This window comes from Rhinopithecus roxellana, chromosome 13 (genome assembly GCF_007565055.1).
Source record: "Rhinopithecus roxellana isolate Shanxi Qingling chromosome 13, ASM756505v1, whole genome shotgun sequence".
Taxonomy (NCBI): Eukaryota; Metazoa; Chordata; class Mammalia; order Primates; family Cercopithecidae; genus Rhinopithecus; species Rhinopithecus roxellana.
In genome coordinates, this window is record NC_044561.1 from 85,171,038 (window position 1) to 85,242,714 (window position 71,677).

At 45.6% G+C, this 71,677-nt stretch overlaps 1 protein-coding gene, 1 non-coding gene and 2 pseudogenes across 2 annotated transcripts in view; 3 read left to right on the forward strand and 1 right to left on the reverse strand.

Moving 5' to 3' along the window:
- Positions 1 to 11,398: 11,398 nt before the first annotated feature.
- LOC115893039 lies at positions 11,399 to 11,459 on the forward strand. Its single transcript, XR_004052996.1, has one exon. It is a non-coding gene; the product is annotated as a U7 small nuclear RNA (small nuclear RNA).
- A 4,016-nt stretch (positions 11,460 to 15,475) lies between these two features.
- On the forward strand, positions 15,476 to 17,107 carry LOC104676615 (annotated as a pseudogene).
- A 24,079-nt stretch (positions 17,108 to 41,186) lies between these two features.
- LOC104676611 lies at positions 41,187 to 42,051 on the reverse strand (annotated as a pseudogene).
- A 9,210-nt stretch (positions 42,052 to 51,261) lies between these two features.
- Positions 51,262 to 71,677, forward strand: part of OVOL2 (ovo like zinc finger 2) — a 34,340-nt gene continuing 13,924 nt past the window's right edge. Inside the window, exons 1-3 of the mRNA XM_010381486.1 lie at positions 51,262 to 51,665; positions 52,318 to 52,538; positions 68,449 to 68,638. Coding sequence (XP_010379788.1) covers positions 51,566 to 51,665; positions 52,318 to 52,538; positions 68,449 to 68,638 — 511 coding nt within the window. The 5' untranslated portion in view covers positions 51,262 to 51,565. The remainder of the gene's footprint in view (positions 51,666 to 52,317; positions 52,539 to 68,448; positions 68,639 to 71,677) is intronic.

Genomic DNA, 71,677 nt, shown 5'->3' on the forward strand with positions numbered 1-71,677 from the left:
TGGTTATGTTGGGCATCTTGATCTGGGCTGAAGGAAGGCTGGGGTCCACCACAGGAAACTCAATTATCTCCTGTGGTCTGGGAGCGAAGGTCAATGAGTGAAGTGGATCAGGAAATGGTGACAGTGGATGGACTGGCAGACACCAACACTCAATTCTGGCCATTTATGGTCATGAGGGAACTTGGGCCCTCTATTGCTGGATCCTTCATTTTTTTTTTTTTTTTCAGAAGCAAAATAGCCAGATTTTTATATAAAATCTCCAAATTTTATATTTGGACTGTTGGGTTGCTCATTTGAGCTCCCTGGTCCAATGACTGAGAGCACCAGGTGAGGTGTCATACTCGTCACTTTGCATGTGTGTCTCTCCAGGCAGCCTGTGGCTTTGCAAAATGAGAGTTGTCTATGTGCTTTCCAGCAGAGTCCAACTGGATCAGACTCGGTGTGTGAAGTTCTAAGTGCTGGTAGGGACGTGCAGCAACTGGAACTCTCACACATTGCTAATGAGCCTGTGAATTGGTACAGTCATTTTAGAGAACAGTTTGGCAATAACTGCTAAGGCTGAACACATACCTGCCCTAGCACTATGACCCAGTAGTGCCACCGCAAGAGAAATGCAAATACATGTTCACCATAAGGGAGGAGACCACCCCTCATATTGTTTTATGCCCAATTTCTGCCTCCAAAGAAAAAGTAAAAACTAAAAGGCAGAATGAAATCCACAAGCAGACAGCCTAGTGCCACACCCTGGGCCTGGTAGTTAAAGATCAACCCTTGACCTAATTGGCTATTATCTATAGATTACAGATATTGTATAGAAAAGCACTGTGAAAATCCGTATCCCGTTTTGTTCCAATCTAATTACTGGTGCATGCAGCCCCCAGTCACATACCCCTTGCTCGCTCAATCAATCACGACCCTCTCACATGCACCCCCTTAGAGTTGTGAGCCCTTAAAAGGGACAGGAATTGCTCACTCAGGGAGCTCGGCTCTTGAGACAGGAGTCTTGCTGATGCCCTGGCCAAATAAACCCCTTCCTTCTTTAATTCGGTGTCTGAGGAGTTCTGTCTGCGGCTCGTCCTGCTACATTTCTTGGTTCCCTGACTGGGAAGCAAGGTGACTGGCAGATGGTCAAGGCAGCTCCTTAGGCGGTTTAAGCCTGCCCTGTGGAACATCTCTGCGGGGGACTCCGACCAGCCCAAGCGATGCGGATCCTGAGAGCGCTCCCGGGTATGCGTTTACACTGGTGGGATGCCTCATCAGAGCAGTGTGTGGCAGGCCCCCGTGGAGGATCAACGCAGCGGCTGAACACCGGGAAGGAATGGGCACTTGGATCTCGACATCTAAAACTTGGTAAGACTAGTCTTTGAAACTTGCCCACTCCATTTGAGTGGAAGCGTGGCCTGATCACCCACGGCGTGCCTTTATCGGCACTTTGGTTTTGGTTTTGACTTGATTTGAATTGCTTGACAGGACTGGTCTTGGGAACTTGCCTACTCCATTTGCATGGAAGCATGGCCTGATCACGCACTGTGTGCCTGTACTGGCCCTTTGGTTTTTGTTTTTGACTTGACTTGGATTGCTTGATACTTTGGTTTTGGTTTTGACCTGGCTTGGATTTCTGCATATTCTGATTTTGGTTTTGATTTTGGGTTGGTGCAAACTGCAAAAGTGCGTGTGTGCGCTTTTTACCCGTTCTTTGTTTTGTGGTGTGTGTGTGGTGTGAGCGTGGTGTTTTGTCTCAAAGAAGTATAGGTCAGGCACAAATAAGCCCACCCTACTAGGAACTATGTTGAAAAATTTCAAAAAAGAATTTAAAGGAGACTATGGAGTACTATGACACTAGGAAAACTTAAAACTTTCTATAAGATAGACTGGTCAGCATTAGAGGTAGGTTGGCCATTAGAAGGAAGCCTGGACAGGTCCCTTGTTTCAAAGGTATAGCACAAGATAACCTGTAAGCCAGGGAACCCAGAACAGTTCTTGTACGTAGACACTTGGTTACAGCTGGTTTTAGACCTCCTGCCCCCAACACACAGTGGTTGAGAGAACAGCAGCATAAGCGGTTGGCAGAGGCAGGGAAAGACCAGCAGAGAGAGACAAAGGAAAGAGACAGAGAGGAAAAGAGGCAAGGAGAGAGAGGAAGAGACAGACAAAGAGGAAGTCAAGGAGAGAGAGAGAAAGAAAGAGAGGCAGAGAGAGAGAAGAAGAGACAGAGGCAAAAGGAAAGTCAAAGAGAGACATATACAAGTAGTTAAGAAAAAAAAAGTGTACCTTATTCCTTTAAAAGCCAAGGTAAATTTAAAACCTATAATTGATAATTGAAGGTATTCTCCATAACCCTATAACACTCCAATACCACTTTGTTGTCAGTGTAAACAAGGGCGTATCCCAAAAGCACTGAGGCCTTCCTATCAAAAATCCTTAACCCAGTAACCTGTGGATGGCCCAAGTTCATTCAGTCTGTAGCAGTAACTGCTTTGCTAACAAAAAAAAAAAAAACGGAAAAAAAGTAACTTTTAAAGGAAACCTCGTTGTGAGCATACCTCACCAGTTCAGAAGTATCCTAAGGAAAAAAAAAAAAAAGGAAAAAAAAGGGCGGGAGGGCGGAATTTATATAAAAAGAGTATTATATGGTAAATTCTTGTCCTGAAATAAATTAACTGGTTGTTTAAAGAAAGAAATATTTGTAGTAAGTCAGAAAGTTGAGGCATGTCAAAGAATTGTCTGCGAAAGACATGAAAAAGAAAAATGTTATAAAAAAAGAATGTATGCAAAAAATGTTGTGTAATTTAAAAGTAACTAGGCCTCCTGAATGTGAAACTATTGGAAAAAAAAAAAACAATTTATATGCAAGGTGTATAAGAAAAGTAAAATACACCTTTGGTAAACGGATTATAAGGAGGAATAAGAAGGTACATTTTTACTTACATTAAAAAGCTTTTAAAAAGGTATTGTTTTGAAGGTTTAAGCAAGTTTTAAAATGCCAATTATAAAGAAAATTCTGTGTGTAAACATATTAGCTAAAGTTACAGAAGTATCATCCAGTTTTTCTGTGAACTGGACATTAAAGTAAAAGCATAACAGGTTTCTCTTAAAGCACCAACCTGCTCTTTAGCAAAAATTACAGAAGATTAAAAAGAGTCTATAAAATCTTACCTTATGGTCAAACATTAAAAATTAAATAAATATATCTACAAGGTTTTATTAAAATTGGGTTTAACATTAATAACACACTAATATAAAGATAAAATTTAGATTATCCAGTATAAAAATCATACGAGAAGCATTAATAAATGTAAAATGGTATTTGGCTTTCTTTGGTTTAAAAACTAATAAAAATAGGTGCTAAAGGAAATTTATCAGTAAAAAGGCACTAAGGACTATAAAGTCCACTGCCAAGGTCCCCACATTTAAAACGAAACGTCAATTTCTTAAAAATTACATACTTGGTTTATCTTCCACTTCCCTTTCTTGAAAAAAAAAACTAAAAGTCTTTTAGCACATGTACCACCCCTAGAATTTCCGGTAAACCAGCACCAGCCTGAGATCACATTCTCATCAAAGGGTGGAAAGAAGAAAAACTCGAGCCATCCTGGGAAGGACCCTACCTTGTGCTGCTAATCACTGAGACTGCTGTTCGTACAGCAAAAAAAAAAGGCTGGACTCATCACACCCGAGTCAAGAAAGCGCCACCCCCTCCAGAGTCATGGGCCGTAGTCCCAGGGGAAAACCCTACCAAACTAAAGCTAAGAAAAATTTAACTCTTTTCCTCTATTCTTTTTTTTTTTTTTTTTGAGACGGAGTCTTGCTCTGTCGCCCGGGCTGGAGTGCAGTGGCCGGATCTCAGCTCACTGCAAGCTCCGCCTCCCGGGTTTATGCCATTCTCCTGCCTCAGCCTCCGGAGTAGCTGGGACTACAGGCGCCCGCCACCTCGCCCGGCTATTTTTTTGTATTTTTAGTAGAGACGGGGTTTCACCGTGTTAGCCAGGATGGTCTCGATCTCCTGACCTCGTGATCCGCCCGTCTCGGCCTCCCAAAGTGCTGGGATTACAGGCTTGAGCCACCGCGCCCGGCCTCTTTTCCTCTATTCTATTACTCTTTCTTCCTTCCTCATTCTATTGCTGACCATCTAGTTATTAACATAACCAAGTCAATTTCACCTCAAACTATTGCATTTAATGTTTGCCTTGTTATACCCTGTGAGGACTTGCCAAGTCAAAGATAGCTTTCTACTTCAGAAAAGTACTTCTGTCCCTCCTGACTCTCCTTAGACTGGGTGTTAGTAAACTAGGACCATTTCATCCAGGGAGTTTTCGATAAAGATCTCAGGGCCAACCAGGAGTCTTGCCCCCTGATGTAGCGCTTTCATGCTATAGTTGGTCCAATGTTCTGTGGACCACTAAAGAGCAAGGATGGACTGCTCCAACTGGTTTTTGTAATTTCCTAAAACCATACATACATTTTACTAGAGGATCATAGAAGTTAAAGACTTAAAACAAACTTTAGCAATTAAGACAGGATACCAAGATGCAAATGCCTGGTTAAAATGGATCAAATATTCTATCTGCATGTTAAACAAAAGCAACTGTATGCTTGTGTGCATGGCAGGCCAGAGGTCCAGATTGTCCCCTTTCCACTAAGATGGTCCTCCAGTCGACCAGGTGTGGGCTGCATGGTAGCTCTTTTCCAGGATTCTACAGCCTGGAGTAACAAGTCATGCCAAGCTCTCTCTGCTATATCCCGAAGTCCAGCACCCTGCAGGTCAGCCCCTGAGGGCCATCCAGTCTCTGTCTCCCAACACTAAGTCCACTTCATGTCTCTCACAACAGGGAGGAAACTTAGCATTCCTTGGAGACCTGAAAGGATGCAGTGAGCTTAAGAATTTTCAAGAGCTAAAAAAAAAAGACAGAAAAACGTTATACCTATTTCAGATTGGTCTAAGTATTATGAGTAGTAGGTTTTAGAATATAGCCATGAATACTGTAGGCAAAGCCTCAACATCACTGAGTTTAATTGTGTGTATGTGAATGGAAATATATAGTAACAAGTAAACACGTATATAATGCAATTTCAGATACTGGTATGTGCTTTTCTTGCTACTGTATGAGCTCTTCTTGTAATCCTGTGACTGCTGAAAAAGGAAGAGAGAGAGAGAGACAGAGAGAGAGAGATTGAGAGAGAGAGAGAAAATTTACATTTATTATTGGTTTTAAAATTGTCTTTGTTTTTGACCACCTGATTAGTCATAAACTGCTAATGCTTTGTGTCGCCCATACAATTGTGTCCATTTTTCTTTGTTTTAATTTTTTTTACTTTATATAGTTTTAAGCTGTGATATTGAACACATAATCTTATCATTACTGTAAAGTCATCATTATTGTATTATACTTTAATCAATGTAAATTGGTCATTTACCATTTTAATACATTTGCTTGGAATTTACTTATCTAATAAATATTTTGCACAAAAAAAAAGAATTTTCAAGAACTTATCAGTCAGCCCTTGTTCATCCCCAAGCGGATGTGTGGTGGTATTGTGGTAGACCTTTACTGGGCACTCTGCCGAATAACTGGAGTGGCACTTGTGCTTTAGTCCATCTGGCTATCCCTTTCACCCTGGCATTTCATCAACCATAAGAAAAAAAATAAGGCATCGTAAAATGAGAGAAGCCCCTTATGGGTCTTTCAACTCTCATTAAGTCTATTTAGATGCAACTGCAGTCCCACGAGGAATACCAGATCAATTTAAAGCTTGAAATCAAATAGCTGCAGGATTTGAGTCAGTATTTTGGTAGGTGACCGTTAATAAAAATGTAGATTAGATAAACTACATCTATTACAACCAACAGCAACGAGCTTTTCATGAGTTAAAAGAAAAACTCATGTCAGCTCCAGCCCTGAGGCTACCTGACCTGACAAAACTCCTTCCACTCTATGTGTCAGAAAGAGAAAAAATGGCAGTTGAAGTTTCAACCCAGACTGGTAGGGCCCTGGCCAAGGCCAGTGGCCTATCTCTCAAAACAACTAGACAGGGTTTCCAAAGGCTGGCTCCGAAGTCTAAGGGCCCTAGCAGCAATGGCCTGTTAGCACAAGAAGCAGATAAACGAACCCTTAGGCAAAACCTGAATATAAAGGCTCCCCATGCTCTGGTAACTTTAATAAATACCAAGGGACATCATTGGTTAACAAATGCTAGATTAACCAAGTACCAAAGCTTGCTGTGTGAAAATCCCCACACAACCATTGAAGTTTGCAACACCCTAAACCCCACCACCTTGCTCCCGGTATCAGAGAGCCCAGCTGAACATAACTGCATAGAGGTGTTGGACTCAGTTTGCTCTAGCAGGCCCAACCTCCGAGACCATCCTCAAGCATCAGTAGACTGTGAGCCGTACGTGGACTGGAGCAGCTTCACCAACCCCTGCAAAGTGACTCTGAAGAAGATGACAAGCCCTGCTCCAGTCACACCCAGAAGCTGACTGGTCCACGCATGGCTGAAGCATAAGGAAACTCATCGCGGGACTCATTTTTCTTAAAATTTGGACTTGTACAGTAAGGACTTCAAGTGACCTTCCTCAGACTGAGGACTGTTCCCAGTGTATACATCAAGTCACTGAGGTAGGACAAAAGGTTGCTACAGTTCTATTATTTTATAGTTACTATAAGTGTACTGGAACTCTAAAAAGAACTTGTTTGTATAATGTTATTCTATACAAGGTATGTAGCCCAGGAAATGACCAACCTGAGGTGTGTTATGATCCATCTGAGCCTCCCATGACCACAGTTTTTAAAATAAGATTAAGGACTGAGGACTGGTGGGGGCTCATAAATGATATGAGTAAAGTGTTAGCCAAAACAGAAGAAAAAGGGGTGCCCAAACAAGCCACCTTAAAATTTGATGCCTGTGCTGTCATTAATAGTAATAAGTTAGGAATAAGGTGTGGTTCTCTTAATTAGAAAAGAGGCTATATGGCAGAAAATAAGTATATTTGTCATAAATTAGGACTGTGTAGAAATAAATGTAAATAATGGTCTTGTGTCATTTAGGCCACTTGGATTAAAAAAAAAAAAGATCCAGTCCACCTTCAGAAAGGCAAAAATGGCCCTTCCTGTACTAAGCAACAATTAACCCCTTCGAGCTAGAAATAACCAATCCTTTCGTTCCTCACTGGAAAAAAGAGAAGCGTGTGACCTTAGGAATTGATGGGGCTGGACTGGATCCTCCAGTAAATATCTTGGTTCGAGGAGTTTACAAATGCTCTCATGAGCCAGTGTTTCAAACTTTCTATGATGAACTAAATGTGCCAGTACCAGAAATTTCAGGAAAAACAAGAAATTTGTTTTTGCAATCAACCAAGCATGTAGCCCAGTCTCTCAGTGTCACTTCATGTTATGTATGTGGAGGATGTAATAGGAGATCAATGGCCACAGGAAGCCTGAGAATTAGTACCTACAGACCCAGATCCCAATGAATTCCCAGCTCAAAAAAAATCACCCTGATAACTTCTAAGTCCTAAAAGCCTCAATTATTGGACAATATTGCATAACTAGAGAAGGAAAAGAATTCACTCACCCCACAGGATGACTTAGTTGTCTGAGACAGAAACTATATAATGGTACCATAAAAACAGTCACTTGGTGGAGTTCAAATCACACAGAGAGAAATCCATTTAGTAAATTCCCAAAGTTGCAAACTGTGTAGACCCACCTGGAGTCCCACCGGGACTGGACAGCCCCCACTGGATTATACTGGATATGTGAACATAGAGCTCACACCAAATTACCTGACCAGTAGGCAGGTAGTTGTGTTATTGGCACTATTAAACCATCTTTCTTCCTACTGCCCATAAAAACAGGTGAACTCCTAGGCTTCCCTGTCTGTTTCCCACGAAAAGAGAAGCATAGATATAGGAAATTGAAAAAATGATAAATGGCCCCCTGAGAGAATCATACAATATTATGAGCTTGCTACTTAGGCACAAGACGGCTCGTGGGGATACCAGACTCCAATTTACATGATCAAGCAAATCATACGGTTACAAGCTGTCTTAGAAATAATCACTAATAAGGCCGGGCGTGGTGGCTCAAGCCTGTAATCCCAGCACTTTGGGAGGCCGATATGGGCGGATCACGAGGTCAGGAGATTGAGACCATCCTGGCTAACACAGTGAAACCCCGTCTCTACTAAAAAATACAAAAAAACTAGCCAGGCGAGGTGGCAGGCGCCTGTAGTCTCAGCTACTGGGGAGGCTGAGGCAGGAGAATGGCGTTAACCCAGGAGGCGGAGCCTGCAGTGAGCCAAGATCCGGCCACTGCACTCCAGCCCGGGCGACAGAGCGAGACTCCGTCTCAAAAAAAAAAAAAAGAAAAAAATCACTAATAAAACCGCAGAGCCTTGACTATTCTGGCCCAGCAAGAAACTCAGATGAGAAATGCTATCTATCAAAACAGATTAGCTCTCGACTACTTGCTAGCAGCTGAAGGAGAGGTCTGTAGGAAATTTAACCTTACTAATTGCTGCCTATACATAGATAATCAAGGGCAAGTCGTTGAAGACATAGAGATATGACAAAACTGGCACATGTGCCCGTGCACGTGTGGCATGGATTTGATCCTGGGGCCATGTTTAGAAAATGGTTCCCAGTGCTAGGAGGATTGAAAACTCTTATAATAAGAGTTATAATAGTAATAGGACATGCTTACTGCTCCTTTGTTTGCTACCTGTACTTCTTCAAATGATAAAAACCTCCATCGCTACCTTAGTTCACCAAAATGCTTGAGCACAAGTGTACTATATGAATTACTATCGATCTGTCTTGCAAGAAGACATAGGTAGTAAAAATGAAAGTGAGAACTCTTACTATTGAATGAGAGTCTCAAAGCAGGGGAAGAAGGGAGGAGACCACCCCTCATATTGTCTTATGCCCAATTTCTGCCTCCAGAGAAAGAAAAAGTAAAAACTAAAAGGCAGAAATGAAATCCATAAGCAGACAGCCTAGCGCCACACCCTGGGCCTGGTAGTTAAAGACCGACCCTGACTTAATTGGTTATGTTATCTATAGATTACAGACATTGTATAGAACAGCACTGTAAAAATCCCTACCCCGTTTTGTTCTGATCTAATTACTGGTGCATGCAGCCCCCAGTCACGTACCCCCTGCTTGCTCAATCGATCATGACCCTCTCATGTGCACCCCCTTAGAGTTGTGAGCCCTTAAAAAGGACAGGAATTGCTCACTCAGAGAGCTCGGCTCTTGAGACAGGAGTCTTGCTAATGCTCCCAGCCGAATAAACCCTTTCCTTCTTTAATTCAGTGTCTGAGGAGTTTTGTCTGCGGCTTGTCCTGCTACAACCAAAAGACATCTATTAGAAGGTTCATAGAAGCACTATTAGTACTAGTCAAATACTAGAAATAAATACTGTCCATCATCTGTAGAATGGATAAACAAAGCATTCATTTACGGAATATTACATAACAATGCAAAAAAAAACAACAGATATTTGTTGCGTATTTGCTGCATGCAACAACACAGATAAAACTCACAAACTGTTGAGTGAAAGAATCAGTTACAGGAGAGTCCATACAGGACGATATATGGTGGGTGAAAATTCTGGCTGCATCACATCTTTGTATACCGACACTTAGTATATGAAGTTCAAAACAGGCAAAACTCATGTGTGGCATGATGGTTGTTACCCTTTTTTTAAAGTTTTAAATTATTTTTTAATCTTTTGAGACAGGGTCTCACTGTGTCATTCAGACTGGAGTGCAGTGGCAAGAGCATAGCTCTGTAAACTCAAACCCCTGGCCTCAAGTGATCCTCCTGCCTTGGTCTCCCAAAGTGCTGAGATTACAGGTGAGCCACTGCACCTGGCCAATAGTAGTATTACAGCAAAGAGGTCATGGCCCAGACCCAGGAGAGGGTTCTCAGATCACGTGCAAGAAAGAATCCAGGGAGAGTCCACAATGCAATGTGAAAGCGAGTTTATTAAGAAAGTAAAGGAATAAAAGAATGGCTATTCCATAGACAGGGCAGCCCTGAGGGCTGCAGGTTGCCCATTTGTATGGTTATTTCTTGATGATACGCTAAACAAGGGGTGGATTAGACATGCCTCCCCTTTTCAGACCATATAGGGCAACTTCCTGATATTGCCATGGCATTTGTAAACTGTCATGGTGCTGGTGGGAGTGAACTAGTGAGGACAACCAGAGGTCACTCGTGTCGCCATTTTGGTTTTGGTGGGTTATGGCCGCCTTCTTTACTGCAATCTGTTTTGTCAGCAAGGTCTTTATGACCTGTATTTTGTGCTGGCCTCCTGTCTCATCCTGTGACTTAGGATGCCTTAAGCATCTGGGGATGCAGCCCAGTAGGTTTCAGCCTCCTTTTACCCAGCTCCTATTTAAGATGGAGTTTTTCTGGTTTACACACCTCTGAGAGTAGCAACCCTTAAAAGTGAGATGGTGACTAGATGGGAGTGAGGGGACTTCTGGTGCAGTGGTCATATTCTGTTTCTTGTCTGTGCATTGGTTACATGGGTACATGGGTGTGTTTGTGAAAGCCACAGAGCTATACACTTTTGATTTCTGCACTTTTCTGTATACATGTTGTATTTCAATACAAAGGTTTTTTTGTTCTTGTTTTTTGTTTTTTTCTTTAGACGGACTCTTACTTTGTTGCCAAGGCTGTAGTGCAGTGGCATGTAGTGTAGTGGTGCGATCTCGGCTCACTGCAACCTCTGCCTCCTGGGTTTAAGTGATCCTCCTGCCTCAGCCTCCCAAGTAGCTGAGATTATAGGCGTGCACCACCACATCCAGCTAATTTTTGTACTTTTAGTAGAGACAGGGTTTTATCATGTTGGCCAGGCTGGTCTTGAACTCCTGACCTCATGTGATCTGCCTTGGCCTCCCAAAGTGCTGGGATAACAGGTGTGAGCCACCCAGCCTGGCCAATACAAAATTTTTAAAAGCAACATTTGAAAACTGTAGCACTTGCTCCTTCAACCTGGGTTGTAAAGTGAGGACAAGAGCAACCTGGAACAAGCCTCTAGCTTCTAGCTTACCTAAGGTGAACATGTAGCAGGAGAGAGAACTAAGGCTTTGTGTGTGTGGTTTTTTTTTTTTTTTTTTTTTTTTTTTGAAGTCTCTAGAAAATAATGCAGCACTCTAGGCCTCCTAGTTGTCCTCTCAAATCTATTTTCCATCTTCCTGGATACATGGCTGCCTAACCAGAGGCTACATTTCCCAGCCTCTAATATTGGGCTAACGAGAAGGAGGCAGGAGTGAATGATCTGAGCCACTTCTTGCTATTTTGCTTTTGCCCTTTCTCAGGTGCCTCAATGTGGAGATGGCAAGGATAGCAGCAGCAACAGCACCTGGGAGCTTGTTAGAAAGGGAAATTCAGGTTACAGCTCTTGTAGAATTTGTCTATCAGGTTTTCCTGTCTTCACTGGAACTCCCCAACTCCCAACAAAAAAAGAAATGGACATATTCAGTTGACCCTTGAACAACGAGGGAGGGAGGGGCTGGGGCGCCACCACCTGCACAGTCCAAAATCTGAATTAACTTTTTTTTTTTTTTTTTTTTTTAAGACAGGGAGACTCGCTCTGTTGCCCAGGCTGGAGTGCAGTGGTGCGATCTCAGCTCACTGCAACCTCCACTTCCTGGGTTCAAGTGATCCTCCCGTCTCAGCCTCCCAAGTAGCTAGGATTACAAGTGTGCACCACCACACCTGGCTAATCCTTGTATTTTTAGTACAGACAGGGTTTCACCATGTTGGCCAGGCTGGTCTCGAACTCCTGACCTCAAGAGATACACCTGCCTTGGCCTCCCAAAGTGCTGAAATTACAGGCGTGAGCCACCGTGCCAGGCCTGCATTAACTTTTGATTCCCCAAACACTTAACTACTAATACCCTACTGTTGACTGGAAGCCTTAGAGATAACCCAGTTGATTAACACATATTTTGTATGCTATATAAATTATTACTATATTCTTACAACAAAGTTAGCTAGAGAAAACAAAATGTTATTAAGAAAATCATAAGGAAGAGAAAATACACCTACTATTCATTAAGTGGAAATGGATCACCACAAAGGTCTTCATCCTCACCATGTTCACACTGAGTAGGCTGAGGAGGAGAAAGAGAAGGGGTTGGTCTTGCTGTATAAAGGGTGATAGAGGCAAAGAAATCTATGTATATGTGGAAACCTATGTATATGTGGATCTGCACAGATCAAACCCGTGTTGTTCAAGGGTCAACTGTTCTTGGTTCCCACCTGAGACCTAATGAATCAGAGAGCCTGCGACTGGGCTCAGCAATTTGTGTGTAAACAAGCCCTTGGGGAAATCTAACACACTCAAGTTTGAGGACCACTGATTTACAGGAGTCAACAAACCTTTTCTGTAATGGGACAGATAGCAAATATTTTAGAGATCGCAGGCCATACAGTTTCTGAGGCAACTACTTAGCTCTGCCATTGTAGTGCAAAGTAGCCAGAAGACAATCTGTAAATGAATGGGTTAGTGGGATTTGGCCTAAGGTGGGACTCAGAGAATTAGGTATATGCTTAGAGTACAAGTAACTGCCAGGCAAAATAGTTTTCTTATCTTTGAACAGAAGAATGTCCTCTGAGTCTCCCTCATGCCTCTTATCAGTCTTAACCTCTACTCTGAGCATACTGGAGTGACCAGTGCTGAATCCTTTATCCTCTGTGGCTGAGCCCTCCCTTCCAGGTTCCTTACTTCTTGTACCCTGCAAAATCTGCTCTGTGAAATTCTATAATAACCCTTGTGTAAGTATTAAAGTCTACTAACAGCCAATAATGCCACTTGGGGTGGAGGCATTGGCATTTTAATTTGGGGCAATCCTCGCTGGGCAAGGGGAAGATCGTGTCCCAATACTGTCTTGGGCCAACTGGTGGGTCTGTGGAGTAGGAAGGGCTTCCAGTTTCCCCAAAATCGCTTTCAGGAGAGAGACTGCTTTCGTGTAATTTCTGATTTGTCTTTTTCGAGTTCAGATTTTCCCAGAAGAAAAGCAAAGACCTGCCGACTTTATTGTTATTATTATTATTATTATTATTATTATTATTATTATTATTTAGACTGAGTCTCGCTCTATTGCCCAGGCTGGAGTGCAGTGGTGCGATCTCGGCTCACTGCAACCTCCGCCTACCGGGCTCAAGCGATTATCGTACCTCAGCCTCTCAAGCAGCTGGAATTACAGGCATGTGTTGTATTTTTTAGTAAAGACATGGTTTCACCATGTTGGCCAGACTAGTCTCAAACTCCTCACCTCATGTGATCCGCCCGCCTAGGCTTCCCAAAGTGCTGGGATTACGGGCATGAGCCACTTGCGCCCGGCCAGATCTGCCGATTTTCAATCCCACCTGGGTTTAGAGTGAGTGCAGGGTTCGTATGGCGCTGTTTGCAGTTTTGTTCCGTCCTGGCTTCAGCGTTCCTACAGGGAGCCCCAGCTGAACATACCGTCAGTCCCTCCTTCCGCTGGACCTGACCCCCTGGGCTGGGAGTGCCTGGCACCCTCCAGGGAAGGGAGCAGCCCAGATGGGTTTCCCCTTCTACGCAAGCAGAGATCACTTCCCACCACGTCTGTCTGAACTGCACCTGCTCGGCCACAGAGCCAAGGCAGCAACCACCTCTCTCTCTGTTTCTCATAAGGGAGACCCAGGGGAAGGCTCTTTCTTTGTCTTGTATTCATTAGGTATCTTAGTCACAACTCAAAATGGGTTTAATAGGGAAGTTCCTGACTCGTTTCACTGAAAACTCTAGGGATAATTCTGGCTTGAAGCACAGCTTGATTCGGGGGCTCAAACACTACCACAGGGCCTGGTTTCTCACTCCGTCCTGCAGCCCTCCTTGTTGGCTCCATTTTCAGACAGGCTGGCAGGTGATGGCGGCGGATCCAGGCTTCTTTCTCCCGGGTGCACAGGCAGCAGGGCGAGCCTCTCTACCCGCAAAGCCTCCTCACACCTCATTGGCTCCAAGCCGGTCACAAAGTGCCCCTGAGCCATTTCCTGTGGCTGGTAAAAGATCAATGCTGATTGGCTAGGTGTGATCCATGTGCCCTGCCCTGGAGCTGGAATGGAGCCACTGGAAGTGCACGGAGGGAAAGTGAAGGAGTGTGTCAAGGAAATCAGAACCCAGCTGCCCTTACTGAGAGACTGGGACTGGATGAATCTTAATGTGAGGTCTCCCAGACTCTAGTATTCAATTGCAAGTAGTTTGAGAGATGATTTCAGGGATTAGGGAAACAAGATAAGAAAAGCAAGAGAGCCAATAAAGAAAGCTGCGTTATCGGCCGGGCGCGGTGGCTCACGCCTGTAATCCCAGCACTTTGGGAGGCCGAGGAGGGCGGATCACGAGGTCAGGAGCTCGAGACCATCCTGGGTAACACGGTGACACCCCGTCTCTACTAAAAATACAAAACATTAGCCGGGCGTGGTGGCGGGCGCCTGTAGTCCCAGCTACTCGGGAGGCTGAGGCTGAAGAATGGCGTGAACCCGGGAGGCGGAAGCTTGCAGTGAGCCGAGATAGCACCACTGCACTCCAGCCTGGGCGACAGAGCAAGACTCCGTCTCAAAAAAAAAAAAAAAAGAAAGAAAGAAAGAAAAAGAAAAAGAAAGAAAAAGAAAAAAGAAAAGCAAAAAGAAAGCTGCGTTAACAGCAAGTTATCTCTGCGGGCACCTGGAGCCCACTCCTCCTGGAGAGCTTCGGAGACGGTGTAGAAGATGCTTCAGAGTTCTCCCAACAGAGCGGCGGGAAAGCTGCAGTGTGAACCCGACAGCTCCTTATCTATCATTGATAGAGAACTTTCAGCTTGCCCTATTTGCCAGCCTAGCTTGCCCTTCAGGAAGGGGTGGGGGCGGGAAGGAGGAAGGGGGAGAGAGAGAGGGAGAAAGAGAACCTTCGGGCAGAGGAGTACTTGGAGGTGTTTGCAGTAACCAGCGCTCAGTGTGTAAGGGTGCATGCCAAGGGGTTGTGCATGGCATATGGGCAGTGTCTGCCACAGGGTGCTGACAACAAACGTCCTGTTCCTTTCCCGCATCCCATCCACCAGGAGTCTTTTCCCATAGTAAGGACTAGGGCCTTCTCTGGCCCATCTAGGCAAGACGCCATTCCTTCTTCTGATAAATGAAGAAGAACATCAAACCCATAAACACAGAAATAAAACAGTGCCCAGAGCTTCCCTTAGTATTAAACATACCCTATTTCACAGGGACGTCTCCTGCAAAAGCAAAAAAGGTTTTGCAGGTACAGAGTCCTGGGCCAGAGGCTAAAGCTCTCTAAACCGCGTGGTTGACTCATTGGGCAGGAACAGATAAGCTGAATTTGAGACAACTCCACCCGGACCATGTGGAACAGGGTTGGGAAAGGGTAGATATTCAAACAGAACTCGGAGCTGTCACTGGGAGTGGAGTGGCTGGACGCTGCACCAAAATTCCCCACAGATGTTGGCTGCAATGGCAACTCTTTTATTTGTTGATCTACAAATATACAACATCCGTGAGTTCCCCAACATGAGTATGACAATTTAACCTCTTTACATTCCCTACTTAATTCTATTAGTTACCTTTGTAACTTTAAAAAGAAGACCTTTATTTCTTTTTCTTGATTCATTAACCAAATTTTTAAATATATATTTTATTTTAAAAAGTATTTTATGGGCTATTTGCTTGGTTCTTGGTGCCTGGCTCTTCCGATTTTGTTTTCTTTTTCTCTTTCTTTCCTTATCTCTTTCCTTCCCTTCCTTCCTTCCCTTCCTTTCTTCTCTTCCCTTCCTTCCTTGCTTCCTTCCTTCCCCTTCCCTTCCTTCTCTCTCTCTCTCTCTCTTTCTTTCTTTCTTGCTTGCTTGCTTTCTTTTGGACAGAATCTCACTCTGTTACCTAGACTGGAGTGCAGTGGTGCAATTTTGGCTCACTGCAACCTCTGCCTCCCAGGTTCAAGTGATTCTCTTACCTCAGCCTCCTGAGTAGCTGCAACCACAGGTGCATGCCACCACACCCAGCTAATTTTTATATTTTTAGTAGAGACAAGGTTTCGCCATGTTGGCCAGGCTGGTCTGGAACTCCTGACCTCAAGTGATCTGCCCACCTCGGCCTCCCAAAGTGCTGGGATTACAGGTGTGAGCCACCGTGCCTGGCCTCTGATTTTGTTTTCTTTCAGAAAATATTTTGACTGGGTGTGGTGGCTCATGCCTGTAATACCAGCACTTTGGGGAGGCTAAGGAGAGAAGACTGCTTGAGCCCAATAGTTTGAGACCAGCCTGTACAACATAGTGAGACCCTGTCTCTACAAAAAATACAAAAATTAGCCAGGCATGGTGGTGCATGCCTGTAGTCCCAGCTACTCGGGAGACTTAGGCTGGAGCCCAGGAGATCGAGGCTGCAGTGAGCCATGATCGCACCTCTGCACTCCAGCTTGGGCAAAAGAGTGAGACCCTGCCTTTCTGTCTGGCAGCAGCCATCAGGTAAGCCACAGTGAGTGCATACAAGTACATCCAGGAGCTATGGAGGGCGAAGCAGTCTGATCTCATGCAGCTTTCTTCTGAGGGTCCGCTGATGGCAGTACTGCCAGCTCTCTGCTCTCTGCAGGGCTCCCCAGTCCACCCGGCCCCATAAAGTGCGCCGACTAAACTACAAGGCCAAGCTAGGTTACATTATATATAGGATTTGTGTTAGCAGTGGTGGCCAAAAACACCCAGTTCCTAAGGGTGCAACTTACAGCAAGCCTGCACATCATGGTGTTAACCAGCTAAACTTTGCCTGAACCCTCAGTCCATTGCAGAGGAGCAAGCTGGACACCACTGTGGGGCTCTAAGAGTCCTGAATTCTTACTGGGTTGAAGATTCCACATACAAATTTTTTGAGGTTATCCTCATTGATGCCTTGCATAAAGCTATCAGAGGAAATCTTGACACCCAGTGGATCACCAACCAGTCTACAAGCCCAGGGAGACACGTGGGCTGACAGCTGCAGGCCGCAAGAGCCATGGCCTTGGAAAGGGCCTTAAGTTCCACCACACGATTTGTGGGTCTCGTCGTGCAACTTGGAGAAAACTTGATACTCTCAGCTCCACCGTTGCCGCTGATATAAGTAAAGTTTGTAAAATTCATACCTAATAAACAATTTAGGACAGTCAAAAAATAAAAATAAAAAATAATGAGACCCTGTCTCAAACAAAACACAAAATGTTTTGAAAAGTTTTTTATTCTTATTTTATACAGTAGAGACATACACTACATAATAATTAACTGATCTTTTTTTTTTTTTTTTGAGATGGAGTCTCGCTCTGCCGCCCCGGCTGGAGTGCAGTGGCCGGATCTCAGCTCACTGCAAGCTCCGCCTCCTGGGTTTAGACCATTCTCATGCCTCAGCCTCCCGAGTAGCTGGGACTACAGGCGCCCGCCACGTCACCCGGCTAGTTTTTTGTATTTTTTAGTAGAGACGGGGTTTCACCGTGTAGACCAGGATGGTCTCGATCTCCTGACCTCGTGATCCTCCCGTCTCGGCCTCCCAAAGTGCTGGAATTATAGGCTTGAGCCACTGCGCCCGGCAACTGATCCTTAATAACTTAGACACTTGAAGGATTTCACTGGTAAACTGGGCCTAAATCCTGTTCTTCTGTCTTTTAAAACTTGATATATTATAGTTACACATATTTTGAGAGTACATGTGATATTTTGATACATGTGTGCAATGTGTAATGATTAAGTTAGAGTAATGAGGATATCCATTACCTGAAACATTTGTTTTTTCTTTGTTGGGAATGTTACAATTCTCCTCTAGCTATTTTGAGATATACACTAAATTGTTGTTAACTATGATTTCCCTACTATACTATTGGACTAGAACTTATTCCTTCTATCAAATTGTATTTTTGTGCATATTATCCAACTTCTCTTCACCTCTACTTCCCTCTACTAAGTTATTCTTAAAAGGTAATTTTTCAAACCTTGTTTTCACTTTATTTTAGATGTGTCTTTGTGTAAGGAGTTTATCATTGAGTTTTTTGTTTGTTTGAGACCGAGTCTCACTCTGTTGCCCAGGCTGGAGTGCAGTGGTGTGATCTCAGCTCACTGTAACCTCCACCTCCCGGGTTTGAGCAATTCTTGGGCCTCAGCCTCCAGAGTAGCTAGCACTACAGGTGTAAGCTACCACGCCTGGCCAATTTTTGTATTTTTAGTAGAAATGGGGTTTTACCATGTTGGCCAGGCTAGTCTCAAACTTCTGACCTCAGGTGATCTGCCCGTCTTGTCCTCCCAAAGTGCTGGGATTACAGGCGTGAGTCACCGCACCTGGCTCATTTGTTTTTAGATGAAGTTTCACTCTTGTTGCCCAGGCTGTAGTGCAACGGTGTGATCTCAGCTCACTGCAAACTCCATCTCCCGTTCAATCGATTCTCCTGCCTCAACCTCCCAAGTAGCTGGGATGACAAGCATGTGCCACCATGCCCGGCTCATTTTTGTATTTTTAGTAGAGACAGGGTTTCACCATATTGGCCAGGCTGGTCTCAAACTCCTGTCCTCAAGTGATCTGCCCACCTCAGCCTCCCAAAGGGCTGAGATTACAGGTGTGAGCCACATCACCCAGCTAATCAACTGATTTTTAAAATAGGGAGATTATCCTGGAATATCCAGGCAGACCGAATGTTTTCACAAGGATCCTTAAAAGTGGAAGACAGCCTGGGCAACATGGCGAGACCCTGTCTCTACAAAACAATACAAAAATCAGCCAGTTGTGGTGGCAACCCATCCGTAGTCCCAGCTACTTGGATGACTGGGGCAGGAGAATCACCTGAACCAGGAGACGGAGGTTGCAGTGAGCCAAGATTGCACCACTGAACTCCTGGGCAACAGAGCAAGACACTATCCAAAAAAAAGAAAAAAGAAAAGAAGGAAAGAAGAAAGAAAGAGAGAAAGAGAGAGAGAGAGAAAGGAAGAAAGAAAGGAAGGAAGGAGGGAGGGAGGGAAGGAGGGAGGAAGGAAGGCAGGAAGGCACGAAGAAAGAAAGAAAGAAAGAAAGAAAGAAAGAAAGAAAGAAAGAAAGAAGGAAGGAAGGAAGGAAGGAAGGAAAGAAAGAAAGAAAGAAATAATAATAATAAGGCCGGGCACAGTGGCTCACACCTGTAATCCCAGCACTTTCGGAGACCTAGGCAGGCAGATCATCTGAGGTCAGGAGTTCAAGACCAGCCTGGACAACACGGTGAAACCTGCTCTCTACTAAAAATACAAAAATTAGCCAGGTGTGGTGGGCACCTGTAATCCCAGCTACTCGGGAGGTTGAGGCAGGGAGAATTGCTTGAACCTGGGAAACAGAGGTTGCAGTGAACCAAGATTGTGCCACTGCACTCCAACCTGGGTGACAGAGCGAGATTCCGTCTCAAAAAAAAAGAAAAGAAAAGAAAAGAAAAAAAGAAAAAAATTGGGAGAGGGAGGCAGAAAAGGAGGTTGGAGTGATGGACATGCGAATTCAACTTGCCATTGCCGGCTTCGACGATGAAAGGGACCGTGGGCTGAGGAAAATGGGCAGCCTCTAAAATCTGGAAAAGAGAAGGGTATGGATCCTCCCTTAGGGCCTGCAGAGAGGCATACAGCCTGCTAACCCTTTGCTTTTATCCCAGTGAGGGGCGTGTCAGACCTCTGACCTCCAGATCTGTAAGATAATAAGTTTGTATTGTGTTCAGCCACAACATTTGTGGTAATTTGTTATAGCAGCAATACAAATCTAATAGAAGCAGAGTAGCTACACAATATTTTGGATTTCTTCTGCATAGGAAAGTTAGTTGTCTTTTCTCACCCATGTCCTCTAATCTTTAGGAAAGTTGTATTTTTATTCTAGTGAATATATGTAAATATATGCAATATACTTAGACTCAATTCTTTATTCCTTTAGACATTAGGTGAGATGTTCACTTCCTGCTATGAACAATGGTAAAACTATTATGCTTTTCTTCCTTTCCTCTATCATCTAATGCTAGCAATAAAATTATCTTTGCAAATTTTAATTGTGTACTATAAAATATGCTGTATTGCATTCAACTCACATGCCTTCCCCACTTGACTCAGCTATGTATTCCCAGGTCCCCTCCGAGCCACAGCCAGTGATTCTACAAGTATTCTGGCCTTCCCTGGGCTTCCACCATGTAATGGACTGCCGGGTCAGCAGCTGCCTCCTAGAAACTGGGTCAACTGTGACCCCCCACCTTCACCATCAGCCTAGTTTTCCATTCAGATTGGGGAAGGCCTACTTCTTTGGTCTCGTCCCATTGTTAATGGACTCAGGTGAAGCATAGCCTTGCAGGGCACAGGCTGTGACTTCTCCAGAAGATGCTGGGGGGAACCACAGAGTGCAGTTAACACAACAAAAGTTTACTACAAGTTCCTTGCAAGGGCTTCTGATAATAAGGTGCCTTGAAGTCATGAAACTCCAGAGTCAAAACTGTACATGTACTCCCAAATGATTTCTCTACATTGAGAAAGAAAATTAGTGTGAGTAAAGAGGTGTGTTATTAGACCAGAGGTAAGTATGAGATGATATTAAGCTATCATGGTTCATAGTTATGGGCTAGTGGGAAAGATACTCAATTATAGCTGGGCAGTTTTGGTTCTTTGAAGTTGTCTCCATTATGTAATTAGCGCCTTTTAGTTAGCTCTCATGGGCAATAATAGAAATTGCTATATCCCTAAGTCCTTTCATATGTTATTTTTGGAAATCACTCAATAGATTTTTTCCTAAGGGTTTTATTTTCCTTTGTTTTATTTGTTTGTTGATAGAGACAGAATACAAAAATAGGAAAACAGACCTAAATAACTCATGAGCCAAGGAAAGATTCACAACAGAAATGAAAACTGAATGACAATGGAGATGTGACATGTGTGGAATATACCTAACGCAGTGCTTACAGGGAAATTTATAGCTTAATAAATCTATTAGAAAAGAAGAAGTGCCTCTATCTCAAGAAGCTGTCGGCTAGGCACAGTGGCTCATGCCCGTAATCCCAGCACTTGAGGAGGCTGAGGCAGGAGGATCATTTGAGGACAAGAATTTGAGACCAGCCTTGGCAACGTAGTGAGACCCCATCACTACAAAATTTTTTTCAAAAACATTAACCAGGCAGGCCGGGCATGGTGGCTCACACTTGTAATCCCAGCACTTTGGGAGGCTGAGGCAGGCAGATCACCTGAGGTCAGAAGTTCGAGACATGCCTAGCCAACATGGTGAAACCTCATCTCTACTAAGAACACAAAAATTAGCTGGGTGTGACGGTGGGGGCCTGTAATCCCAGCTACTTGGGAGGCTAAGGCAAGAGAGTCTCTTGAACCCAAGAGGTGGAGGTTGCAGTGAGCTGAGATTGCATCACTGCACTCCAGCCTGGGTGACAGAACTGTTTCAAAAAAAAAAAAAAAACTCAGGCAAAGTGGTGCATGCCTATAGTCCTAGCTATTCAGGAGGCTGAGGTGCTCGAGCCCAGGAGTTAGAGGCTACAGTGACCTATGATGGAATCACTGCACTCTAGCCTGAGCAACAGAGCAAGACCCTGCCTCTAAAAAGGAAAGAAAGAGAAAGAAAGAAAGAAAGAAAGAAAGAAAGAAAGAAAGAAAGAAAGAAAGAAAGAAAGAAGAAAGAAGAAAGAAAGAAAGAAAGAAAGAAAGAAAGAAAGAAAGAAAGAAAGAAAGAAAGAAAGAAGGAAAGAAGAAGGAAGGAAGGAAGGAAGGAAGGAAGGAAGGAAGGAAGGAAGGAAGGAAGGAAGGAAGGAAGGAAGGAAAGAAAGAAACTGTAAAAAGAATACCAGATAAAACCTAAAGAAAGTTGAAGAAAGGACATAATGTAGACAAGAGGCATGGCAGCTGCTGGGTTGAAATCAGCAGCTTGGGGTCCACATATCAAGAGAATCTGAAGAGGCTCTATTAGGTATAGCCAACACACCTTTGTCTTCGTCATTCGTGCTGCTGTAACAAAATGCCACAGACTAGGTAATTTTAAAAGAACAGAAATTTATTTCTTTTGGTTCTGGAGGCTTGGGAGTCCAAGGTCTCAGTCAGCACTGGTGTCCAGTGGGGGCTGCTCTTTGCTTCCAAGATGGTGCCTTGTTGCTGCATCCTCACCTGGTAGAAGGAGGGCAGACTAGAGGGGTAACTCTCTCCGAACCCTTGTTTATAAAGGGATTAATCCATTTACAACAGTGGAGCTCTCCTGACTTAATGACGTAATCACTTCCCAAAATGTGCACCTCTTAATCCCACCACAGTGGGCATTATGTCGCAACATGAAATTTGGAGGGGACACCAGGACACCATATTTAAACCATAGCAACCTTGTTTCTTTTCTTTTTCTTTCTTTTCTTTTTTATTTTTATTTTTATTTTTATTTTTTATTTTTTCAGACAGAGTCTTGCTGTGTCACCCAGGCTGGAGTGAAGTAGCTTGATCTTGGCTCACTACAACTTCCACCTCCCAGGATCGAGCGATTCTCCTGCTTCAGCCTCCTGAGTAGTTGGGACTACAGGCATACGCCATCACGGCCAGCTAATTTTTGTATTTTTAGCAGAGACGGTGTTTTACCATGTTGACCAGGCTGGGCTTGACCTCCTGACCTCAGGTGATCCGCCTGCGTCAGCCTCCAAAAGTGCTGGGATTACAGGCGTGAGCCACTGCACCCAGCCCTTGTTTCATCTTTTACCCTGTTTCAGAATTATCTTTCTATTGTAGATGTGACCATCTACCCTCCTGCTCAAAGCTTTTCATGGCTTTTTATTGCCCATAGAATGAAGTCCGAATAATTTTGCATGTTTCAGGACCTTCAAAACCTTGCCTACCCTATCTTCCCAGCCATATTTCCTGTCCCTTTATTATCCCTGCGGGTGTCAGAGATGACTGGGGCTCCTCCAAAAATTTGTGCTGCTCATTCCATAGCATGGAGTTGTCCCTTAAAGATGGATTCCCATGCAGAGACTCCATTTCCCACCCTCCTTGTATCTATGTGTGGCCAGATGGCTAATGCTTTGCAATAGAATGAGAATAGAAGTGACATGTATCACTTCTAGGCTGGATTTTTTTAAAGTGGATGGAGAATCCCCATTTTTGTACTTCTTCTGCTTGCTAGAGCCAAAGAGAACCAAGGTCCTAAAGATGGCAGAGTCACACAAGGGAAGCAGTCTGGGTCCCCAAGTCATTCCATAAAGAAAAGCTGCTTTGCTCGCCTCTGAGTTGGCTTCATTTTTACCATTTTTTTTTTCCATGCAGAGACAAAAATAATCTGCTGCAGATTCTAGCTCACATTCTGCTAGTTTATTAACTGCAGCTCAAAGAGAACTCAGGCCAGGCGCCGTGGTTCATGCCTGTAATTTCAGTACTTTGGGAGGCCAAGGTGGGCAGATCACTTGAGGCTAGGAGTTCAAGATGAGCCTGACCAACATGATGAAACCCTATCTCTACTAAAAATACAAAAAAAATAGCCAAGCATGGTGGCACACACCTGTAATCCCAACTACTCAGGAGGCTGAGGCAGGAAAATCACTTGAACCCAGGAGATGGAGGTTGCAGTGAGCCAAGATCACGCCACTGCACTCCAGCCTGGGCAACAGAGTGACACTCCATCTCAAAAAAAAAAAAAAAAAAAGAAAAGAAAAGAAAAAGAAAAGGAAAAAAAGAGAACTCATGTTTATTGTGAATGTGAATCTAGCAAAAGTCATAGGCTTGATTCTCATGTGGCTACTTCGGGTCACATGTGAATCCCTGAGCCATTCTCATATCTGAAATGTTTTGGCCTGGCCTAGGTCACTGACCCACTTCTGCAATTGAAGGTTGGAAAACACATAGCCTGGGCTTGGAGGAGACGTGTTTCTCCCAATAGCTATTGAGTATGCAAAAAGAAACACACCCATTCAGTGGGCTCAGGACTTAAAGGGAAAATATTGTCCTAAGGCTGTCTCAGGCCTTCTTCCATGCACAGGGGCTAAATCCCCACATGACTTCTCCAGAAGAAGACTGTGGCTCTTTTCTTCTCTGAGGGACGGGGAGAGACTCCATCTCCTGACCACATACACTTCATCTTTCCTCGTGCCCTTCTATGGAGATCAGTGATGTCAGAGAAAGGTGGCCAGAGTTGCTGCTTCTTCCACCTTCATTTTCTTCCACAACAGGCTGAGGCCTGACATTCTTCAAGAGGGTGGAAAGAACTCTGTATGTGACATTTGAACTAATACCTGAAGGATGACAAAGGAGCAGTGGGGAGACCATGACGCCAAGGTGAGAAGAAACACGGGTTGTTGGAGGAAGGGAAGGAGGTCGGTGTGGATGGATCGAGGGAGGCCAGGGAGAGGTGGGAAGGAGACAGGCTCAGAGAGGGAGGCAGAGGCCTGATCAGCAGGACCTTGTGGGCTGGGGCAGGAGTTTGGATTCTTTTCTACTCATGGTGGAAAGTTGTTGAAGAATTTTAAAATAGCATGATTTATTCTAGCTTTCCAGAAATTCCCCTTTCTTGCTATGGAGAGAATGGATTGGAAGGCACAAGGCAGGAGTTAGGAGACCAGCTGGGAGACAAGCAATGCCAGAGGGTGGGGACTAGGATGGTGGTATCGGAGTGAAGATAGGGTGGGCTGGCGTGGTTAGAGTTGACAGTGTGTGGACCGGTGGTGAGAGAAAGGAAGGATCAAGCATGACTTGGAGGTTTCTTGCTGTGGCTGCTGAATGAACACCATTTATTGAAATGGGGAAGCCTGGGGCATGCGGAAGGAGAGATTGAGGGGAAACATCCAAGCCTTTTCAGACTTACTGGGATATTTGTAAGACATTCAGATGAAGATACCAACAACTGGATCCATAAGAATCTGGAACTCTAAGAAAATTGTGGGTTGCATTTATGACTTTGAATTCATGGGATTCAACACTAAGAAATGGGTGAGAGCTCCTTAGGACAGAATAAAGATACAGAAGATGAAAGGGCCAGGGCCAAGCTCTGAGGAAGAGTTGAGGATGAAAACCAAAGGGGGAAGGAGTTCCATGGAAGGAAGAGTAAAGGAAAAAGTGACAAGTGTGACACATATTGTAGAATATATTGAGGTTCTCAAACAATTATCAGAACCACCTGTTGAGATTGTAAAGCCCAGATTTCTGGGTCCAGAGTTTCTGACTCAGTGAGTCTGGGGTGGTACCCAGGAATTTGAGTTTCTAACTAATTCCCAAGTGATGCTGATGCTGAGAGCTTCAGGACCACACATTGAGAACCACTGACACAGTGACACTTTCACCATGTTTATTTATGAATGAGGACCAGAGAACTAGAAGAAGTGGGGAGAGAGGAGGATTTTTTAAGATGAAAGACAGAACATCTGCTTGCTGATGGAAGTGTTCCAGTAGAGTAGGGGAGATGAATGATGCAGAAAAGTAGGGGATAAGTGAAGGGACAGAGTCTTTGATAATTCAAAAGGGATGTGGGCTTGCATCATCATAAAGGCTTTGGCTTCCATAGGAAGATGGACATTCCTCCACAGTGGCAATTGTGCATTGGTTTAGAGGAGTTGAGGTTGGAGACTGGGCCAGCTTCCATTAGGAGCTTCTATATTATCAGTAAAGAATGGAGAGCTCACCTGGAAGCTTTTATATTCTTTATTCTCAAGGAAGAATGAAGGGAGAGTGGAGAAAATGGTTGGGGAGATTTAAGGCAAGGGGGAAAGGCTATGAACTGGTTGTCTGGGGGAGTGGGAAGTCAAGTTTCCTAACCTAGTGTAACAGAACTTTCTGGAATCATGCAAATGTTCCATAACCTGCATTAGTCACATGGGGCTGCTTATATTTAAGTTAATTAAAATTAAATAAGAATGGAAATGCAGTTGCTTGGTCTCACTAGTTGCATCTCAGGTAGCGATGGTCTCACAGAGCACACAGTTGGCCCAGGAGCTGTGTTGGGTGCATGCTGGAGGCCCATGAAACCAGCCAGCCATGCTTTGCAATTTTCTTCTAGCAATGCTCACCAGCTCAGCAGCAGGCCCAGGGAAGGGGAGAGATACAGGCCTCTCAGGGTCAGGTTTTTCCAGACAAGCAGGACAAAAGGAGAGAGGCCCAGAGCACCAGTGGTATTGGGGAAGGAGAGATTATAATGCTGGGCTGGAAAACCTACACTAGGAAAGAACAGTGAAGTAGCAAGGGGTCTACCTCGTGTAAGATTATCTTACTTTTATCTTCACTTTTTCTTTAACTCTATCTCAGCGATTACATTGTTGATAAGGGGAAGTTTCTTTTTATGCAAGTATTCCAGCTAGTGAAGAAGGAATGATAGAATTAGAGGATCAACAATCTATAAATTCTGGCCAGGTGTGGTGGCTCACGCCTATAATCCCAGCACTTTGGGAGGCTGAGGTGGGTTGATCACTTGAGCTCAGGAGTTTGAGACCAGCCTGAGCAACATGGTGAAACCTCATTTCTACAAATGAAATAGAACAAAACATTGTCTGGGCGTGGCGGCATGTGCCTGTAGTTCTAGCTACTAGTGAGGCTGAGGGAGGAGGATTGGTTGAGCCCAGGAGGTGGAGGCTGCATGAGCCAAGATCACACCATTGCACTCCAGCCTTGGCAACAGAGTCTCAAAAACAAACAAACAAAAAACAACTGTAAGTTCTACTGAAATAATGGGTATAGGCAGTGATCATCAGTGCTTGCTAGAATCACAAAAAAGAAAAGGCATTTTGAGCCTTCTGATGGAAGTACTCAACACCACTTAATGCATCCTTTCCAAAAAAAAAAAAAAAATCAACCCTGACTCTAATCAAGTTTCTAGATCTAGCAATCAATTTTGGGCCGGGTGTGGTGGCTCACACCTGTAATCCCAGCACTTTGGGAGGCCAAGGCAAGCGGATCACCTGAGGTCGCGAGTTTGAGAGCAGCCTGATCAACACGGAGAAACCCTGTTTCCAGTAAAAACACAAAAATTAGCTGGGCATGTTGGTGCATGCCTGTAATCCCAGCTACTCTGGAAGCTGAGGCAGGAGAATCGCTTGAACCTGGGAGGTGGAGGTTGCGGTGAGCCGAGATCGAGCCATTGCACTCCAGCCTGGGCAACAAGAGTGAGACTCCATCTTAAAAAAAAAAAAAAAATCAACTTTGGAAAACACAAGGGACTAAGGAACATGTTAGCATCAGAGATATAGAATCAGTAAAATCCAGACTGTGGAAAATTCTTCTGAATAAACAACCTGCTTGCTTTCTTTCCTCCTTCCTTCCCTTCCCTGCCCTCCCCTCTCCTTCCCTCCCCTCCTCTTCCCCTTCCTTTCTTTCTTTTTTGGATGGAGTCTCACTCTGTTGTCCAGGCTGGAGTGCAGTGGTACGACTTTGGCCCACTGCAACCTTCGCCTCCCAGGTTCAAGGGATTCTCCTGCCTCAGCCTCCTGAGTAGCTGGGTTTACAGGTGCACACCACCATGCCCAGCTAATTTTTTTGTATTTTTAGTAGAGATAGGGTTTCACCATGTTGGCCAGGCTGGTCTTGAACAACCTGCTTTCTTCAAGAATAAGTCTCAAGGGAAAAATAGAGATGGAAGGAGAACCTAAAGGAGATTCATGACACATATCAACAATAATCAGACTGTGGCTATGTATTTTTGTAATACAAACTGAAATAGTAACAGATAAAATTATGCCCCTGGGTATATTTCAGGATAATCCCAATGGATGGAGTCATTTGCTGATTATCATAGCTGGTGGATGGGCACCTGGGCTTCATCATACTATTCTACTTTATGTATATTTGAAATTTTTCATAATAAAAAGGTTAAATAGAAGTAGCACATCCTACACTAGATACTGTATCCAGATGGGAGCCTGCCTCTCTCCTTCTTTTCACAACCAATCTTCCTGAAAAAATGATCTCTGCCGCTTCTTCACGTCCTTGCCTTCCATTTGTGTCTTTAGCCACGGCAATCTTGAGTTCCTCCACCAGAACTAAGGCCCCCAGAACCTCTAAGCCAGGGGACACTTTTCTTTTTTTTTTCCTTTTTTTTTTTGAGACAGAGTCTCACTCTGTCGCCTAGGCTGGAATGCAATGGCGCAATCTCAGCTCACTGCAACTTTCGCCTCCCAGGTTCAAACGATTTTTGTGTCCCAGCCTCCAGAGTAGCTGGGATTACAGGCACCCGCCATCATGCCTGGCTAATTTTTGTATTTTTGTAGAGACGGGGGTTTCACCATGTTAGTCAGGCTGGTCTTGAACTCCTGACCTCAGGTGGTCCACCCACCTTGGCCTCCTCAAGTACTGGGATTACAGGCATGAGCCACTGCACCTGGCCCAACTCCCTCGCCACACCTTCCTTTCCAAATGCTCTCCAAACCAGGACAGCTGGAATCGGACAGCGAGGACTCACGTGTCAGCTGGCCACACTCTGGCTTGATGTTCTCATTGGAGAGCCTCTCTAAGCCTCCATCTCCCCATTTCTAAAGTGATAATAATAACTGTGTTTCCCTGTCCTGAGTATCGATTCCTACGTAACAATCTACCCCAAAACTTACAGGCCTAAGACACTATTTATGATGATCTTTTATGGTTCTAGGGGTGAATGGTCTCAGCTGGGCAGCTGTCACTTGCCTCATGCAGTTACAGGCAGATGGTGCCAGAGGCTTGTGTCATCTTCGCTTACATCCCTGGCCCTAGACTAGGGCGGCTGGAGCAGCTAAAGCTGGTCAGGCGTCACTCTCTCCATGAGACCTCTCCCTGCAGCTGGTTTGTGCTTCCTTTCAGGATACTTGGACCTCTTATATGACAACTGGCTTCCCCCAGAGTGAGCACTCATGGAGACACGAGGCAGAAACATCTGATTTTTTATAGCCCACAACGTGGCACGGCATCCCTTCTACTATATTCAAAACTGCTGAAGTTCAACAGGAGGGGACAGTGAAGTACCAGGAAAAAGTCTCAAAGTCATTCAGCCTTGAAATAAACCCCACCTTCTATTGTAAAAAGCTCTCTCTCTTCTCTTTCATGCTCTCTCTCTCTCTGCCAACATCCTTTAGATCAGGGTTTATCAAAATATGAATGTGTTACTCATTTGGCTGCAAGAAACAGCACTGGCTTAAACAATAGAAGGTATTTTTCCCCTCATTATAAGCCTCTCATTATCACACCTCAGCCTCCCAAGTAGTTAGGACTACAGGTGCACACCACCACGCCCTGATAATTTTGTATTTTTGGTAGAAACAGGGTTTCGTCATCTTGCCCAGGCTGGTCTCAAACTCCCAGACTCAAGCAATCCTCCTGCCTTGGCCTCCTAAAATGTGATTATAGGCGTGAGCCACTGCACCCGCCTAATGTGATGTTTCAATGCAGTATATAATGTGTAATGCTCACATCAGGTAATTGGCATGTTGGTCATCTCATTTATCATGTCTTTATGTTGGGAACATTTAAAATCCACTTTTCTAGCTATATGAAAATATACGATAAATTATTGTTTATTATAGCCGCTCTATAGTGCTGCAGAACATTGGAACTGGCCGGGTGCGCTAATTTTTGTGTTTTTAGTAGAGACGGGGTTTCACCACATTAGCCAGGCTGGTCTCAAGCTCCTGTCCTCAGGTGATCTGTCCCCCTCAGCCTCTAAAGGGGCTGGGATTACAGGTGTGAGCCACCAGGCCCAGCCTGTCTTATTTCACTAAACATAATGTCCTCCAAGCTTACCATGTGGCCACAAATGACAGAATTTTGTTCTTTTTAATTGCTAGATAGTATTGCATTGTGTATACTGGTCTCTCTCTTATAAGGATATTTATGTTGGCATTTAGGGCATTCCCTCCCAGATGATCCAGGATAATCTCCTCATCTCAAAATCCTTAATCCAATGGCATCTGCAAAGACCCTTGTTCCAAATAAGGTAATACTGACAGTTTCCAGGAATCAGTAAATGGATATCTTTTGTGGGGAGGTAATGCATTTTTCAGCCTACCACAGTGGGAGTGAGCAAGGCGGAAGAGGATCAGCCTCTCTCACGGAAAAAAGGCATCTTGCTTTACAAGAGTGTTGCCCCCAAATCGTTTTTCTGACACCACCTGTAAGATTTTAGCTCCATGGATATAACTCCCATTCCATCACATGGTGGCCGTGAGAATGTGCCACTCACATCTCTGACTGCAGGAAATGAGATGGACCCAGGGCCTTGGCCACTGCACTCTGAAGTGCCTCACTGCATTGGGGGTGGGGCTGTGCCTTCCATGGGGTACTCCAGCCAGTGCCTGAGCACAGTAGGGTAGTAAGGTAGGCCTGTTATGGGATCCTCTGATGGAAGACCAGCTGAGGACTCCTCAAAGGCCTTGCTGAACCTGTCTTAGAACTGCCCTGCAGACTAAGATGCTGCCAGTCAGACTCCTTTCCTTCCTTCCCACTCTTCGCTGCTCCCTGGGGTCAGCCCTGTACCCCAGTCTGACGCCTCACAAAACCTTCTGGCTCCCTCCTCATTTCTCTCACAGACATTCCCCCTAGTACATTTCTCACATGTTTAATCCCTTCTTGGCATCTGCTTCTTAGACAATCTACTTACCCTTAACTCAACTTTTCATTAAATCAATGTATTTAAGAAGGAATTTTGCATCGCTGCTGGAGATAGGAAGCCAAAATCACTCGCCATAAATAGAGGGAAAGCTGAAAGTGTACAGATATACACCAACAAAATAATGTTATTAAATTTTAGCCAGTTACTCATTGGTTACTTGCCAGAGGATCAAAGTCCGAGATTGGATTGTTCTTTAAAGGGAGTTTCCTAACACTTCCTAGTGTTAGGAAGGTGTTAAAGACTTATTCACAGCTGGGTGCAGTGACTCATGCCTGTGATCCCAACATTTCAGGAGGTAGAGGTGGATGGATTACTTGAGCTCAAGAGTTCAAGACCATGAACTCTGGGCAACATGGTGAAACCCCGTCTCTACTAAAAATACAAAAATTAGCTAGGTGTGGTAGCATGCACCTGTGGTCCCAGCTATTTGGGAGGCTGAGACAGGAGTGTCACTTGAGCCCAGAAAGTTGAGACTGTAGTGAGCCATGCTCATGCCACTGCCTTCCAGCCTGGGTGACAGAGCAAGACCCTGTCTCGATAAATAAATAAATAAATAAACAAACCACACAAAACAACCCTGTTCACATCAGACTAAGGCTTTCCCCTGAATCTAATCAGAAGTATCAAAAGAGAATTAAAGAAAGAATAACTTTCTCATTTTGGGGTTCCATGTTAACATTTACCATAGACCAGTAAATGCTCCTCAAATGGACACATAGCCACACACATGGTTGAAAGGCAGTAGTGATAAGTTAATTGTTGAGGAAACCTTGTGGCAGGAAAACTATTGAAATATTAATTTGTGTTTTGTTCTAGTAGTAAGTTTTCCTCCATCAGCACCAATCAGTTAGCTGTTCTTCATGTTTTCTTGTCTTTGGGGGGTCTGTGTGGAGAGAGCAGAGTCTTTTGAAGGCGCTTCTCTTGTAGTCTTCAAAGCAAGCTAAGTTCACGAGTGGGGAAGAGAGGTGTGTGGACACAGGACCATGGAAGGATAGAAGGAGGTTGCTCAAGCTAGGGAGGAGGACAGAGGCTTGGGATCCAGAGAGCAGTGAGGACCCCCATTCCCCTCCTTGGGGACAGAGTCCAAAGTGGAGAGGGAAGAAGATAGCTGCATGGCAAACCCACCACATCGGGATGGAGCCTTGGAGTCAAATTGAAGAAAATAAAATCACATGACATTATCCACACACTTGAGTTTGTGCATCTGGAGCCCTACACACCTATAAGAATCTTAAACAATTTTTTTTTTTTTTTTTTTTGAGACGAAATCTCCCTGTGTCTCCCAGCCTGGAGTGCAGTGGTGTAGTCTCGACTCACCACAACCTCTGCTTCCCAGGTTCATGTGATTCTCCTGCCTCGGCCTCCCGAGTAGCTGAGATTAGAGGTATATGCCATGACGCCCAGCTAATTTTTGTATTTTTAGTAGAGACAGGGTTTCACCATGTTGGCCAGGATGATCTTGAACTCCTGACCTCATGATCCACCTGTCTCGGTCTCCCAAAGTGCTAGAATTACAGGCATGAGCCACCGCATCTGGCCAATCATTCTTTTTTTTTTTTTTCTTTGTTTGAGATGGAGTCTTGCTCTGTTACCCAGGCTGGGGTATAATGGTGCGATCTTAGCTCACTGCCACCTCCGCCTCCCAGGTTCAAGCGATTCTCCCACCTCAGGCCCCCAAGTAGCTAGGATTACAGGCATGTGCCACCATGCCCAGCTAATTTTTGTATTTTTAGTAGAGATGGGGTTTTCACCATGTTGGCCTGGCTGGTCTTGAACTCCTGACCTCAGGTGATCCACCCGCTTCAGCCTCCCAAAGTGCTGGGATTGCAGGCCTGAGCCACCACACCTGGCCAATAATTCTTGTAATGACGATCAACTCACTCCCAAGCCATCTATTTACATTTATATTTTTATGGTGCCCCTAATGATGGCGATCTGTTGTTTTACATGTGTATCTTCAATCTCTGCCTCATGAGGGTGAGCTAAAACATTATTGTGGCCTGGTGGCCTTTGGAGAACCAACTTGTGGTTTGTTGGGAAAGGACACACTATGTTTTCCACGAGTCGCTAGGAGAGCGGAGAAATAACAGGTATCATCTTAATAGGTATTTAGTTGAAATTCTTAGTAGCAAGTGAGAAAGCACAACTCCAACTGGACTGGGGGGGGGGGGCGGTGGGGAAACAGAGAGGAGAATCTATTCGAGCACTCCAGGATAAATTTGCTTCAGATAGGGCTGGATCCAGCACAGTTTTGTGGTCCTGCCCTTGCACTCTCCACTTTCCTCTGTTGGCATCATCTGCAGGCAGCTGCTGGTGGCAGAGGTAGCTGCCCACCCTAAGCTTATATCACGTCCTCTCCTCAACCTCAGAGGGACGGGAGTCTCCACAGCAGCTCACCTACAGAGTTGGCACTGTTTGGATGTCACATCTGTCCTTGAAACAATTGCCATGGCCAAGATAGTGGAGGGTTCTAATTAGCTGGGTAAAATTCCCACCTCTGCTAGGAGGGGTGGAACTGTCTAGAACCTGTCTAGAACAGCATGAGAGTAGGAAAGAAGCAATTTCCCAAGAAAATGAGAGTTCAGTTACCAGAAGATGAGGGATGAATGCCAGAGGGGTGGGAAAATGCCAGATGTCTTCCTTAGGTAAACTTCAAGCTGGTAGACCCTTCCATTCCAACCCTTCTCCAGACACAGTTGTGCCCAGAGCATGCAGAGCTTGTTGGCATGGAGAAGACACTGATACCTTGTTCTTGGAAAATTCTGAGTGTGTTTACAGACTGAGGAGCCTCAGGCAAGGGGGTCCCCCACCTGGCATGACTGGGGGCCCTGATGAACACGCTTCCCATGCCTGCTAAACTCAGAATGCACATTCTTAGAATCCTGTGTATTGGCTGGGCGTGGTGGCTCATGTGTGTAATCCCAGCACTTTGGGAAGGTGAGGAGGGAGGATCACTTGAGCTCAGGAATTCAAGACCAGCCTGGCCAACACAGTGAAACCCCATCTCTACTAAAAATACAAAAGTTAGCCAGGCATAGTGTCCCGCACCTGTAATCCCAATCCCAGCTATTGGGGAGGCTGAGGAGGGAGAATCACTTGAACCCAGGAGGCAGAGGTTGCAGTGAGCCGATATCGTGCCACTGCACTACAGTCTGGGTGGCAGAGTGAGACTCTGTCTCAAAATAAACAAACAAACAAATAAATAAATAAAATTTGTGTATCTCTAATGAAGAGCTTAAAAGCAGGGACTTTTGACCTTTCTAATCCTTTGTTTTCTCACTTGAGAAATGGGTATGAAAAGAGTACTTCTCTCCCACAAGGGTTGCTTAGGGAACAATATCCCAGAGCATATTACCCAGTAGCTAGGTCACAGAGAGCACTTGATTAACATTGGTTATTGTCTTTTTTTTTTTTTTTTTTTTTGAGATGGAGGCTTGTTCTGCCGCTGAGGCTGGAATGCAATGGTACAATCTCAGCTCACTGCAACCTTCACCTACTGGGTTCAAGTGATTCTCCTACCTCAGCCCCGTGAGTAGATGGGATTACAGGCATGTGCCACCACACCACCACACTTGGCTAATTTTTGTATTTTTAATAGAGACTGAGTCTCATCATGTTGGTCAAGCTAATCTCGAACTCCTGACCTCAAATGATCCAACTGCCTTGGCCTCCCAAAGTGCTGGGATTATAGGTGTGAGCCACTGCGCCCAGCCTTGTTATTTGAACAGTAGCATAATTCTTCATACAAGCACATACACAAATATCATCCCATTTGATTTTCCTAGTGTGATGGCTAGTATCAGGTGTTGGCTTGACTGGATTGAAGGATGCCTAAATGGCTGGCAAAGTACTGTTTCTGGTGTGTCTGTGAGGGTATTGCCAGAGGAGACTGACATTGAGTCGGTTGACTGGGAGAGGAAGACCCACCCTCAGCATGGGTGGGCACCATCTATGAGCTGCCAGCAGGGCTAGAACAAAGCAGGTGGAGGATGGTGGGATGAGCTGGCTTGCTGAGGCTTCTGGCTTTCATCTTCCTCCCATGCTGGATCCTCCCTTCCACTCCTTCTGCCCTTGGACATCAGACTCCAGGTTCCTCGGCCTTTGAACTCTTGGACGTGCACCAGTGGTTTGCCAGGGACTCTAGGGCCTTTGGCCATGGACTGAAGGCTGCACTGTCAGCTTCCCTGCTTTTGAGGCTTTCAGACTGGACTGAGCCACTACATCTCTAGAGCTTGTCAGTAGCAGAGCCAGGTTTCAAAGCCAAGTCACTGGCCTTTCAATGCAATCTCCTTCTCATCCCCCACTCAATCAAATGCTAATCAGGAACATTTGAGGACTACCTGAAGTGAGCCTTCCAGAACAATACAGGCTCTTCATGCCAGTCGAAATAGTCTAGAACCACTGTCCAGTAGAAATACAATGTGAACAGCCAGGCGCAGTGGCTCACACCTGTAATCCCAGCACTTCTGGAGACCAAGGCAGGCGGATGATGAGGTTAGGAGTTTGAGAGCAGCCTGGCCAACATGGTGAAACCCTGTCTCTACTGAAAATACAAAAACTTAGCCTTGGTGGAGGGTGCCTGTAATCCTAGCTAATTGGGAGGCTGAGGCAGGAGAATCACTGGAACCCAGGAAGCAGAGGTTGCAGTGAGCTGAGATTGCACTGCTGCACTCTAGCCTGGGTGACAGCATGAGACTCCATCTCGAAAGAAAGGAAGAAGGAAGGAAGGAAGGAAGGAAGGAAGGAAGGAAGGAAGGAAGGAAGGAAGGAAGGAAGGAAGGAAGGGAAGGAGGGAGGGAGGAAGGGAAGGGAGGAAAGAGAGAGAAAAAGAAAGAGAGAGAAAAAGAAAGAGAGAGAAAGGAAGGAAGGAAGGAGAAAAGAAAAGAAAGAGAAAAGGAAGGAAGGAAGGAAGGAAGGAAGGAAGGAGGAAGGAAGGAAGGAAGGAAGGAAGGAAGGAAGGAAGGAAAGGAAGGAAAGGAAGGAAGGAAGGACAGACTGTGTGAACCATGGGTGTATTATTAAATTTCCTAGTATCCACACAAAGAGTTTTTTAAAGAGCCACACATGGTGGCACGGCCCTGTAGTCCCAGCTACTAGAGAGGCTGAAACAAGAGAATCCCTTGAGCCTAGGAACTCGAGGTTGCAGTTAGCTGTGATTGTGCCGGTGAATAGCCACTGGACTCCAACCTGGGCAACATAGTGAGATTCCCATCTCTTAAAAAAATTTAAAATAATAAAAGTTTAAAAAATTGATTTTAGTAATATATTTCATTTACCCTGATGTATCCAAAACACTATAATTTCAACATGTAAATGAATATACAAACGGTTAATGTTTTACTTTTTTTTTTTCATGTTAAATATTTGGAATCTGGTGTGTATTTTACCCTTATAGCACATCTCGTTTCAGACTATCCACCTGTCAATTTGGCTCAATAGCCAGCAGCCACATGTAACCAACTACAGTTCCCATTTGGACAGTGCAGGACTAGAGGCAGATTAGGCATAAATTTAGGACACCAAAAAAGCAGGAGGACAAAGGAGAGGGGCTGAGAAATAGAGAGAGACAAAGAGAGAGAGAGATTCTGCTTTGATGAGTTTAACCAGAACCTTGCAAAATAGCCTAGAAAGTGGAGATTTAAGATAAGCATAGGCCAGGCATGGTGGCTCACATCTGTAATCCCAGCAGTTTGGGAGGCTGAGGCGGGCAGACCACCTAAGGTCAGGAGTTCGAGACCAGCCTGGCCAACATGGTGAAACCCTATCTCTAAAAATACAAAAATTAGGCAGCATGGTGACATATGCCTGTAACTGGGGAGACTGAGGCAGGAGAATTGCTTGAAGCCGGGAGGTGGAGGTTGCAGTGAGCTGAGATCGCACCATTGCACTCCAGGCTGGGTGACAAGAGTGAGACTCTATCAAAAAAAAAAAAAAAAGAAGAAGACAAGTACATATTTTGTGGTTTAGCATTGCTTTTATTTTGAATTGCGATGGGGTGGGGACGATGAGACACCATGATCTTGTCCTCGATCAGAAGACAGCTGAAGGTCTTAATGCTGTCCTAGGGCACCAATGGCAGAATCAATGACCCAAGATGTGGCAGCAGAACCCACTGCAGCCAGTTGAATCAGAAAAGGAATGTGTAAGCACTGCTAGGTAGTTCATGGAATCTCGGGAGATGGAGACTCCATCTTGGAAGGGAGCGTCCTGAACCGATGCTCAAATTAAAGTGCAGGCCACTCCTGTGAGGGCGTCTGTCTCTGCCATCTCTGGCCAGGATGCCTGAGTAACTAACTACCATTCTTGCTGAGCACAGGGCTCGACCACCAGGAACCGGGCCACAGCACCCTCCAAGCTGCGGACGTCTCTCTCCATCACCCTTGCCCCAGCAGACACTGGCAGCTCCTCTTGGTTCACGTTGTTTATGTTGTTTGTTTTTAACTGGAGTCTATGGGAAAATCCTTGTCATAGAACCTGCGTTACACGCTTGCATTCAGTAGCATGGAGTCTGGGAAAGTAATGTGCAGACTCTGTTGTGAGGAAGTGAGCTCATAAGTGTAAAATTGCCCAAGCATAAAGGTGTGCAGCAGGTTCCTAAAACCATGACGCATGCCCACTATGCTAACTGATTAGGTTTTCTCTTTTAAAAATTACTGTGACAGCCAGGCGCAGTGGCTCACACCTGTAATCCCAGCACTTTGGAAGGCCGAGCCAGGTGGATCACCTGAGGTCAGGGGTTCGAGACCAGCCTGGCCAAAATAGTAAAACCTTGTCTCCACTAAAAATACAAAAATTAACCCAGTGTGGTGGTGGGTGCCTGTAATCCCAGCTACTCGGGAGGCTGAGGCAGGAGAATCTCTTGAACCCAGGAGGTGGATGTTGCAGTGAGCCAAGATCATGCCATTGCACTCCAGCCTGGGCAACAGAGTGAGACCTTGTCTCAAAAAAAAAAAAAAAAAAAAAATTCTTGTGACAATCAACAAAAGGAGAAAGCAACCCACGGAATAGGAGAAAATGTTTGCAGATCATATATTCAATAAGAGTGTACCCAAAATAAATAAGGAAGTCATGCAACTCAATTACAAAAAACCCCAAATAACCCAATTAAAAAATGGGCAAAGGACATGAATAGACATTTTTCCAAAGAAGACATACAAACTGGCTTGACAGTTACGTGAAATGACTAACAGTGATGTAGTCAACATCACTAATCATCAGGGAAATGCAAATCAAGACCACCATGAGATACCACCTCACAACTGTTAGGGTGACTATTACCAAAAAGGCAACAAATAACAAGTGTTGGCAAGGATGTGGAGAAAGGGGAACCCTCAGAAATTGTTGGTGGGAATGTAAATTGGTACAGCCATTGTGGAAAACAGTAGGGAAGTATCTCAAAAAAATAAAAATAGAACTACCATATGATCCAGCAGTCCTACTTCTGGGTATATATCCAAAGGGAATAAAATCAGTATCTCAAAGAGATATCCCATGTTCACTGCAACATTATTCACAGTAGCCAAGATACAGAAACAACTGAAGTGTTCATCCACAGATGAATGGATAAACAACATGTGTATATATTACATAGTGTATATATATATATTTTAAATTAATTAATTATTTTCGAGATGGAGTCTCACTCTATCTCCCAGCCTGGAGTGCAATGGCGTGATCTCCACTCACTGCAACCTCTGCCTCCCAGGTTCAAGCCATTCTCCCGCCTCAGCCTCCTGAGTAGCTGGGATTACAGGCATGAGCCACCACGCCTGGCTATATTTTATTTATTATATATAATATATATTTCCTTTGGATATATACCTTTCTTTCGTGACTTGTTAATATATAATATATAAACGTAAAATATATATATAATATACATATATAATGGGATGTTATTCAGCCTTAAAAAAGAAGGAAATTCTGCCATTTTCTACAACATGGATGAACCTGGAGGAGGAGAAGTACAGATATTGCATGATCTCGCTTACGTGTGGAATCTTAAAAAGTCAAATTCGGCTCAAGCCTGTAATCCCAGCACTTTGGGAGGCCGAGACGGGCGGATCACGAGGTCAGGAGATCGAGACCATCCTGACTAACACAGTGAAACCCCGTCTCTACTAAAAATACAAAAAAAAACTAGCCGGGCGAGGTGGCGGGCGCCTGTAGTCCCAGCTACTCGGGAGGCTGAGGCGGGAGAATGGCGCAAACCCGGGAGGCGGAGCTTGCAGTGAGCTGAGATCCGGCCACTGCACTCCAGTCCGGGCGACAGAGCGAGACTTCGCCTCAAAAAAAAAAAAAAAAAAAAAAAAAAAAAAAAAAAAAGTCAAATTCGTAGAAGCAGAAAGTAGAAGGGCGGTTACCAGGGGGATGGGGTGGGGGAAAAGGGATGATGTTGACCAAAGGTTACAAACTTTCTGTAATTAGATGAATAAGCTCTAGAGATCTAATGTACAGGATAGTGACTATAGTAAATAATACTGTATTGTATACTTGAAATTTGCTAATGGAGGAGATCTTAAGTATTCTCACCACACACATACACACACACACACGTATCTCTGTGAGGTGATGAATACGTTAATTAGCTTGACTAAAGTAATCATTTCACAGTGTATATGTATAGCAAAACATCACCTATACCTTGAATGTATACAATTCTTGTCAATTATACCTCAAAAAAATTGTTGTAAAATATATTTTACAGACAAGAGTGTGTATTATATATATATACACAGTGAAACAATAATAATTATTCTGGCTGGGCACAGTGGCTCATGCTTGTAATCCCAGCACTTTGGGAGGCCGAGGTGGGTGGATCACTTGAGGTCAGGAGTTTGAGACCAGCCTGACCAACCTGATGAAACCCTGTCTCTACCAAAAATACAAAAAATTAGCCTGTAATCCCAGTTACTTGGGAAGCTGAGGCAGGAGAATCGCTTGAACATGGGAGGCAGAGGTTGCAGTGAGCTGAGATCATGTCATTGCATTTCAGCCGGGGCAACAAGAGCAAAACTCCATCTCAAAATAATAATAATAATAATAATACTTTTTCTTACTTTCCTGGTTTAGAAATCCAACATTACCAGCCTGAAACCACAGCCTCTCTTTGTCCTTCCTTGGAATTTTTGTTGAAGTTTTTTGAAAACCCAGCCTCTCTTTGTCTTTCCTTGGGATTTTTGTTGAACTTTTTTGAAAACTCAGCCTCTCTTTGTCTTTCCTTGGGATTTTTGTTGATTTTTTTTTTTTTTTGAGACAGTAATAAGGATTCTTATTGTCAGAACAAGAGATCATAATAGAAGACACAATTAAATTAATTTTCTGATAATTTTAGACTCTAGGGCCTCTCTATGGAAAGTTCAGCTTCTTATTCAGAGAAGATACTACGCAAAACAAAAAACAGGTGTTTGAGACAGTGTTCAAGACAATGACTGAACTTATACATGGTAAGGAGAAATAAAAAGGCAGTTTCAGCTGGGCGCGGTGACTCACGCCTGTAATCCCAGCACTTCGGGAGACTGAGGCGGGCAGATCACTTGAGCTCAGGAGTTTGAGACCAGCCTGGCCAATATGGTGAAACTCCATCTCTACCAAAAATACAAAAATTAGCTGGGTGTGGTGGCGTGTACCTATAGTCCCAGCTACTTGGGGGGCTGAAGCAGGAGAAACGCTTGAACCCAGGAGACAGAGGTTGCAGTGAGCCAAGATGGCACCACTGCACTCCAGCCTGGGCAACAGAATGAGACTCCATCTCAAAAAAATAAATAAATAAAATAAAAAGGCTGTTTCCCTATTTCCTTTAGTGTGTGTGTTTTGCGTAAAGGGATGAGGCTCATTTTGGTGAAAAATGCTTTCATACAGAAAATGTTGAATTCTTTTGCCTCCCCCATCGCAGACGTTTCAGGCCCTGAACTGATCAAGGAAATCAAAATAAGGTAACACTGGTTTCACATGAACCTCAAGACTATAATCTAACGGTACCTACCAACTTTAAAGAAAGTTTAAAGTCCATTTACCTATTCCAAATCAGTAGACTAAATTTTCTCTTTTAGGAAGTTTTTAACCAAATTGGAATTAACAATCTCACTTTAAAGTGAAAGAAAGGCTTTGCAAGACTGACTAGTGTTTGTTCTGTGGCAAAGAAAGAGGAGCATGCTTCCCCCAGGACCGGCCTAACGGGTACCACATGAAGAACTGGCTGCAGAACAGTAATCCATTAGATCTACCAAAAGGAATGGGACTCAAGGTTCAACCTAGAAAGAGGGGTTGCTGTCAAGTCTGACTCTTACCAGACAACCCAGGTCCCAAACAGATCTCGAGTCCCCTAACTGAGAAGGCTGGAGCACAGCGTCAGCAGTCAACAGGGCCAGAGTCATCTCAACAAGTCAGTGAGCTTTGTTGAAGTTATTTATTTATTTATTTATTTTTTAAGCTTGGCAAAAGTAGTGACTTTAATTTACAATTGCACGTGTCAAGATTACAATGGAAACACTAGGAAACACTAGTGGTACCATCTGAACAAAAGCAATGATTTATTGGTCATGGCAATGCATGAAATATTGACAGTCTCTGGCGAGAATCAAGCAATTATCCAGGAGCTGTAGATCTGATTGCAATATGGTTGTCCAGTGTCTTTTGCACGTTAGTGGCTTTCTCCTTTTTTGCCAACTACTCATTTGAAGTCATTCATATTTGTTGTCTGGACTGGAGTACCAATAAAAGTAAAATATGAAATTCTTGTTGTTTCCTCTTCACCTTGATTCGACTGAACAAATATAGTTACACTGTTAACATTCTGAAACTTAACATAACGAAATGGAACAATGCCATCTTCTTTAATATCATCCTCTTGTCAGTTCCAGAGCTTGAGTTGGTTCACTTCTTTCTGCCTCTTCAAAATCCATAGATCAGGGTAGGTTAATAAAAATTTTTACATATTTAGGGCCCTGACCATTATCTGGTCCTTGAAATTTCATGGAATAAAGCTTAACAGGTTGAATGAATGCCACAGTAATAAGTAGCTGTTCATCACAGTCAGATTCCAAGAAGGTCGTGTCTTCCTAAACCGTTGTCAAATCCACGCTCATCACTTTCATTAAGACATTCACAACCAGCTTTGTTAATAAAAGGCATTAAATCCATATAGCCTTTTGGAATATCTGTGTCTTCACTGCTTCCAGGGTCATTTTCTAAGTGCTGCTAGATTTTTTCTTTTAATCCCACAGCAACTGCTCCTTGATATTGATCAATTCTCATTTTGTTTCGACAAAACAAAAATGTAGGTGTTACTGATATATTGTTGCTGCTGTTCCCTGACATTGATGTACATCGACTTCCAAGAAAACAGCCTGTGGATATTTATTGCTCAAAGAACTGAATGCTGGGGCAATCCTCAAACATGGCCCGCACCCTTTCATGGTGAACTTGACCACGACGAGTCTGGAGCCCGCGCCGCTCAGCTCTGGCTGGAAATCTGGGTCTCTCCCGACGGGCTTCACCTCCACCATCCTCATAGAGAGCCCGGCAGGGTGGCCGCAACGCCACTGGCTTCGAAACTGAAGGAGAAGACGATCTGGGAGAGGAAGCAGAGACGCTCAGGAAGGCCGAGGCCTGGACAGAAGAGGTGGCGACCGCGGCGTCTTCTCCCGGGACTCTCAGTGCCGAGTCACGCCAGGGTGCGGAGCGGCCCAGGGGGCGGGGAGGGATCGTTGAATTTATTTTTAATTTTTTTTTTTTTAGTAGAGACAGGGTTTTGCCTGTTGGTGAACTCTTGGCCTCAAGTAATCCGCCCATCTTTACCTCCCAAAGTGCTGGGATTACATGCGTGAGTCACCGCGTCTGGCCATTTTGTTGAATTTTTTTATTGACGTATGATAGTTGTACATATTTTGGGGGTACCTGTGATATTTTGATAGATGTATACAATGTGTGATGATTAAATCAGGGTAATTGGGAAATTCATCACCTCAAACATTTATCTTTTCTTTGTGTTGGGACACTCCTTGTGTATACCCTTTCCTCTCCCCCTGGTAGTCACTACTATCCTGACTCTTGTTATTAATCATTTTCTTACTGTAACTAATGATTATTTAAATAATTAATTTTGAGATAATACAAATTCATAGGCAGTTGTGTGCCCTTTTCCTGTCTTCTCCTACCGTAAATCTTACAGAATTAGAGTATGATATCACAAGCAGGATATTGACATTGAAACAATCCACAGCTTTTATTCAGATTTACCCCATTTTACCTGTACTCATTTGTGTGTGTGTGTGTGTGTGTGTGTGTGTGTGTGTACTTAGTTCTATACAATTTCACCACGCAATATAGGCTTGTATATCAACCACCACAGTCAAGATACTGCACAATTCCAATGCCACAAGAATATTTTGTGTCTTCCTTTTACAAATCCTTAACTCCTAGCAACCACTAATCTTTTCTCCATTTTTGTAATTTTGTCATTTCAAGAATGTTATATAAATGGAATCATAAAATATGTAAACTTTGAGATTGGCTTTTTTCTTCATCATAATTCTTTTGATATTCTTCCATAATTGTCCATTGTTGCCTAATAGTTTTCTTTTTGTTGTTGTTTTTGCTTTTTTTTTTTTTTTTTGAGACAGAGTCTTGCTCTGTTGCACAGACTGGAGTACAGTGTTGGGATCTTGGCTCACTGCAACCTACGCCTCCTGGGTTCAAGCAATTCTCTTGCCTGAGCCTCCCGAGTAACTGGGATTACAGGTGTGCACCACCATGCCCAGCTAATTTTTGTATTTTTGTAGAAACGGGGTTTCGTTATGTTGGCCAGGCTGGTCTTGAACTCCTGACTTCAGGATTTGAACTCCTGACTTCAGGATCCCTCAGGGGATCTGCCCACCTCAGCCTCCCAAAGTGCTGGGATTAAAGGCCTCAGTCACCATGCTTGGCCTGTTGTGTAATGGTTTTAACACATATGTTTGCTTTCCTAAATAGCCTATTATTCACTTTTATTTTAAAAGTTATATAAAATTATTTTAAAATTAATTTGAATATTATAAGTTGTTTTGTAATTTACTTTTTTCATTCAACTATATTTTTGATTGTGTGGCTTTATTGATGTGTGTGGCTGTGGGGTCATTTTTTTTTTTTTTGCATAAATTTATCACAATTTATTCATCCAATTAGTTATTGACAGATAATTGGGTTGTGTCTTTTATTTTTAGGTTGAGTTTTTATTTTTTGGAATATTATGAATGATGATACTATGAATATTCTTGCCTGTGACTCTTGGTTCACTAATGTATGACTTTTTCTAGATTAAAAATGTGGATTGGAATATCTGGTTTAATTTTACTAAATAAAGTCAAACCTATTGCTTAGTGCCCTCACCAATACTTGGTATTTTCAGACTTCTCGATTTTGTCAGTCTGACATAAAACAGTGTTTCATTGTCATTTTAATTTGCATTTTCTTGTTTGTGAATGAGATTGAGCATCTTTTATATGTATGTTTATATATTAATGTTTTCCTGGAGATGCCCGTCCATGTCTTTTGCCATTTTTCTATTGAGTTTGTCTTTTTTTTTCATTGATTTTCATAAGAGTTCTTTATATATTGTGGATTCTCATCATTTGTAAGAGAAATGTGTTCAAAAAGTTTACTCAGTTTATTGTTTAGCATATCATTCTCCTTATTGTGTGTTTTGATAAAGACATTCTTAATTTGTCTACAATTAAATTTATCAACCTTTTCTTTTCTTTTTGAGACAGAGTATGGCTCTGTTGCCTAGACTGGGGTGCAGTGACATTATCTCGGCTCACTGCAGCCTCTGCCTCCTGGGTTCAAGCAATTCTCCTGCCTCAGCCTCCTGAATAGCTGGGACTACTGGCACACGCCACCACGCCTGGCTAATTTTTTGTAGTTTTAGTACAGACGGGGTTTCACCATGTTGACCAGGATGGTCTCGATCTCCTGACCTCATGATCTGCCTGCCCTGGCCTCCCAAAGTGCTGGGATTACAGGCGTGAGCCACCGTGCCTGGCCCCAACCTTTTTCTTTTCTTTTTTAAGTTCACAATTCTTCAAGGTGAAAACCATTTTTCTTTTGTGGTTTATTTTTTGGGTCTTATTTAAGAAATTCTTTCTTACCCTGTGGTCATAAACATATTCTTCTACATTGTCTATGTGCATATACGTGTATATGTATTCACACACATCTAAATGTTTAATCCACCAGAAACTGCTATGTGTTATTCAGTTTCCTTTATTTTTCTTTTATTTTTCTCAAATGGATAACCACTTGTTCCAATCCCATTTATTGAATATGACATCTTTCCCTGATGCACTGCATACCCTCTCTCATAAATCAATGCACACATATGTGTGGGGCTGTTTCCAAGCTCTCTCTCAGGTACCACTGGTCCCTCTGTGAATGAATGCCACATCATTTTAATTACTATTGATATCTGATTGATCAAGTCTATACACCTTGTCCTTCAGGAGTGTTTCGACTCTTCTTTCACATAAACTTTGAAAGAAATTTATCATGTCCCACAAAAAGACTGTCAAGTATTTTTTAAAATTGTATTACAGCGACAGATGAATTTGGAGATTTTTGGCCTCTTTGATTCTGAATCTTCCAATCCATTAATATGGTAAAACTTTCTATTTATTGATTAGTGCCTTCTTTAATGTCTTCCAATAAAGATTTTTGTTGTTGTTGTTGTTTGATTGTCTTTTAGACAGGGTCTTCTTTTTCTGTGGCCCAGGCTGGAGTGCAGTGGCGCCATATAGGCTCACTGCAACCTCCACGTCCCAGACTCAGGTGATCCTCCCACCTCAGCCTCCCGTGTCTCTGGGACTACAGGTGCACACCACCACGCCCGGCTACCAATAAAGTTTCCTAATTTTATACACAAAGAGCTTGCACAATACTTTTAAAAAATCAATTCCAAGGGGCTTTGTATTTTTGTTGTGTTTTAAATCATTTCTTGATTAGTCTTTTTATTTTTCTGACTGTTGCTGGCATGTAGAAATTTAATTGACACTCAAACCTTACACACTCAGATTTTCTTTCCTTCCTTCCTTCCTTCCTTCCTTCCTTCCTTCCTTCCTTCCTTCCTTCCTTCCTTCCTTCCTTCCTTCCTTCGTTCTTTCTTTCTTTCTTTCTTTCTTTCTTTCTTTCTTTCTTTCTTTCTTTCTTTCTTTCTTTCTTTCTTTCTTTCTTTCTTTCCTTCTTTCTTTTGAGACGGAGTCTCACTCTATCACCAGGCTGCAGTGCAGTGCTGCGATCTCAGCTCACTGCAACCTCCACCTCCTGAGTTCAAGTGATTATCCTGCCTCAGCCTCCTGAGTACCTGGGACTAAGGCACGCGCCACCACGCCCAGCTAATTTTTGTATTTTTAGTAGAGACGGGGTTTCACTATGTTGGCCAGGATGGTCTCAATCTCTTGACCTCGTGATCCACCCACCTTGGCCTCCCGAAGTGCTGGAATTACAGGCATGAGCCACTGTGCCCAGCCCACATTCAGATTTTCTACACTGCGACCTTGCTAAACTCTCTTATTAATTCTAATAACTTATCTACAGATTCTTTTGGGTTTTCCATAGACAATGATATTGACTACAAACAATAGTAGTTTTGCTGTTTTCTCTTATAATCCTTATATTCTTATTTCTTCTTTTTTGCGGATCACTTGAGGTTGGGAGTTCGAGATCAGCCTGACCATCATGGAGAAACCCCATCTCTACTAAAAATACAAAAAAATTAGCCGAGCATAGTGGTGCATGCCTGTAATTCAAGCTACTCGGGAGGCTGAGGCAGGAGAATTGCTTGAACTTGGGAGACGGAGGTTGCAGTGAGCCAAGATCCTGCCATTGCACTCCAGCCTAGGGAACAAGAGCGAAACTCTGTCTAAAAAAAAAAAAGTTTAAATAAAGTTTCCTTAGGAATATTTTCTCAATATCTTACCCTCTCCTTATTGCTCTGTGCTCCAGGGATGCCACTGAGCAGGTTTGTACCTGCCTCCTTTCAACCTGACTATATATTACTGGAGAAAAGAAGTCTTAAGTGAGGGTGCAGATGGCTGCTTTCAAGAATTTGAAGAACTACCAGGGGGAGGGAGTGCAGGAGGAGGAAGTGCAGAGGGAGTCTCAGCAGCCCCGGGTGACAGAATAAAAGGGGAGATGGAAGGGCAGGAAAGCAGATTTCCACAAGCAGAAAGAGAAGCTTTTTAGCATCATTGTTGTCTAACCAGAGAATAGGTTGCTTTTTGAGACAGTGAGCTTCCCAGCTCTGGAAGTACTCAAGCAGGGCTAGATACACACCTACCAAGGATGCTGTACAGACCCCTCACCCCCAATATTGGGTGGGGTATGGACCACATTCTGTCTCCTGTCTCTTCGAACTTCAGTCTTGAAATTTGTAAAGAATTGGATTCATTTCTTCTTTTTTTAAAATTGAACTTGGTTTTATTAACATCTTGTGGGTGTTTTTAAGTTCTGAGTATTCAACTTTGACTATGACCAAAATGTCTACATTTAAAGAGGTAACAAGGTATTTAACACATTGTGTAATATGAGCCAGATAAATTGCTTTCATAATGAGAGCTCCGTCCAACTAAGGCAGAGGCCACGATCCCAGGTGGAAGGAATGGAAATGAATCTATTTCAAGGCCGATAGCTACACCCCAAATTCACTCAGCTCTACCAAATGTACCTGCACTGTCTCAGCAACTCATCTCTACGATTTGACAAATCAAAAGTACATTTTGTACTTAATGTAATAAGAGGCTCAGATATAAATGTCTACTTTTATATATTTTTAACTTATGCAGATAGTTTGTTATTTAACAAATAGGTTAAACTGACTTTGTTGCAAATGAGATATGAGGATGTGCATATGAAGAATAATTGGGCTGGGAGCAGTGGCTCACACCTGTAATCCCAGCACTTCGGGAGGCTGAGGCGGGTGGGTCATGAGGTCAGCAGTTCGAGACCAGCCTAGCCGAGGTGGTGAAACCCCATCTCTACAAAAAATACAAAAATTAGCCAGGCGTGGTGGCAGGCACCTGTAATCCCATCTACTCGGGAGGCTGAGGCAGGAGAATCGCTTGAGTCCGGGAGGCAGAGGTTGCAGTGAGCTGAGAGCATGCCATTGCACTCCAGCCTGGGCAACACACTGAGAATTTTTTTAGACAGAGTCTTGCTGTCACCCAGGCTGGGGTGTAGTGGGGTAATCTTGGCTCACTGCAACCTCTGCTTCCTAGGTACAAGTGATTCTTCTGCCTCAGCCTCCCGAGTAGCTGGGATTACAGGCATGCACCACCACATCTGGCAAATTTTTGTATTTTTAGTAGAGATGGGGTTTCACTATGTTGGCCAGTGTGGTCTCGAACTCTTGACCTCAGGTGATCCGCCTGCCTTGGCCTCCCAAAGTGCAGGGATTACAGATATGAGCCACAGCGCCCGGCGGAACTTGAAAGCTATTTAGTTTCTCATAGCCTATTTTCCCTCCTTCTTAAAAAATGGGACAAATAATATTACCAAATGAATGTAAATAAAGGCATTTAGGAAATAATGTGAAAAAGTTTTAAAGTGTTATTTACTTTTTCTTTTCTTTTTTAATTTTAGATTCAGGGGGTACATGTGCAGGTTTGTTACATTGGGTAAATTGTATGATGCTCAAGCGTGGGCTTCTAATGATCCTATCTCCCAAATTGTGAACACAGGCCGATCATGGTGGCTCATGTCTATAATCCCAGCACTTTGGGAAGGCGAGGCAGGCAGATCACTTGAGCTCAGGAGTTCAAGGCCAGCCTGGCCAACGTGGCAAAACCTCGTCTCTACTAAAAATACAAAAAGTAGCCTGGTGTGGCGGTGCATGCCCGTAGTCCTGGCTACTTGGGAGGCTGAGGCACGAGAATTGCTTGAGCTCAGGAGGCGGAGGTTGCAGCGAGCTGAGCTCTCACCATTGCACTCCAGCCTGGGAACAGAGGGAAACTACGTCTCAAAAATAAAATGAAAATAACAACAAATAGTGAACATAGTACCTGATAGGTAGTTTCTCAAACTTTTCCCCCTCTCTCCCTCCTCACTTTTGGAATCCCCCTTGTTAATTGTTCCCATCTTTGTATCTGTGTGTACCCAATGTTTAGCTCCCACTTCTAATTGAGAACCTGCAGTATTAGATTTTCTGTTTCTGAGTTAATTTGCACGGGATAATGGCCTCCAGCTGCATCCATGTTGCTGCAAAGATGTGATTTCATTCTTTTTTTGTGGCAGCATGGTATTCCATGGTGTATATATACCATATTTCCTTTATTCAGTCCACCATTGATGGGCAACTGGGTTGATACTATGTCTGTCCTATTGTGAATAGTGCTGCAATAAACACACAAGTGTTTATTGGTAAAGCGATTTATTTTCCTTTGGTTGTATACCCAGTAATTGGATTGGTGGGTCCAATGGCAATTCTATTCTTAGTTCTTTAAGGAATCTCCAAACTGCTTTCCACAGGGACTGAATTAATTTGCATTCTCACCAACAGTGTATAAGCATACAATAGCAGTGCAAGAAAATAAGAATTGGGTTCATTTCTTATCCTACGTTCTGGGATACTGCATCAACGCCTCTCATAATACTTAGAAAACCGACCTTACAATGGAGGCAAGTCAACCAGGATGAAAGCTGGTTCTTCGCATATGTTAATAATTTTGGTAGACCCCATCACGTCTGATCAAGAAAAAAAAAAAGAGAAATAAAACACATTAAAATTCCTTTCTCCTCAAGAAGCACCCAGCAAATATAGTAGGTGTGCACCCAGTGATCATAGAATAAAAGTGTTGTTATCCTGTTAAGTCTTCATCCCCAAACCTATAAAGGTTGCATTCCTTTGGAGGTTTCTAGCCTTATACCTCATCGTCCTATAATCTTTTTAAATAATACAAGTAGGTAAAGTAGTCAGGGCACTCACTGGTTTGAAAACCTGTGAAAGAAAAAAAAAAGCTTTATAAATGGAGTTGACAGCTTCTTCCGTATAATTGGGACTTCTGAACCAAGTGAAGTTTTGAAGGTTTTTAAAGACTGGGAATAATTCTGTAGCTTCATAGTTGTACTTTGTTTTTACTCTTCCATTCACCCAAGCTCCTTCTTTCTAGCAAATCTCGTTTGTTGGCGGATAAAAATACATCTGCAGAGTCTCCCGGAAGCTGCCCCATCAGCCTCGTAGACAAGAAGCCTTGTTTTCCTGCACCGCCACAGAAATGTCTTCCTCCTCCTCCTTCTCCGGCTCACTGGGATCAAAGTCTTTTTCGTTATTAGCTGGTTGTCCTTAGAGAAAAGCTGGAGTTTAGGGTTCAGTTCAGAGAGGGTGACTACTTGAGGGCAGACCTAGAGGCGCCGCGCACCGGTCCCGCCCGCAGCCCCGGCAGAGCTGCGCCCCGGCTCCCTGCGCCGCGAGAGTCCGCCAGTAGCGCTGAGAAATCCGTTACCAGGCGGCTGTGTCCCCAAGGGCCATTCAGGGCGGAAGGGAGCAGGGAAAACCGCTGTGTTGATTCCCGGGCGCTGTAGGCTGCGAGCGCAGAGGGTCAGGTTACAGACAGGTGAGGCTGGCTGTTGGGTGAGCCGTGGGCTCCAGGGCATCCCTGGTCAGACGCGCCCCCGCAGCACTCGGCAGCTGGCACACGTCTGACGACCTCCTGGAGGAGGGCGGCCGCAGCGATACAGGAGGCTGGGCCCGTTGTCCTGGGCGCACCCGAACAAGGCCTTGGGAAGGGCAGCGCCCCCCCCAACGTGAGCACAACTGCTTTAGAAACTTGGCATATTTTACCAACTCCCCCTCCTTCTCTCCCTCTCTCCTCCAGGCATAAAGGTTGATAGGAACAAACAGATATAATAATAAATGCAAAGCTTTCCTACCTCCCCGGTAAGGGCGGCGAGAAGATGTAGCCAATGTTCACTATGCTGGCTTCCTGGAAAGGTATTTCCCAGTCTCAGAATTTGGGGATCGGGTGGTTAGAGGAGGCAACGGTGGGAGTGGACGAGGACTGGGGGCTTGTTTTGAGGCTGCATTTGCTTAATATGCTCCTGGCTTTTGTTTCTATTGTGTGTTTACTTGGGGTGAGGGGGCCTCGGGGTGCAACATCTTGTGGGGAGAAGCTGCTTTGGCGGGGCAAGCCTTATTTTTCTTAAATTGTATGATACTAGTCAGAAAAATAACGTGTTCTAAAGATGCCGAATTTTTAAATTTATTTTTACTGCTTTGGGGGGGGGGAGTTGTAGTTGATGGATAGCTTAAGCCCCCAAGCCCCCACCCCCCATTATTAATAATCAGAATCCTTGGAAGTCTCCCGCCGCCTCGCCCTTCTGACCTCCCTGATTTCATCAAGCCCCGGGAAGGCTCCACGAGGTCCAGAGGAATTGAGCCATTTTCTGGCTCGTCGAAGACAAATCCACCGGGCGGGGGAGGGGGACAACTCGTGGGAGGCCCCAGCTCACCGGAGGGGTGTCCTGGGAGGCGAACCTGGGGTTTACTTCGAAGAGCTCTCCTCGAGGTGCAGGTGATGGGGGAATGGGGCGGGGGTTGATTAAAAAATGTTCTTCCTTTCTTAAAAAGAGGAGGGGGAAGAGCAGACTTTAAATTCTTTTGCAAACATTCATGCCTAAGGAAGGGCTGGAACAGGCAGCCCCGGCCGCCGGAACCGGTCGGACAGGTAGCGAGCTTGTTGACACCGTTATGTTGCAGGGCGCATGCTCACACCCAAGTTTCCTGGTGCCTTTTCTATTCCACCTTATGAAACTTTTTCCCCGGCGTGGTCTCACTCGCGATTTAAGGCATAGGTGTCGCCCAGCCGGGAGGCTGGGAGTCAGCAGGCGTGCGGGGGAGAGGCCTGGGCCACGCCGCGGCGGGGGGTGGAGGAAGAGGGCAGGCGAGGCGGGAAGGTGGGCTTTGGCCGCCGGGAGCCGGGGACGGAGCCGCCGCCGTCGCCCCTAGCGGGGAGCAGCCGGGAGGAGGGGGCCGCTGTAGGGAGAGGGGACCCCACCATGCCCAAAGTCTTCCTGGTGAAGAGGAGGAGCCTGGGGGTCTCGGTCCGCAGCTGGGATGAACTCCCGGATGAGAAAAGGGCAGACACCTACATCCCAGGTGAGCGCGCGCGGGGGCCGGGCCTGGGCGCTGGGCTCCCGGGGTGGGGGAAGGGGTGGCGGGTCTTCTCCGCTCATCGGCAGGGGCGGGCTCCCCACCTCATCCCCCTCTTCCGGGGGGCACGCGGGGGTCTTCTAGGCGAGGGAGGGCGGGCAATGAGGGACTGGGATGCCCGGGACTCTGGGCGCCCCCTTCCCCCTAGTGGGAGCCTCTAATTGCCCGGCGGCGGGACCGTTGGCTGCAGCGCGGGCCGAGGTGGCCCAGGAAAGGGATTGAAAGCCAGCAGGGGCTACCCCCAATCTCACGTCCTCATGGGGGTGCACAAAGGCCCGCCAATCCTTCTGGGGCTAGCTGGGGAGAGGTCAGACCCGCCTCCCCCGCCCAGAGAGGAAACTTGGCGCGCAGGGTCCTCCGCCGCGCGTGGCCACCCGATTCCTCGTGGGCGCCAGGGCTGGGAAGAGGCCCCCAGCACTCCAAGCTAGCCGTGGGGGTCGATCCGGGGCTTACTCGCCCACCCCCGCGACGTTGCCCACTTGGCGAGGTGCCCAGGTCCGGGGCGGGGCGGCGGCTGCACCGCCCGCAGGTCAAACTGCCGCGGGCGTACGGGCTGACGCCGAGTGTGTATGTCGGGGCGCGGCCCCTCCCTCCGCAGTGGGCCTGGGCCGCCTGCTCCACGACCCTCCCGAGGACTGCCGCAGCGACGGCGGCAGCAGCAGCGGCAGCGGCAGCAGCAGCGCGGGGGAGCCTGGAGGAGCCGAGAGCAGCTCGTCCCCGCACGCCCCCGAGCGCGAAACCCCCGAGCCCGGCGACGCCGAGGGCCCCGATGGACACCTGGCGGCCAAGCAGCGCCCGGTCGCCAGATCGAAAATCAAGGTACTGTGTCGACTCTGCCCCCGCCGCCACCTGCACCACGCCCTGGCGTCGGGCTCCCGGGGCCGGTGCCCCTCCCTGCCGCGCCCGCCCGCGCAACCCGGCACCCGCGCCCCGAGCGCGCCCGCCGCGCAGCTCCTGCACCTGCCCCTGGGCGGCGGCCAGGGCGCCTCGGCGCGTACTCCCGCCCGCAGGGTAGCTGCTACGCAGGGGCGGCCGGTTCCCGGAGTGGGCTCCGTCCGCCCGGGGGCCCCGCCTGTTGCCGAGTGCTGCCTCTGGAACTGCCGAAAAGGCACTGGCATCGCTGCCTTCCGCCAGCAGCCCATTCTGTGCGCCAGGCCTGTAGAATAACGAAGGCCGTCGGAGTTCCCGAGGTCAGAAAGGAAGCCCCGGCGCTCTCAGAAATTCCACCCTCTGAAACGCAGTTCCTGGCGCCGCGGTTCTGAGAGTTCACCCCCCATGCTTATGTTCTGGATATGGGCGGCAGCTTGACACATAGTGGGCCTCTCCCAACACGAGCGGTTCCCAGTGTCTGTCAGACAGGAGGCTTGTGCACGGCACTTTAGATCTGTCATCTTTCCAATCTTGAATTAAATTGATGGGTAAAAGGGTTCAACTACCGATTTCTCGAGCGCCCTTACCCCAGTGGATTGGAGTGTTTGCTCCCATCTATGGTCGCTTTTCAGGGCCTCCTCGAACATTCTATTCTGGAAGCCCACCTGCGCTTTCGGGCAGAACTTCCAAGATGGTCTGCTCAAAGGTATCCGCTACCCACCAAGATTTAGGAATCCCATTCCACTGAGTCAGCCATTTGGAGCTAGTGGGTGGTGGTTTATGATCACTTGACCCCACTTTCTAGCCTGGTGGGCCGCAGTGAGACGCTGTGCACCCCCAGACCACCGGTATAGGTGGTAATTCCAGGGTTCTCCGGTGCCCTCCCGCCACCCAGACCGGGAGTAGAGGGTGGGGAGGGAGAGCCTGGGCTTTGCTGTGGATTGAGAAAGCAGTCCTCATTTTCCTGGGAGAGGCCACACCTCCCCTATGCACATTCCATATTCCCAGGGTTTGACTCCGGGGTGGGCTGAAGCGCATTTGGTTATGAATTGAGGTTTGAGGCTTCAGCTGGGATCCAAAGGAAAGACCTCTTTAAAAAAGAAGTGCCGATACTGTGCGGGCCGGTAGCCTAGCGGTAAGTGTGAGGGTGAGGTTCAAAGTCAACTGGCCTGAGGCTCTTCTGGGCCAGGTGGGGTTAAATGGGAGGGAACAATTTGCCTGAGGCTGGTAGCTCTGCCCTTCGGGAAATTCTACAAAGTGTCCCACTTGCATATTTATCACCAGGCTGAAAGGACAATTGCAACGTTGTTTTGGGAGCCTCTGCAGCTAGTTTGCCCCTCTGTCCCCCAATTGCCCAGATTCCCCTGGAGAGAAAGTGACAGATTCTCATCCAGTCTCTTAACCAACATTTTAGGCAATCTTTTCTGCCTCAGGCACACAGGGCCGTTGAAATCCTGGATTAAAGGAAGACGTAAACCAATCTGATTTCCTAGATTAGCTGCCTGTGCTCTGGGGGAAGGGGTGCGGAGAGGCACTTCACTCCTGAACCGTTAAAAGTCTTCTTTCCATAGTTTCCAGGGGAGTTTTTAGTTACTGGGGTTGTTTAGCTTCCTTCTTTCTGCCTCTACCCTCAAAAAGGAGACATTTTGGTGTTAATATGCAACAAGCCTCCAGAATTATTATTAGCCCATGGCATTGGCAGTTTTCAAATGACTGAACGAATTGCCTGTATAATTATAAAGTTCTTTCCAAGGCATGCTGAACTCACAGAGTTTCTCTAAGAATTAGTTTCTTTTCTTTTCTTTTTCTTTTTTTTTTGAGACAGAGTTTCGCTCTTGTTGTCCAGGCTGGAATGCAATGGCTCAATCTCAGCTCACTGCAACCTCTGCCTCCTGGGTTCCAGTGATTCTCCTGCCTCAGCCTGCCAAGTAGCTGGGATTACAGGCATGTGCCACCACCGCCTGCTAATTTTGTAATTTTAGTAGAGATGGGGTTTCTCCGTGTTGGTCAGGCTGGTCTTGAACTCCCGACCTCATGTGATCCGCCCGCCTCGGCCTCCCAAAGTGCTGGGATTACAGGCGTGAGCCACCGTGTCCAGCCAAGAATTTGTTTCTTAGGCAGTGGGCTCCCAGGACCACAAGAAAGGCAGGTTTGAGCCATTGCCTGGCACAGAGAGGCAACACTCCGCCCATCTAACGCCTGGGGTGTGCAAGGCAGCAGGAGGTAAAAATGCTCCCAACCTGGTGTTCCTTCCAGAATCATCTGGCAGTAGCCGTTAAGCATGTAAGTGCTGGCTTTGTCACTTCTTAGCTGTGTGACCTTGGGCAAGTGGCTCACCCTCTGGGCCTCAGTTTCCTTATCTGTAAGATGATAATAATGATACCTACTTGATAGCATTGTGAGGATAAATGAGTGGAGGGTAGAACATGGTTTGTGTCCAATAACCGGAGATAGTGTTTGGGTTAAAAGGGAGACATAAACATTATTAACTCTGCTGCAGGACCATGAACGTGAAGCCAGAATTCCAACCAAAGATATGACCAGTTTGAGTGGGGAAGGTGTCCTGATGTGGATTTGAAAGCCGGGGAGAAGGGAAGGGGTGGGCCTGAGGGCAATGTGGGCTGAGTCCCGCAGCTGGAGCACAGAAAGGATAAAGCTGTGGTGGCTGAAGATAGGAAACAGGGCTTGCTGGGGTCAGGGAGAGAGTTGGCGGTAAAGAGCTGGAAATGTAACCAGGACAGGGTGAGATGGTGAATGGGCCAAGCCAAGAAGTGTGGGTGCTCCTGCTGGGCAGAGGAGAAGCTCTGGATGATGTCAGAAGGAAAACCTCAATCGCGTTCCTTTTTTTTTTTTTTTTTTTGAGAGAGAGTCTCGCTCTGTCGCCCAGAGCTGGAGCGCAGTGGCACAATCTCAGCTCACTTCAAACTCTGCCTCCTGGGTTCAAGCAATTCTCCTGCCTCAGCCTCCCGAGTAGCTGGGATTACAGGCACCTACCCCAAAGCCTGGCTAATTTTTGTATTTTTAATAGAGACATAGTTTCACCAGTTTTTCCGGGCTGGTCTTGAACTCCTGACCTCAGGTGATCCGCCCACCTTGGCCTCCCAAAGTGCTGGAATTACAGGTGTGAACCACCACACCTGGCTGGCCAGTCGGGCCCCTCTTAACAGCTGTGGTCATGGATACATTATCTCCTCTGGGCCTCAGTTCCTTGATCTGTAAAGTGGAGGACTCAAAGAATCAGCCTCCTACAAGAGTTGCATAGATTAAATGAGATGGTGAGTATAAAGTGTTTAGCTTTCTGCATATGTGTAAACTGCCCAAGAGGAAGTTAGCTGACAGTGACATATAGCAAGTTTTAATGCCCAACATTTTGTTGGCTGCAGTAAGAACATGGGATTCACTAACTTGATCGCGTTGATGGGTGGATCTGGAAAAAGAGTCCGAGGCGCAGGTTAAGAAATGTGGCTGGCCTTTCCCAGCCCATCTGCCTTTTGACGGTGTGCCTCAGGGCAGATTGTGAAATTGTCTCTTTACTGCTGAGAATTCTGTAATTTGCCAAACAAATAGGGGTGAGAAGATGACTTACATTCCACAGAGCATGCATGGCAGGTCCCTTTTTTGCTGGATCCATCTGCCGGTCTCCAGCTGCAGGGTGGAGAAACCCAGGAAATACTAATCACCATTGTCCTGTGGAGGCTTATTAGAAACTAACTAAGTAACTCTGAAGTTAACCCAGTTGACTGATAGTATTCATTCGTGATTCTCTGGCTGGTAGGACCCAGGTCCCAGTATGGAGTACCAAGGGAATTTGTCCTCTCACCCTGTCCTATTCTGTTCTTTCTTTTTGCCTTCTTCCATGGGTTCTTCAAAATAAATTAAGTTTAGATTCTTTCAAAAGTATTCTTGGCCTTTTACTTGGCTCTCTAACGAGTCTTGTAGTGGTGCTGATGTGTGTTTATGGAGTAGTCCCCATACCCCCATCACTTTGTATTATTTAGAATCTCAAAGGCGCAGTCGTACGTATCTGCCACCCAGCCCCAACAATCATTAACCCATGGCCATTCCTGCCCAGGCACACCCCCACCCCTTGCCCCACACATGATTTTGAAGCAAATCTAGGACATCATACCATTTCAACCACAAATAGTTCAGAATGTGCGTTTAGTGGATAAAAACCAAAATTCATGATCACACTCACATTACCAATTGTGTTCACATTACTAATTGTCTCATAAATTCTTACTTTTCCCCTCCAGTTTGCTTAATCAGGTCCACATAATGTCTACTCGTTGTAATTGATTGGCATGTCTTTTGAGCCTCTTTTAATTTCATACATTTTCCCTCCATCAAGTTAATTGTTGAAGAAATGGGTGATTTGTTTTGTAGAGTTCCCAACAGTCTGGATTTTGCTGAGCACATCACCATGTGCCTAACATTCCTCAGTCCCCTAGGTTTTCTCTAAACGAGTAGTTGGATCTGCAGCTGCAGCATCCAGTATCACATGTGACTATCACAGCCGTAGTCAATTAAGAATGAACAATTGGACCAGGTGCCGTGGTTCATGCCTGTAATCCCAGCACTTTGGGAGGCCGAGGCGGGTGGATCACCTGAGGTCAGGAGTTCGAGACCAGCCTGGCCAACATGGTGAAACCCTGACTCTATTAAATAACTACAAAAAAAAATTAATGGGGCTTGGTGGCGTGTCCCTGTAATTCCAGCTCCTCGGGATGCTGAGGCAGAATTGCTTGAACCCGGAAGGCGTAGGTTGCAGTGAGCCAAGATTGCACCACTGCACTCCAGCCTGGACAACAGAGCCAGACCCCATCTCAAAATAACAATTAAGTTCCTCAGTCCCACTAGTGACATTTTAAGTGCTCAGTAGCCACGTGTGACTAGTGGCCAATGTACTGGACAATAGAGAATATAATTTTTCTGTCACCACAGAAAGTTCTATTGGACAATGCAACTCTCCCTACTTGGTCAGCTCTATTCTGTTTCAGCTAGAATATGTCACAGTGGGAGGCATCTGTCTTCATCAGAGGCACTGAATATTTGGTTATCTCTCTTTTTCTGATGTTAGCAGCTGTTGATGCTCAGGACCTAAATATTTTGGCTTATTAGGTGTTCTAAAACAGCAATAATCTAATTCTGTCCTCTGTTTATTAACTGATGTATTTCTATAGAGACACACTTTGCGTCATCTACTGCTTGGTTTCTCAGTGGCACAGTTCATTTATGAAAGGCAGAATAATGCTGGATTCACTTTATTTACCTTTATAAATGAAGATAATCAGTTGTTAACCAGAATTCTCCATTGATAGCTAATTAGTTCTTTCTTTTTTTTCTCTTTCTTTATTTTTCCTTTTGAGACAGGGCCTTACTATGTTGCCCAGGCTGTCTCAAACTCCTGGGCTGAAGCGATCCTCCTGTCTCAGCCTCCCAAAGTGCTAGGACTGCAGGCACACGCCACTGAGCCTGGCTCTCAATCTGTTATTTCATTCATTTTGTTATTATGGATTTAAGCTGTTTTTAAAAACCATTTCATTTGATATTTGAAAGGGAATATAAGCTCCATCTCTGACTCCTTTCCTCTTATTTTTTGTCTCCCAAGACAGACTTGAATACTCCTCCCGCAGTCCCCGTTGTAACCTGCTGCCCATTTTCTTGGCTGCACATTTGGCCAACGGACTTCTCTTTTCCACTCTAGACCCATTAGAGCCAGGGAACACTTCCTACTGGGCTCGTATTCCCCAGCAACCAGTGCAGTAGTGCCTGGGTCACAGAAGGACATAAGTCAACATAAAACAAGAATATAGGCGGGGGAAGAAGTCGACAGTTCCTAGACATGAGTGATAGCATTTGAAGGAAAACGTAGAAAGCAGGAAGAAAAGGGATACTGGAAAAATGCTTGGAATGGATTTTTGATGAAGGTTAAATTAATTAAAAGGGGGAAAAGAAGGAATATGAGAACAATATGTATTAATTACCTGGTTTTAAACTTGAATATAGGTGAAGTAGGTTTTTATCGTTGGAAAGGACTACATAGGCTTAGTTATGAACATCAGAATCCACTATAGCTAGTTTAAGCAGAGAAAGGTATTAAATGGACTAAAAAAGACCAAGCTGAGCTCCTAGGAATGACTCAGAGCCACAGAGCAGAACTGGGCCACCTAGGAGCTGCGGCTGCTGCCCAATCAGGAAGCTGCCACCTCGACGGCTGCCATTGCAGAGTGTAAAACAGTTGCCTCTTGCCTGCCTCTGCCCAGTTAACTCGGGACTGAATTCAGATCTCCTGATAGTGCATGTAATTGGTAGAACCCAAGTTACTTCCCAAATCCTCATGGCAAGGGAGTCAGGAAAGTGTAGTTTTCACTTCTCTAGCTTCTGCAGTACAGGAAGGCCCACCAAAAGGAGTTGGGATAGATACTGAATCCTTCCACAGGAGCGACTACAGGAACCTTTAAAGCATGTATGGCCCCAAATCTCCTTACTTTCAGGGTGAGAAAAATTAAGCCCAGCAAGTTTTTGTTGAGTTCCTCAAAGTTGTTAGTGGCAAAACTCAACCGAAGGATCCTTACCTTTTCAGCATTGTTCCATTGCATTATGGGACAACCGCACTGTCCAGTATGTCAGCCGTAGTCAACATGTGGCTTTGATGCTTTAGCCCTTAGTGTTGATAGTCTGACATTAAGGACTCATGATGACATGAGACAAACAATGGGGTTCATGCCCCCTCCTCCTGCCCCACAGACCTGTGGGCCTGTCCTGAGGGAACTGTAGGCACAAGTTTTGCAGATGACAACCACATTCAAAATTCTCAGGGTGGGCCACTACAAGTCATGTGGCCATGGGCAAGTCATTTCTCTTTGGGCCTCAGTTTCTTCTTTGGGTTTATAAAGATATATATTCCCTTCATCTTCTCTGCATTTGAGAAGGCTCTCCATTCTACCATGTAGGGGAGTTGTGAAGTCTAAGGAAATGGTACACAGGACCAGGAGGGGAATCTGAATGCCAAACGAATTGGGGAAATATGCTTAGCACACTTTTAGCGTTCAAGCATCGCAATGTGTCGGTGGAAATCTTGTCCAAATGGCCACCAGAAGGTAGCCTTGGACTCAGAATGTCCTCCCATAGGAAACAGGACCATTAACTAAATGAACTTGTCTGCTAGAAACATCAACAGAAAATAAAGGTTGTTCTTTTTTTGTCGTTGTTTTCACCTTTAGAAGTTTGACAGGTGAATGATCTGAGCCAGCTTTGAAGTTGGTCAGAGGGCCAGCCGAAGGCCCTGACTCCCTGGATGTTCCTGCAGTTTTCAAGCAGTGCAAAGACAATGATTGGTTTGTTTTGCCGCCAAGTCCTGTTTTCTAGAAGAACTTGAGGAGAATTTTACACATTTTTTGAAATGAAAGCTGAGATCCTGCAGAAAACAGGACAGTGCTCAGAAAAGCGCCAGGCCATGGGGTTGGAGAGCTGTTCGTTCTCTCTTCATCTTCGTGATCAGAATTACTTTCAAGACCTATGTCATTTTCCTCCCTCTATGGTAGTTTCCCCACCTCATTAATAAGCCTTTTACAAAGTGTTAATTTTGGATTAAGGGTGAGACGATTAAGCTTTGCCAGAAGGTAGCATGGTGTAAAAACCACCCCTGGCAGGCCTGGAGCAGTACCCTATAATTAAATATATTAATAATTTCTGTATTAAAACATGAATATTGACATTAAATGGGATAAAGTCTGCAAATATTTTTACATCAGCTCAGGTCAGATTTCACTGTCACGGGAGATAGGAGAGAATGTTGGTTGTCAGAGCTTTTTGTCATCTATTTTACTTATTTTATTTTATTTTATTTTATTTTTTGAGACAGGGTCTCTCTCTGTCACTCGGGCTGGAGTGCAGTGGTGCTCTCTCGGCTCAAGCAACCTTCCCACCTCAGCCTCCTGAATAGCTGGGATTACAGGTGTACGCCACCACACCCAGCTAATTCTCGTATTTTGGTAGAATCCAGGTTTCAACATGTTGGCCAGGCTGATCTTGAACTCCTGACCTCAAGTGATCCTCCTGCCTCCACCTCTCAAAGTGCTGGGTTTACAGGCATGGGCCACTATACCCAGCTGTTTTTCAGAGCTTTTCTCAAAGTGCTGGGTTTACAGGCATGAGCCACTATACCCAGCTGTTTTTCAGAGCTTTTTGAATTACAGGGTTGCAGATGAAGGACTGGGGGCTAAGGGCTCCCTTTTTAGTTTAGTTTTTTTTTTTTTTTTTTTAGCTCCCTTTTTCTTCCATCAAAGAGAGAAAAATTCAAAAGCAAATTGAGAAACATATTTTTTTGTTTTATTTTTTTGACACAGAGTCTTGCTCTATGGCTGAGGCTGGAATGCAGTGGCATGATCTTGGCTCACTGCAACCTCCACCTCCTGGGTTCAAGTGATTCTCGTGCCTCAACCTCCTGAGTAGTTGGGATTATAGGCATGCACCACCACACCCAGTTAATTTTTGTATTTTTAGTAGAGACGGAGTTTCACCATGTTGGCCAGGCTGGTCTCGAACTCCTGAACTTAAGTGATCCGCCTGCCTCAGCCTCCCAAAGTGCTGGGATTACAGGCACGAGCCACCGTACCTGGCCGAGAAACAAGAAATTTTGACCAATTACCTTTTGTTTAGGACCACAGGATTTTGGAGTTGGTCTAACTATAATGGGACTTACAAAGTACCAGGTCCTTTTTAAGTAGCTTTTAAAATTTAATTTCTTCATTTCTTTTTTTTTTTTTTTTTTGAGATGGAGTCTCACTCTGTCGCCTGGGCTGGAGTACAGTGGCACAGCCTCTGCTCACTGCAACCTGCGCCTCCTGGTTCAAGTGATTCTCCTGCCTCAGCCTCCCAAGTAGTTAGGATTACAGGCGCCTACCACCATGCCTGGCTAATTTTTGTATTTTTAGTAGAGACAGGTTTTGCCATGTTGGTCAGGCTGGTCTTGGACTCCTGACTTCAGATGATCCACCTGCCTTGGCAACCTTCCAAAGTACTGGGATTATAGGCATGAGCCACTGGGCTCTGCCAATTTCTTCATTTATTTCTAAGAAGCAATTATTATTATTATTATTATTATTATTGTTGTTGTTGTTATATTTATTTATTTTGAGACAGAGCTTCGGTCTTATTGCCCAGGCTGGAGTGCAACGACATGGTCTCAGCTCACTGCAACCTCCACCTCCCAGGTTCAAATGATTCTCTTGTCTCAGCCTCCCGAGTAGCTGGGATTACAGGCGCATGCCACCACACCCGGCTAATTTTTGTATTTTTGGTAGAGATGGGGTTTCATCATATTGGTCAGACTGGTCTTGAACTCCTGACCTCAGGTGATCCACCCACCTCGGCCTCCCAAAGTGCTGGGGTTACAGGTGTACACCACCTCGCCGGGCCACACAAATATTATTATTCACATTTTACACGTGATGAAATTAAGGCTTAGAGAATTTAGGTAACTTGGCCTACAACTAAGTTAGGTAACTTGCCACAAACTAAGTGGTGGAGCAGGAATTGAAGGAATTTAGGAAACTGGAAAACAGACCCTGCTCTTATCTTCTTATACTGCTGAAGAGATCATCTAATATCATTTTATTATTTTACATGTGGGGAAATTGTGACATAGTAATGTTAAATGACATTCCATATCACACCCCTAGCCAGATCTAGGGTTTTTTTCAATCCTTCAGATTTATTGTCTCTCTATTCCACTATTGTTTTGTAACTAACATGACTAAGATGTAATTAAGTTTAGTTTACTACTTGTAGAGGAACAAGGTAAGACTGACTAACTCTTTTTTTTTTTTTTTTTTTTTTTTTTTTGAGACGGAGTCTCGCTCTGCCGCCCAGGCTGGAGTGCTGTGGCCAGATCTCAGCTCACTGCAAGCTCCGCCTCCCGGGTTCATGCCATTCTCCTGCCTCAGCCTCCCGAGTAGCTGGGACTACAGGTGCCCGCCACCTCGCCCGGCTAATTTTTTTGTATTTTTTAGTAGAGACAGGGTTTCACCATGTTAGCCAGGATGGTCTCGATCTCCTGACCTCGTGATCCGCCCGTCTCGGCCTCCCAAAGTGCTGGGATTACAGGCTTGAGCCATCGCACCCGGCCAAGACTGACTAACTCTTTTTTAACTTTTAGGAGGTAGTGTTAGGTGTAAACCTATGCAAACATAATAAAGGTGCTCCAGTGAGCAGAGCCGTGATCTTGATCCAGGCAGGGTCAACTGGTCCTCTGGCCCATGAGACATCAGTCCAGGAGTCAGATATGTCTTCTGTACCATGCAGTCCTGGGAGAGACACTTAGAAATGTGGCAGGTCTGGCATCTGGAGAGAATGATATGTTTATTACTGTTCCAATTAACCTATTTCTGTTCCACAAGTAACTCCAAATTTAATAGCTGAAATAATGTAGTATTGTTTCATCCATCTCTGTGGGATGACTGGGCTCAGCAGGGCGGTTCTTGCCTTGTGGTTGCAGTCAGATGGCGGCTGAGACTGGAGTCTTCTGGGGGTTTGACTGGGATGGACATCCACAAGGGCTCACTCACATGGCTGGCAGGTGACACCTGAACTGCTTCTAGCCTCTGACCTTTGTCCAGTGCATTAATTGTAAGGTTCTGCCATCATTTTTTTTTTTTTTTTTTTTGAGACGGAGTCTCACTCTGTCGCCCAGGCTGGAGTGCAGTGGCCGGATCTCAGCTCACTGCAAGCTCCGCCTCCCAGGTTTACGCCATTCTCCTGCCTCAGCCTCCCGAGTAGCTGGGACTACAGGCGCCCGCCACCTTGCCTGGCTAGTTTTTTGTATTTTTAGTAGAGACGGGGTTTCACCGTGTTAGCCAGGATGGTCTCAATCTCCTGACCTCGTGATCCGCCCGTTTGGCCTCCCAAAGTGCTGGGATTACAGGCTTGAGCCACCACACCCGGCTTTTTTTTTTTTTTGGCGGAGTTTTGCTCTTATTGCCCAGGCTGGAGTGCAATGGCACAATCTCGGCTCACTGCAACCTCTGCCTCCTAGGTTCAAGTGATTCTCCTGCCTCAGACTCCTGAATAGCTGGGATTACAGGCATGCACTACTGTGCCTGGCTAATTTTGTACTTTTAGTAGAGATGGGATTTCTCTATGTTGACCAGGCTGGTCTCAAACTTCTGACCTCAGGTGATCCACCTGCCTCAGCCTCCCAAAGTGCTGGGATTACAAGCTTGAGCCACTGTGCCCGGCCATCTGCCATCATTTTTTAACAAGTTCCTATTGATAGACATATATTTAGTTTCCAGTCCTTTGCTATTACAAACCAAATTTCAAGGCACAAGCCATATTAAATATACTTTTGGGGATAAATTTCATGTTTAGGAATTTACAAAGATCCCTTCCTGTCTGAGAAGTGAAATAGTCTGTGAGAAGCTGGCTTTGTCAGCCATGATTTTTTGCCATTAAATAACATTACATCTTTTCCAACAAGGCTCCTGAAGACTTTGAGTGTAATTTGTTAATATCTGATGTCTGTATTGGTCATAAGGGTGGTAAGCAGCACTGAATGGATTGGAGGGTGTGCCACAGGGTGAATTCCCTACATGAGCCACTTCTTGGTGATTTGGCTTTCCATGCTGTGAAATGGGGAGAAATGAAAAAATTGCCTTTGCTGAGGGGTATGTGGAGAATTTTCATTTTTGCTCCAAGAAAACCAGAGGAAAGGTCCCCTTGAGAATTAGGTGTGCCCTGAGTCTCCAACCCCTTCTCTCCATTCCCATTTTCTCCCCGGTTTTATAAAGCTTCCTGGAGAGTCATAGTGGCTCATGCCTGTAATCCTAGCACTTTGGAAGGCTGAGGCAGGAGAATCCCTTGAGGATAGGAGCTGAAGACCAGCCTGGGAAACATAGTGAGATTTCATCTCTAAAAAAGGTTAGAAACAAACAAAACTAAATAAAATGCTTTCTATGTCTTGGTCAGATGATCTACTGGCCCGGTACTCCCTTAAACTGTCACTGATCTCCCTTCCCTGTGCCCTTTAAGATCTTATTCTTTTCAAACAAAATAATGCCTGTGATTTGAGATTTTCACTCTAGACTGCAATAGAAGACATCTGTATTGCATTCAGAGCATTTTAAAAATAGAAATTTATCAAAAAGATTAAACAAGAGTTCATGCTTGAACTGTGGTTGGTGAGTCCTTAGGGACATTCTACAAGACTTTCAAAAGACAGTTGCAGGTTTTTACTAATTTTAATTGGAATTATCAGGGTAATTGTCTTTGTTCTATTTCATTAGCCCCTCACTACCACTCAAATGTCTTTGTGCACACTTGGTCTTTAGAAGCTCAAAGTACTTAGTGGAGCATATTCAGTCTTTTCAAATCCCTCCAAGGGTGGCTGTGAGCAGATGAGGTCTGTCGGACAAGGAGGAGAACGTGATCTGCCTGGGTGATAGGAAAGCCTTGGGCAGAGGTGGGCAGCTGCGGTTCTGGGGAGTGAGGCAGTTGATGAGGATCCAGGACTCAACTGGGTCATCGAACTCAGCCCCTGTGATGGTCCCCCTTTGTCTTCCAATGGCTCCCTCTTGCCCTTTGACTACATTCCAGCTCCAGTAGGGCCCTCGAAGTGGACTCCTAAGGGGGTCTTGCTCTTCTCAGCTACCACTGCTCTCTTCATTAACTGCTCTCCCAGGCTCAGGCTAGCCATGCTGAACCACACACAGTTCCCTCTTTCCCACCATCCTCTTCTGGAATGTTCTTTGCCGTGTGCCCCTTTTCCTTCTCATCTTTGCCTGGCTAAGGAGCTCACTTCCTCTGGAAACATCTTCCCTGGTGCTGCAGGTCCAGAGTAGGTGCCCCCTCGGACCCCTGGGCCTCTCAGATGTCAATGGCTGTTGACTTGCCTGCACCCCCACCAGACTCGGCAGCTTCCTATGGACTGGGGATTAAACCATCTCTAACTGTATTGCCTCCAGCTCTAAGCACAGGGCTTGTCACGGATCAGGGACTTCTCAGTGTTAGCTGGGGCAAATTAAGCTCCAAGCAAAGGAAAATGAACTGGTGGAAAAGACTGACTGGAATACCCTGTTATGGGGTCTTGTGCCTCCCTTGAGACTCTGCATCCTGCCACCTGCTCCCAGCTGCCGGTCAGCACATACTGATTGTGCACTGGCCCTAGACTAGGCTTGGAGCAGGGGATAGGGAGGCAGGAACGGGACTGAAAGCTTGCCGACCATCCTCAAGGTGTTGAGTTGAGAAAACCAGATGAACTGTGTGCATAGTGAATCTTGGGAATGAGATGGAATATAGCATGACTTCTCAGGGCTAGTGTGGCATGTGCACCAGCTGCAGTGGCATCTCCTGGGCTCTGGTTAGAAATGCAGCACATCAGACCCTACCAGACCTCCTGAATCAGGACTTGCATTTTAACAAGACCCCAGGGGAGGCATAGGTATGCTGGAGTCTGAGAGGCACTGGTTTACGTGGGACAGTGAGCAGTTTAGTCATGGGCTGCAGTATTTGGAGAAGGCTGCGTCGGCAAGGGAGCAACTGAGCTCCCTTGAGTCTTGGGAGGGCAATACCCAGGGTGGATGAAAGAGGAGAGTATTTGAAGCTGGGAGAGTGTGGAGCCAGGAAAGGACCAGTCTTCTTGCTAGTGATGAATTTTGGCAGAGCAATGGGATCCATCTTCTAAAGGGTCTGATTTGGTAACATTCAGGTCACATGTTCAAAAGTTACCAAATCAGATACTAAAATTGAACACATCATTTTTATCACACAGATGTAGATTCTATGTTCTTCCTCAGCAGTAGTGAAGGTGGTGGAAAGCAGTCAGCAGGGAGCCCAGACCCAGGTCTGGTTGTGGTTTTGCTGGTAACAAAGTTGTGGGGTCCTGACCAAGTCACTTTACAAAATGATAATTTTATGCGTTTATGATTTTGTGGGTCAAGATAAAAGCCGTAGGCATGGCTCTGCTAGGCAGTTCTATTCTGAGTAGCATTAGCGGAGGCCACTCATTCAGCTGGTGGCAGCCCTGAGTTGAGCTGGAGAGTCCAGTGAGGCTTTATTCATATCTGGTTCCTCCGTGCTCCCCCATGTGGCCTTTGGCTGTCCACATGGCTAGTATGGGCTTCCTCACAGCATGGTAGCCTCAGACTTCTTATGTGGCAGCTGGCTTACAAGAGGGAAGAAGTGGAAGCTGCAGGATCTCTTAAAACCTGGAACTGACACATCTTCATTGCATTCTATTGATCCAACTGGTCATAAGCCCTACCCAGATTCAAGGGGAGGGAAAACAGTCTCCGTCTCTTGGTAAATGGAGCAGGAGGCAGACACAAGGAGGACAGAATTGAGTGTGGCTCTCTTTGGGTACTGTCTGTAATATAACATACCAGGCACCATAACATCATCAGGACCCAGACTCCTTTCTTCTCCTCCATCCTCAGCACGCACTTCCACCTCATGGTCCAAGGTGGCTATTGGTGCTGTAGTCAGCAGGAAGGAGTGAAGGAGGAAGAGGGCACCATTTGCTCCCCTTCAAGGAGATTTCTATTTCATTGGCCGGGTAGTCCATGGCCATGCTGTCTTAGTCCATTTTGCGTTGCCATAAAGAATACCTGGGACTGGCTAATTTATAGAGAAGAGGTTTATGGCTCACGGTTCTGCAGGCTGTACAAGAAGCATAGTGCTTGTGTCTTCTTCTGGTGAGGCCCTCAGGAAGCTTCCACTCATAGAAGGCGGAAGGGGAATAGGTGTGTCACATGGTGGAGGAAGCAAGAGAGAGAGGAGGAAGTGCCAGGCTCTTTTCTTTTTTTTTGAGATGGAGTTTCGCTCTTGCTGCACAGGCTGGAGTGCAATGGCGTGATCTTGGCTCACCGCAACCTCTGCCTCCTGGGTTCAAGTGATTCTCCTGCCTCAGCTTCCTGAGTAGCTGGGATTACAGGCATGCACCACCACGCCCGGCTAATTTTGTATTTTTAGTAGGGATGGGGTTTCTCTATGTTGATCAGGTTGATCTCAAATTCCCAACCTCAGGTGATCTACCCACCTCAGCCTCCCAAAGTGCTGGTATTACAGACAGGAAACACCACGCCTGGCCGCCAGGCTCTTTTAAGCAGCCAGCTCTCCCATGAACTGATGAGAGTAAGAACTCACTCTTTACTACCGGGGCGGCACCAGGTCATTCATGAGGGATCTGCCCCTGTAACCTCCCACTAGGCCCCACCTCCAACACTGGGGATCACATTTCAACACGACATTTGGAGGGGCCTAACATCCATACCCCATCATATGCCTATAGGATGCTATAAGACAGTATGCCCAGCTAGAAGTCAGAGGTTTGTTCTAAGGAAGAAGGGGAGAATTAAAAGTGGAAGGAACTGACCGGGGCACGGTGGCTCATGCCTGTAATCCCAGCACTTTGGGATGCTGAGGCAGATGGATCACCTGAGGTCAGGAGTTTGAGACCAGCCTGGCCAACATGGTGAAACCCTGTCTCTACTAAAAATACAAAAATTAGTCAGGCATGGTGGTATGTGCCCCTGTAGTCCCAGCTACTTGGAGAGCTGAGGCAAGAGAATTGCTTGAACCCAAGAGGTGGAGGTTACAGTGAGCTGAGATCGAGCCACTGTACTCCAGCCTGGGCAACGAAGTGAGACTCCATCTCAAAAAAAAAAAAGAAAAAAAAAGTGGGAGGAACCGCCAGTTGTTATTTCACCTTTCCCAAAGCCAAAACCTGCTTGAAAAGTTTAGGGGCAGAAGCCGCAGACAGGGCAAGCCCCAAGACACAGGAGGTGGGTCTCTGGAGTGAGCCTACTGGATCTGCCTGCCTGCCTGCCGGGGGACCCTCACGGCCTCTCTCTGCCCCCAGTTCACCACAGGCACGTGCAGCGACTCGGTGGTTCACAGCTGCGACCTGTGTGGCAAGGGCTTCCGTCTGCAGCGCATGCTGAACCGTCACCTCAAGTGCCACAACCAGGTGAAAAGACACCTGTGCACCTTCTGCGGCAAGGGCTTCAACGACACCTTCGATCTGAAGAGGCACGTCCGCACCCACACTGGTGAGTGGGGAGCACGGGCTTTGTTCTCTGTTTTGTTATTCTGGCCAAGAGCTCCTGTTTCTTCCCCACCAAAGAAGCAGGTCGAGACCGTGGAACAATGTTGTGTTTCTAGAAAGATCACAAGATGGGGATCACGAGGTTAGGAGTTCGAGACCAGCCTGACCACATAGTGAAACCCTGTCTCTACTAAAAATACAAAAAAAATTAGCTGGGCGTGGTGGTGGGCAGCTGTAATCCCAGCTGCTTGGGGGGCTAAAGCAGGAGAATCGCTTGAACCTGGGAGGCGGAGGTTGCAGTGAGCCAAGATCATGCCACTGCACTCCAGCCTGGGTGACATTGCAAGATTCTGTCTCAAAAAAAGAAAAAAAAAAAAAAGAAAGATCACAAGATGAGGGGGCATTAGGGCCAATCCTTCTGGGTTCACCTCCTGACTCTGCCACCTGCCAGCTGTGTCACCTTGGGCCAGGTGAGCCACCTGTGGTAGCCTGCCTGTCACTGCTGCAAAATGGAGATACTGATGTGAGTTCCAGTGAGGCTCAAAACGGATCCCTGGCTGGAAGTATTCTGAGAATCATGATGCATGGCACACACGGGACCTGCCATAGCTCAGCCCTTTGGTCCTGGCTGCTGGAATGTGGGTTTTGTGGCCCCACAATGAGTATTCTATGCTTCTCTCTTGGGACATAAGCCTGTCTCTGGATAGCATCGTGTTCCTCCTGAGAGACAAAAAGGAGCTCATTGCCTTTGGAGCTGACCCGAGCGTCCTACTGGAGCCTGGCAGGCAATCGTCTTCCTCTCCTTGGACCTGCCTCAGTTTCCTGACTTAGGAAGTGGGAATCCAGGTTTTCCCCAGTTCCAGTTCTTCACAGAGTGCTGGGGGTGCCCTTGGCCTCTGGTCTCGGCCTCACTGCTTCTATCTTAGAAACACCTGGCCTCCATGCTTTCCCGCCTGAGCTCCATTGTCCACACCTCTGCCAGAGTGATCCCTCCAGGAGAATTCTAAGGACTCGACTTCCCCAAGAAATCTCCAACTCTGAACAGAACGAAATCCAGACTCCTCATCTCTCATCTTGATGGGCTTCGTGTAAAGGCCTTTACAATGTGGGTCCTATCTTCAAATCCCCATCCTATCTCAGCCCATCCCAGCCCATCACGTCCTATCCCATCTCGTCCTATCACAGCCCACCTCAGACAAGCCCATCTCACTCCAATCCATTTCAGCTCATCCTATCCCATTCCATCTTAACCCATTCAACCCTATCCAGGCTACCACCCACCCTCCCAACAGACTTACAGAATTTGCTACCTGCAGGCTGGGTGCAGTGGCTCATTCTCATAATCCTTGCACTTAGGGAGGCCAAGGTGGGAGGACTGCTTGAGGCCAGGAGTTGGAGACCAGCCTGGGCAACATCAAAAGACTCTGTCTGCCCAAGAAAATTTTAAAATTAGCCAAACATGATGGTGCATGCCTGTAGTCCTAGCTACTTGGAAGACTGAGGCTGGAGGATCTCTTGAACATAGGAGTTTGAGGCTGCAGTGAGCTATGATTGTGCCACTGCACTCCAGCCTGGACAAGAGAGCAAGACCTGGTTTCAAGGGGGAAAAAAAAGGGTTTACTATCTGCAGTCCTTGAGCCCTTTCAGTCCTTGGTATTTTGGTAGGGATGGGAAGACACTTTCCTCCCTCCAGATGGGGCTCCCAGCTACTCAGCCCTCATACAGGTTCCTTCTTAGGCCTCTGCATCCTATTTTCTAGTTCATCTCATGCGTGATTGCTCTTAGAGGATTGGTCGTGAGCTGCCTCCCTGCTCTGGAAAGAGTTTCTGCCACCTTAGAGAGTGGCTGGAATCCTAACATATTTCTTTTCTGTTTTCCTTTTTTAAAACTTTTTCTTTTCTTTTCTTTTCTTTTCTTTTTTTTTTTTTTTTTTTTTTTTTTTTTTTTTTTTGAGATAGCGTCTTACTCTCTCACCCAGGCTGGAGTGCAACCACCAACTCCTGGGCTCAACTGATCTCCCACCTCAGCCCCCCTAGTAGCTGGGACTATAGGTGCGTGCCACCACTCCCAACTAATTTTTTTTTTGTATTTTATACTTTTTGTAGAGATGGGATTTCGTCATGTTGCCCAGGCTGGTCTCAAACTCCTGGGCTCAAGCAATCCACCTGCCTTGGCCTCCCAAAATGCTGGAATTACAGGCATGAGCCACCACACCCAGCCAAAAACTTTTTCTAAAGGGAACTTTTCATTTCAGTTTAACATACATCCAGAAAAGTGCACAGATCCTAAGTGTTGACCTCAGTGAATTTAGAAAGTTTTACAAAGTGAACACACTCGTGCAACTAGCAGTCAGACCAAGAAACAGAGTATTTCCAGCCACTAGAAGTCACTACCCCTCCCAGTCTACCTCTTTCTTTCCAAGGAAAACCACTGTTGCAAATTCTAACAGCTTGTTGCTGTTGCCTGTTTTTGAGCTTGATGTGAATGGAATCCCACAGTGTGCTCTTTGGGCCTGGTTATATGGCTTCTTTTCCTACCACCAGCGAATCAGTAAAAGTTTGACCTCTGTGAGGCTAAGCTGGCCATCGGGTGGGGGTGAGGAGAATGCTTAGGGAGTGGTGGAGGATCCCTAGGGCAGTGGGGGTTCTTATAAGAGGCCTAGGGGAAGGTCTCGAGGCTGTCAAGGGACCCATCCAGCAGCAGCAAAGCTGGGCTTTCCTCCTGACGCGGGGGCAGGAAATCGGGACCACTCCTGAAGTCGCTGGCCATTGGCGGCCCTGGAGGGTGTCTCAAGGACATCGTCTCTGAGGATGTCCTTGAGGGCATTCCCTGCCTGGGTGGACTCTGTGGTCAATCCCCCAACCCCGGCTTCTAGGACACAGTGCAAGGGGCCCAGGGAGCATGGCTGGCTGTTGGTACTGTCAGCTGGAGTAAACACTGAGCTGATGGCGTTGCCTCCCCTGTGATTGAGTTAATCCTCCATTGCTGGAGACTAAGGGAAATATGAGGGACTGGCAGCTTCTCAGAGAAGAGTTTACAAGTT